Source organism: Taudactylus pleione, unplaced genomic scaffold (genome assembly GCF_031769625.1).
Source record: "Taudactylus pleione unplaced genomic scaffold, aTauple2 ptg001984l, whole genome shotgun sequence".
NCBI classification, from domain to species: Eukaryota; Metazoa; Chordata; class Amphibia; order Anura; family Myobatrachidae; genus Taudactylus; species Taudactylus pleione.
Window position 1 is genome coordinate 1,008,685 of NW_028286380.1, and position 60,948 is coordinate 1,069,632.

General features: G+C 46.5%; 1 protein-coding gene across 1 annotated transcript; it reads right to left on the reverse strand.

The window, feature by feature from the left end:
- Window positions 1-16,845: 16,845 nt before the first annotated feature.
- On the reverse strand, window positions 16,846-59,072 carry RHOA (ras homolog family member A). Its single transcript, XM_088465375.1, has 5 exons — window positions 58,844-59,072; window positions 38,609-38,766; window positions 38,413-38,533; window positions 20,451-20,581; window positions 16,846-18,547 (listed from the first exon to the last, which is right to left on the reverse strand). Exons 2-5 carry the CDS (start codon window positions 38,762-38,764, stop codon window positions 18,374-18,376), a joined length of 582 nt encoding a protein of 193 aa, XP_088321501.1. The 5' UTR covers window positions 38,765-38,766; window positions 58,844-59,072; the 3' UTR covers window positions 16,846-18,373.
- Window positions 59,073-60,948: the final 1,876 nt, after the last annotated feature.

Here is a 60,948-nt window from a genome sequence, read left to right on the forward strand (position 1 = left end):
GCTGTGTGCTGTACTGTACATCCCGCATGACAAGTGTATATATAGCTGTGTGCTGTACTGTACATCCCGCATGACAAGTGTATATATAGCTGTGTGCTGTACTGTACATCCCGCACAAGTGTATATATAGCTGTGTGCTGTACTGTACATCCCGCACAACAAGTGTATATATAGCTGTGTGCTGTACTGTACATCCCGCATGACAAGTGTATATATAGCTGTGTGCTGTACTGTACATCCCACATGACAAGTGTATATATGGTTGCATGCTTTACTGTACATCCCGCATGACAAGTGTATATATGGCTGTGTGCTGTACTGTACATCCCGCAGGACAAGTGTATATACTATATAGCTGTGTGCTGTACTGTACATCCCGCAGGACAAGTGTATATATGGCTGTGTGCTGTACTGTACATCCCGCACGACAAGTGTATATATAGCTGTGTGCTGTACTGTACATCCCGCAGGACAAGTGTATACTGTATGACTGTGTGCTGTACTGTACATCCCGCAGGACAAGTGTATATACTATATAGCTGTGTGCTGTACTGTACATCCCGCATGACAAGTGTATATATGGCTGTGTGCTGTACTGTACATCCCGCAGGACAAGTGTATATACTATATAGCTGTGTGCTGTACTGTACATCCCACATGACAAGTGTATATATGGATGTGTGCTGTACTGTACATCCCGCAGGACAAGTGTATATATAGCTGTGTGCTGTACTATACATCCAGCATGACAAGTGTATATATAGCTGTGTGCTGTACTGTACATCCCGCAGGACAAGTGTATATTTGGCTGTGTGCTGTACTATACATCCCGCATGACAAGTGTATATATGGCTGTGTGCTGTACTGTACATCCCGCACAACAAGTGTATATATAGCTGTGTGCTGTACTGTACATCCCGCACGACAAGTGTATATATAGCTGTGTGCTGTACTGTACATCCCGCACAACAAGTGTATATACTATATAGCTGTGTGCTGTACTGTACATCCCGCAGGACAAGTGTATATATGGCTGTGTGCTGTACTGTACATCCCGCACAACAAGTGTATATATAGCTGTGTGCTGTACTGTACATCCCGCATGACAAGTGTATATATAGCTGTGTGCTGTACTGTACATCCCACATGACAAGTGTATATATGGTTGCATGCTTTACTGTACATCCCGCATGACAAGTGTATATATAGCTGTGTGCTGTACTGTACATCCCGCATGACAAGTGTATATATGGCTGTGTGCTGTACTGTACATCCCGCACAACAAGTGTATATATAGCTGTGTGCTGTACTGTACATCCCGCATGACAAGTGTATATATAGCTGTGTGCTGTACTGTACATCCCGCACAAGTGTATATATAGCTGTGTGCTGTACTGTACATCCCGCACAACAAGTGTATATATAGCTGTGTGCTGTACTGTACATCCCGCATGACAAGTGTATATATAGCTGTGTGCTGTACTGTACATCCCACATGACAAGTGTATATATGGTTGCATGCTTTACTGTACATCCCGCATGACAAGTGTATATATGGCTGTGTGCTGTACTGTACATCCCGCAGGACAAGTGTATATACTATATAGCTGTGTGCTGTACTGTACATCCCGCAGGACAAGTGTATATATGGCTGTGTGCTGTACTGTACATCCCGCACAACAGGTGTATATATAGCTGTGTGCTGTACTGTACATCCCGCATGACAAGTGTATATATAGCTGTGTGCTGTACTGTACATCCCACATGACAAGTGTATATATGGCTGTGTGCTGTACTGTACATCCCGCACAAGTGTATATATAGCTGTGTGCTGTACTGTACATCCCGCATGACAAGTGTATATACTGTATGACTGTGTGCTGTACTGTACATCCCGCAGGACAAGTGTATATACTATATGGCTGTGTGCTTTACTGTACATCCCGCATGACAAGTGTATATATGGCTGTGTGCTGTACTTTACATCCCGCAGGACAAGTGTATATATAGCTGTGTGCTGTACTGTACATCCCACATGACAAGTGTATATATGGATGTGTGCTGTACTGTACATCCCACATGACAAGTGTATATACTATATGGCTGTGTGCTGTACTGTACATCCCACATGACAAGTGTATATATGGCTGCCTGCTGTACTGTACATCCCGCATGACAAGTGTATATATAGCTGTGTGCTGTACTGTACATCCCACATGACAAGTGTATATATGGTTGCATGCTTTACTGTACATCCCGCATGACAAGTGTATATATAGCTGTGTGCTGTACTGTACATCCCACAAGACAAGTGTATATATGGTTGCATGCTTTACTGTACATCCCGCATGACAAGTGTATATATAGCTGTGTGCTATACTGTACATCCCACATGACAAGTGTATATATGGCTGTGTGCTGTACTGTACATCCCGCACAAGTGTATATATAGCTGTGTGCTGTACTGTACATCCCGCATGACAAGTGTATATATAGCTGTGTGCTGTACTGTACATCCCGCACAAGTGTATATATGGCTGTGTGCTGTACTGTACATCCCGCATGACAAGTGTATATATAGCTGTGTGCTGTACTGTACATCCCGCATGACAAGTGTATATATAGCTGTGTGCTGTACTGTACATCCCGCACAAGTGTATATATGGCTGTGTGCTGTACTGTACATCCCGCACAAGTGTATATATAGCTGTGTGCTGTACTGTACATCCCGCAGGACAAGTGTATATACTGTATGACTGTGGGCTGTACTGTACATCCCGCATGACAAGTGTATATATAGCTGTGTGCTGTACTGTACATCCCGCACAAGTGTGTATATGGTTGTGTGCTGTACTGTACATCCCGCACAACAAGTGTATATATAGCTGTGTGCTGTACTGTACATCCCGCAGGACAAGTGTATATACTGTATGACTGTGTGCTGTACTGTACATCCCGCACAAGTGTATATATGGCTGTGTGCTGTACTGTACATCCCGCATGACAAGTGTATATATGGCTGTGTGCTGTACTGTACATCCCGCAGGACAAGTGTATATACTATATAGCTGTGTGCTGTACTGTACATCCCACATGACAAGTGTATATATGGATGTGTGCTGTACTGTACATCCCACATGACAAGTGTATATACTATATGGCTGTGTGCTGTACTGTACATCCCGCATGACAAGTGTATATATAGCTGTGTGCTGTACTGTACATCCCGCACAAGTGTATATATAGCTGTGTGCTGTACTGTACATCCCGCACAAGTGTATATATAGCTGTGTGCTGTACTGTACATCCCACATGACAAGTGTATATATAGCTGTGTGCTGTACTGTACATCCCGCATGACAAGTGTATATATAGCTGTGTGCTGTACTGTACATCCCGCATGACAAGTGTATATATAGCTGTGTGCTGTACTGTACATCCCGCACAAGTGTATATATAGCTGTGTGCTGTACTGTACATCCCGCACAACAAGTGTATATATAGCTGTGTGCTGTACTGTACATCCCGCATGACAAGTGTATATATAGCTGTGTGCTGTACTGTACATCCCACATGACAAGTGTATATATGGTTGCATGCTTTACTGTACATCCCGCATGACAAGTGTATATATGGCTGTGTGCTGTACTGTACATCCCGCAGGAGAAGTGTATATACTATATAGCTGTGTGCTGTACTGTACATCCCGCAGGACAAGTGTATATATGGCTGTGTGCTGTACTGTACATCCCGCACGACAAGTGTATATATAGCTGTGTGCTGTACTGTACATCCCGCAGGACAAGTGTATATACTGTATGACTGTGTGCTGTACTGTACATCCCGCAGGACAAGTGTATATACTATATGGCTGTGTGCTTTACTGTACATCCCGCACAACAAGTGTATATATAGCTGTGTGCTGTACTGTACATCCCACATGACAAGTGTATATATAGCTGTGTGCTGTACTGTACATCCCGCAGGACAAGTGTATATTTGGCTGTGTGCTGTACTATACATCCCGCATGACAAGTGTATATATGGCTGTGTGCTGTACTGTACATCCCGCACAACAAGTGTATATATAGCTGTGTGCTGTACTGTACATCCCGCATGACAAGTGTATATATAGCTGTGTGCTGTACTGTACATCCCGCACAACAAGTGTATATATAGCTGTGTGCTGTACTGTACATCCCGCATGACAAGTGTATATTTGGCTGTCTGCTGTACTGTACATCCCGCATGACAAGTGTATATTTGGCTGTCTGCTGTACTGTACATCCCGCACGACAAGTGTATATATAGCTGTGTGCTGTACTGTACATCCCGCATGACAAGTGTATATATAGCTGTGTGCTGTACTGTACATCCCACATGACAAGTGTATATTTGGCTGTCTGCTGTACTGTACATCCCGCACGACAAGTGTATATATAGCTGTGTGCTGTACTGTACATCCCACATGACAAGTGTATATATGGTTGCATGCTTTACTGTACATCCCGCATGACAAGTGTATATATAGCTGTGTGCTGTACTGTACATCCCACATGACAAGTGTATATATGGTTGCATGCTTTACTGTACATCCCACATGACAAGTGTATATATGGCTGTGTGCTGTACTGTACATCCCGCACAAGTGTATATATAGCTGTGTGCTGTACTGTACATCCCGCATGACAAGTGTATATACTGTATGACTGTGTGCTGTACTGTACATCCCGCAGGACAAGTGTATATACTATATGGCTGTGTGCTTTACTGTACATCCCGCATGACAAGTGTATATATGGCTGTGTGCTGTACTTTACATCCCGCAGGACAAGTGTATATATAGCTGTGTGCTGTACTGTACATCCCACATGACAAGTGTATATATGGCTGTGTGCTGTACTGTACATCCCACATGACAAGTGTATATATGGCTGCCTGCTGTACTGTACATCCCGCATGACAAGTGTATATATAGCTGTGTGCTGTACTGTACATCCCACATGACAAGTGTATATTTGGCTGTCTGCTGTACTGTACATCCCGCACGACAAGTGTATATATAGCTGTGTGCTGTACTGTACATCCCACATGACAAGTGTATATACTATATGGCTGTGTGCTTTACTGTACATCCCGCATGACAAGTGTATATATGGCTGTGTGCTGTACTTTACATCCCGCAGGACAAGTGTATATATAGCTGTGTGCTGTACTGTACATCCCACATGACAAGTGTATATATGGATGTGTGCTGTACTGTACATCCCACATGACAAGTGTATATATGGATGTGTGCTGTACTGTACATCCCACATGACAAGTGTATATATGGCTGTGTGCTGTACTGTACATCCCGCACAAGTGTATATATAGCTGTGTGCTGTACTGTACATCCCGCATGACAAGTGTATATATAGCTGTGTGCTGTACTGTACATCCCGCACAAGTGTATATATGGCTGTGTGCTGTACTGTACATCCCGCACAAGTGTATATATAGCTGTGTGCTGTACTGTACATCCCGCAGGACAAGTGTATATACTGTATGACTGTGGGCTGTACTGTACATCCCGCATGACAAGTGTATATATAGCTGTGTGCTGTACTGTACATCCCGCACAAGTGTATATATAGTTGTGTGCTGTACTGTACATCCTGCACAACAAGCGTATATATAGCTGTGTGCTGTACTGTACATCCCGCATGACAAGTGTATATATAGCTGTGTGCTGTACTGTACATCCCGCACAAGTGTATATATGGCTGTGTGCTGTACTGTACATCCCGCACATGTGTATATATAGCTGTGTGCTGTACTGTACATCCCGCAGGACAAGTGTATATACTGTATGACTGTGTGCTGTACTGTACATCCCGCACAAGTGTATATATGGCTGTGTGCTGTACTGTACATCCCGCATGACAAGTGTATATATAGCTGTGTGCTGTACTGTACATCCCGCATGACAAGTGTATATATAGCTGTGTGCTGTACTGTACATCCCGCAGGACAAGTGTATATACTATATAGCTGTGTGCTGTACTGTACATCCCACATGACAAGTGTATATATGGATGTGTGCTGTACTGTACATCCCACATGACAAGTGTATATACTATATGGCTGTGTGCTGTACTGTACATCCCGCATGACAAGTGTATATATAGCTGTGTGCTGTACTGTACATCCCGCACAAGTGTATATATAGCTGTGTGCTGTACTGTACATCCCGCACGACAAGTGTATATATAGCTGTGTGCTGTACTATACATCCAGCATGACAAGTGTATATATAGCTGTGTGCTGTACTGTACATCCCGCAGGACAAGTGTATATTTGGCTGTGTGCTGTACTATACATCCCGCATGACAAGTGTATATATGGCTGTGTGCTGTACTGTACATCCCGCACAACAAGTGTATATATAGCTGTGTGCTGTACTGTACATCCCACATGACAAGTGTATATATGGTTGCATGCTTTACTGTACATCCCGCATGACAAGTGTATATATGGCTGTGTGCTGTACTGTACATCCCGCAGGACAAGTGTATATACTATATAGCTGTGTGCTGTACTGTACATCCCGCAGGACAAGTGTATATATAGCTGTGTGCTGTACTGTACATCCCGCATGACAAGTGTATATATAGCTGTGTGCTGTACTGTACATCCCGCACAAGTGTATATATAGCTGTGTGCTGTACTGTACATCCCGCACAACAAGTGTATATATAGCTGTGTGCTGTACTGTACATCCCGCATGACAAGTGTATATATAGCTGTGTGCTGTACTGTACATCCCACATGACAAGTGTATATATGGTTGCATGCTTTACTGTACATCCCGCATGACAAGTGTATATATGGCTGTGTGCTGTACTGTACATCCCGCAGGACAAGTGTATATATAGCTGTGTGCTGTACTGTACATCCCACATGACAAGTGTATATATGGTTGCATGCTTTACTGTACATCCCGCATGACAAGTGTATATATGGTTGCATGCTGTACTGTACATCCCGCACGACAAGTGTATATATAGCTGTGTGCTGTACTATACATCCAGCATGACAAGTGTATATATAGCTGTGTGCTGTACTGTACATCCCGCAGGACAAGTGTATATTTGGCTGTGTGCTGTACTATACATCCCGCATGACAAGTGTATATATGGCTGTGTGCTGTACTGTACATCCCGCACAACAAGTGTATATATAGCTGTGTGCTGTACTGTACATCCCGCACGACAAGTGTATATATAGCTGTGTGCTGTACTGTACATCCCGCACAACAAGTGTATATATAGCTGTGTGCTGTACTGTACATCCCGCATGACAAGTGTATATATAGCTGTGTGCTGTACTGTACATCCCACATGACAAGTGTATATATGGTTGCATGCTTTACTGTACATCCCGCATGACAAGTGTATATATGGCTGTGTGCTGTACTGTACATCCCGCAGGACAAGTGTATATACTATATAGCTGTGTGCTGTACTGTACATCCCGCACAACAAGTGTATATATAGCTGTGTGCTGTACTGTACATCCCGCAGGACAAGTGTATATACTATATAGCTGTGTGCTGTACTGTACATCCCACATGACAAGTGTATATATGGATGTGTGCTGTACTGTACATCCCACATGACAAGTGTATATACTATATGGCTGTGTGCTGTACTGTACATCCCGCATGACAAGTGTATATATAGCTGTGTGCTGTACTGTACATCCCGCATGACAAGTGTATATATAGCTGTGTGCTGTACTGTACATCCCGCACAACAAGTGTATATATAGCTGTGTGCTGTACTGTACATCCCGCAGGACAAGTGTATATATAGCTGTGTGCTGTACTGTACATCCCACATGACAAGTGTATATACTGTATGACTGTGTGCTGTACTGTACATCCCGCAGGACAAGTGTATATACTATATGGCTGTGTGCTTTACTGTACATCCCGCATGACAAGTGTATATATGGCTGTGTGCTGTACTGTACATCCCGCAGGACAAGTGTATATATAGCTGTGTGCTGTACTGTACATCCCACATGACAAGTGTATATATGGCTGTGTGCTGTACTGTACATCCCACATGACAAGTGTATATATGGCTGCCTGCTGTACTGTACATCCCACATGACAAGTGTATATATGGCTGTGTGCTGTACTGTACATCCCGCAGGACAAGTGTATATATAGCTGTGTGCTGTACTGTACATCCCACATGACAAGTGTATATATAGCTGTGTGCTGTACTGTACATCCCGCATGACAAGTGTATATATGGCTGTGTGCTGTACTGTACATCCCGCACAAGTGTATATATAGCTGTGTGCTGTACTGTACATCCTGCACAAGTGTATATATGGCTGTGTGCTGTACTGTACATCCCGCACAAGTGTATATATAGCTGTGTGCTGTACTGTACATCCCGCAGGACAAGTGTATATACTGTATGACTGTGTGCTGTACTGTACATCCCGCAGGACAAGTGTATATACTGTATGACTGTGTGCTGTACTGTACATTCCGCATGACAAGTGTATATATAGCTGTGTGCTGTACTGTACATCCCGCACAACAAGTGTATATATAGCTGTGTGCTGTACTGTACATCCCGCATGACAAGTGTATATTTGGCTGTCTGCTGTACTGTACATCCCGCACGACAAGTGTATATTTGGCTGTCTGCTGTACTGTACATCCCGCACGACAAGTGTATATATGGTTGCATGCTTTACTGTACATCCCGCATGACAAGTGTATATATAGCTGTGTGCTGTACTGTACATCCCACATGACAAGTGTATATATAGCTGTGTGCTGTACTGTACATCCCACATGACAAGTGTATATATGGTTGCATGCTTTACTGTACATCCCGCAGGACAAGTGTATATATGGCTGTGTGCTGTACTATACATCCAGCATGACAAGTGGATATACTATATAGCTGTGTGCTGTACTGTACATCCCGCAGAACAAGTGTATATACTGTATAGCTGTGTGCTGTACTGTACATCCCACATGACAAGTGTATATATAGCTGTGTGCTGTACTGTACATCCCGCAGAACAAGTGTATATACTGTATGGCTGTGTGCTGTACTGTACATCCCACATGACAAGTGTATATTTGGCTGCCTGCTGTACTGTACATCCCGCATGACAAGTGTATATATAGCTGTGTGCTGTACTGTACATCCCACATGACAAGTGTATATATGGTTGCATGCTTTACTGTACATCCCGCATGACAAGTGTATATATAGCTGTGTGCTGTACTGTACATCCCACATGACAAGTGTATATATGGCTGTGTGCTGTACTGTACATCCCGCACAAGTGTATATATAGCTGTGTGCTGTACTGTACATCCCGCATGACAAGTGTATATATGGCTGCCTGCTGTACTGTACATCCCGCACGACAAGTGTATATATGGCTGCCTGCTGTACTGTACATCCCGCATGACAAGTGTATATATGGCTGCCTGCTGTACTGTACATCCCGCATGACAAGTGTATATATAGCTGTGTGCTGTACTGTACATCCCACATGACAAGTGTATATATGGTTGCATGCTTTACTGTACATCCCGCATGACAAGTGTATATATAGCTGTGTGCTGTACTGTACATCCCGCATGACAAGTGTATATATAGCTGTGTGCTGTACTGTACATCCCGCACAAGTGTATATATAGCTGTGTGCTGTACTGTACATCCCGCACGACAAGTGTATATATGAATGCATGCTGTACATCCCGCATGACAAGTGTGACCGGATGGCCTCTTGCCGACTCATGATCACAGATTGGGGTTTCAATCCCCACTGGAATTTGGGATATTAGGGGATGTAACGATGCTGCCACCACCAAACTCCATTCGTCGGCGTTTGGAACCGCTTACTGCTGCGTATGCGTCGACTAACTGCAGCCACACCCCCTGATTGGTGTCGGCTGATTCCTCCTGATCCCTCGCAATGGACCAGGTTCTGCCCGGTTGCGGGCAGAGGGCTTGAGCTTCGGAGACGCTCGGCTCAACCTAGAACAGTCAGGGAACGGAATAGCGTTTGGCGCAATTCTCTTGGTCGCAGGATGCAGTTGTAGTAAAGTTGTTTATTGCTCAAAGTCAGCATACAAAGATGTTCAACAGTTCTTCTCCACAAAGGATATACAGGGTTGTACAATATTACCAGGCACGAAGCCTCCTTTTATACCACTCCAATACACATTACCACAGGGGGTAAATGCGCCCTGGGTTCCTCTTAGCCAATCAGGCTATCTCACAAAACATAAATAATCACATCTTACATTTCACAGAAATTAACCACTGTACATTTCCTCGTTACCAACCACGAACATTTGGCTTTCCTAAAACACACAAACTTATCATAGACTGTCTCTCACACGGTACATATAAACATTTCACGGGAACCGATAAATTACATTCATTCTTCCACATACGCGGAACAATGCATAAAACCAGTTTGGCTTTCCCCGTCTGTATCACCTCCAGTTCTTAGGAAGCTTAATCAAATAAGAGCTTCTTACACACAAACAAATGGTCTTCCCCAAACTTGCTGGGTACTGTAACCAGAGACCGGAGCCTTCCCTGCCCGCATTTCAAAGGAAAGGCTTCTTCAGTCAACACCAACCCTTTCTGCAGCCATAGGGTATCCACAGGATACCTTGGGGTATAGGCATGGCTACATCCGTCGGGCACCACACAGTTAAAACTTTGCATCCCAGGATGCACCGGGGCCCCCTCTCATATACCCCGCCACCAGGCCAAGGCACCTTCAGTTTCAGTAGGTGCCCGGCCGGGTGGCAGGTCACTGCACAGGGGGGCTGTTTCGCACAGCCCGAAGATCTTCAAGAGCGGTCAGCACGGACAATCCAGTGGACGTCCGTGCTGCTGCTCCGACCACCAGTACTGATCCGGGGAACTCGGCGGGCTCTTGGGGGTTCCCAGGGGCCTTTGACTGTGGCCGGACCGCACGGGGGGCAGCCAAGGTAAGCAGTGGGCGTCTGCGGTAGGCGCCCGCTGGTACACAGTCCGATGTCCCCAGGGCTGGGGGTTCCCTGGGGACGGCAATATAGTGGAGCCAGGCACTGAGCCTATGCTGCCACTAGACCACCAGGGATGTGGGACTGGAGCGTTACGGAACACGCTCCAGCATCCCAGGGGTTAATTGCGAGGGGAGACCGCCTTCCCACTGCAGTCTGGCGGGCTGAGGCAGCGATCCTCCTCCTGGGGCCGTCTCCTCTGTCCTCTCCGGCGGCCATCTTTTTGTGCATTACACGCTGGTTCAGGGTGCAGAGCCTGGGTCCCCCTTACATACCTCTGCCAAATAAGGTCAGTGTATGTAGCGCTATTCCTAGCAGACTGTTGGTCTGTGTAGTTGATGATAGCGCCATCGCTGCAGGGTGTGTGACTTTATGCTAGCACTGTCTAACCTGTATTTCTACTGTCAGCCATTTTACTATCCCTATATCCCCTTTTCTCTCAGCCCACCCGGTGACGGTGCTGTCGGGTTGGGAATTTGCCTCACAGTATGAAGTATTTCTTACTGTGCGGTGGGTCACATACCAATGTGTCAGGGAGTGAGGATTCTGTGTCACTGGGTGCACCTCTCCTGTTTTCCTGCTCCAGGTGTAAAGCAGGTGTGGGGGAGGGGGTGGTACTTCAGGATGGGTTATGTGCTGCGTGCTTGGCCATTCCTGGTACCTCCCTGGGCTTGTTTTGCACAAGCTTTGAATATCCTAGTGGATAGGTTATCAGCCCTCCCTGCGTTCCCTCAGTTGGGGTTCACGCAGAAAGCGGTAGTCCCATCACCTGTATTAAGGGTCACTGGACAGACGGTGGTAGCGCAGTGCCCCCCTCAACATACTCATTCCCAAACAAAGCCTGTCTGGGTGAATTCTCTGTCCGCCACGGTGCAGAACCTAACAGATCGTTGGCAAGAACCGCCGCTTAGGCCATTATTGTCACCCCCGACTACACAGTATGATGACAGGTCGTCAGATGATGGCGAACTTCTGGATTTGTCTGACACTGACGCCCCACAATCAGGGGTTGAGGGTAAGTCCAAGATATCTTCCAGTCCTCACACGGGAAGTCCGTACGGCCATGGTAATTACAGATAGCCTCCCTGCGGCTACACCTACGTATGCTTATTTTAAGGAGATTAAGGGGGCTGCTGCAGTTTTTCCCCTCTCTGGTCAGCTAGTGGATCACTTAGAGGAGGCGTGGAAATCTCCGGGGAAACAGTTTCAACCTCAAAAGCGTCTGGCCTATGCATACCCATTTGCAGAGAATTAATTCACTAAATGGGAGTCTCCTCAGGTGGCTTCTGATGTGACGCGCTTAGCGAAGAGTGCGACATTAGCTATGCCGTCCATGTCCTGGCTGACTGATGCTACAAACCGTAAGGTGGAAGTCTGCCTTAAGTCTATCTATCACCTCCAGCTATGGCAGTCTGCTAGGTGGCTCGGGCCATGGAAAGATGGGCGGACGCCTTGGAAGCATCTTTTTCTTCAGAGGTTACCAGGGAACAAGTTGTGTTAGTTGGCAATCTCCGAGATTCAGCTACGTACATTAATGAAGCAGCTTTGGATGTGAGTCTACTGACTTCTAGGATTTCAGCGGTGTCTGCTCACCGCTCCTTGTGGTTACGCTCTTGGAGGGCGGATGCTGAGTCCAAGAAGGGCTTGGAATGCTTAACTTATAATAGGTCCTCTTTGGCCACGATTTGGACAAGATTGTGGACATGCTGGCGGCAGCGAAGTCTGCATGTCTACCTTCAGCCCCGGCTCCATCTGGGTCTAGGACCTCGTCCTTTCGCCCACAGGGTAAGTCTAAGGTGCAGTCCTTTCCGAGATCAACAGGGTCCAAATAGGCCGCCAAGCCCAAGAAACAGGCTTGGAGCACCAGATGTCTGGCCGCTAAGCAGGACGACTAACCTTCAGCCTTACAGAACAGGCCTACCCTTGGGGGACCCCAAGGTTGGAGGCTGGCTTCCGCAATACGCCCAGTGCAGGTGCCAGACCACCACAGACACTTAGGTAAGGGAAGTGGTCTCTCTCCCCTGACATGCCCTCTCCGTCCGCAGAAGGCCTCATCAGTTCTTCACAGCCGGCCTTCCGACAAGGCCCTGGCAATCCAGAAGGTAGTGCACTCTATGCTCCAGATGGAGGTCATAGTGCCTGTTTCGTTACCCCTAAGGGGGACTGTGGTCAAAGGCCGGCCCCACGTTTATAATGGCGGCCGCGGAACTGAAGGGGTTAACCCCTGTGCTGCGGCACCATTTTATCAGGACAAAAGGCGCCAGGCAGCCATTGTAAATGTGTACTCTGCGCTAGGTGCTGAGTGTTCAAAAATAAAAACTTATGTAAAATGGTATGTGCAGCAGTGAGCGAGGACAGCAGGTCCTAGGCTACAGTGCTGCAGGGTGCAAAGCCTGAGGCTGTGTACAGGCATGAAACGTGAAGGTATTTACATGTTTATTTTGTAAATAAAATGCACTTCTTGGATATTCCTGTACAAGACATGAGCAGCTTGTGACTGCACAAACTAGATGCTGATTGTCATTCCCTAGCAGGAGGTCTGATGAATAGGAAGACCTGTTGTGGTCAGTGATCTCCAGGTGAGACCTGGCTGGGAGGTCTCTGTGTGAACGTGTGATAGTGTCATCTGGCCAAACCCTTCATGTACAGCACTTACTATGAAAAGGCAATAGCCAGCAAGGTTGGGACAATGCGTTTTTTTTGTGTTAAGGTTGGGAATGTCAAACTGATCGATACTTCCATTGGGAAGGATGAATGTCATTTACTATTTCCTGTGAAATGTTATATCAACATTTTAGGAGACAGTATAATGTATGATAAATCAGTTTGTGTTAAGCTTTGGGTGGTAGATTAGAAAGGAGGAAATTGGGTGACTCCTTTGAAATGTAATATGTGGTTAAATTATATTATGTGAGGAATCTTGATTGGTTGAGAGGAACACAGGGCGAATATACCCCCCCTGTGATATTGTGTGTAAGAATTATATAAAAAGAGGGACTGTGAGCCCTGTATGTGTACATCTTCATTTATCCGTTGTGGAGAAGAACTGCTGTTAAGATTCCTGTATGCTAATGTACCCCTTCATCCGGAAGGTTGGGTCTTTTTAAAGAACCATTGAGCAATAAACATCTTGCCTTCACTTCAACTACATCTATACCCTGCGACAAACGCTATTCCGTTCTCCTACTGTTCTGGGTTGAGTCAACGTCTCCGAAACTCCAGCCCTCTGCCCGTTACTGTGCAGACCTGGTCCATTGCAAGGGATTAGGTGGGAAACAGCCGACACCAAACAGGAGGTGTGTCCGCAGTTAGTCAATGCATACGCAGCAGAGCGGTTCCAGGCGCCGGCGGTAGGAGCCTGAGTGTACCTAAGAAGCGGTTCCAAACGCCGATGGTAAGAGTTTGGTGGTGGCAGCATAGTTACGCCCACGACGCAGTGGGTGGAGTCAGTGACAGGCAGTCACTGATGGTAAGCGTGTAACCCTACCTCAAGGTCAAGTGGGGATCGAGACCCCAACCTGTGATAGGGAGTCCGGACTGGAAGCCATCCGGTCACAGGGACGGGTTACTACTCCAACCTCTTCAAAAACCAAACGGTTCCTACCGCCCTATCTTCAACCTCAAGTAGCTGAACAAGTTTCTGAGGGACCCTCTGTTCCGGATGGAGACTCTGCGTTCCATTATATTAGCTATGGAATCTGGGGATTTTATGGTGTCTCTGGATAGTCAGGATGCCTACCTGCATATCCCCATTGCCAGAGCTCATCAACGTTTCCTCAGATTTGCGGTACTAGATCACCATTACCAGTTTCAGGCTCTGCCATTTGGCCTCTCCACGACGCCCCGGGTGTTTACAAAGGTAATGGCGGCCCACCTGCGGTTGCCGGGGGTTCGCCTGTTAGCTGCGAAGCACTTCTGGAGACGCTGCTATCTGCAACTGACAATATCAGTGTTGCAGAATCACGGCTGGCTGGTGAATTGGAAGACATCCTCCTATATGGCATTCTCTGCCGCGGTAACCTGGAGAATCCTCCTATATGGCATTCTCTGCCGCGGTAACCTGGAGAATCCTCCTATATGGCATTCTCTGCCGCGGTAACCTGGAGAAACCTCCTATATGGCATTCTCTGCCGCGGTAACCTGGAGAAACCTCCTATATGGCATTCTCTGCCGCGGTAACCTGGAGAATCCTCCTATATGGCATTCTCTGCCGCGGTAACCTGGAGAAACCTCCTATATGGCATTCTCTGCCGCGGTAACCTGGAGAAACCTCCTATATGGCATTCTCTGCCGCGGTAACCTGGAGAATCCTCCTATATGGCATTCTGGGCCGCGGTAACCTGGAGAATCCTCCTATATGGCATTGAGCCATTGTAACCTGGAGAAACCTATGTGGCATTCTCTGCCACAGTAACCTGGAGAAACGTCCTAAATGGCATGCCCCGCCCCAGTAACGTCCTAAACGGCATGCCCCGCCCCAGTAACCTCCTAAACGGCATGCCCCGCCCCAGTAACCTCCTAAACGGCATGCCCCGCCCCAGTAACCTCCTAAACGGCATGCCCCGCCCCAGTAACCTCCTAAACGGCATGCCCCGCCCCAGTAACCTCCTAAACGGCATGCCCCGCCCCAGTAACCTCCTAAACGGCATGCCCCGCCCCAGTAACCTCCTAAACGGCATGCCCCGCCCCAGTAACCTCCTAAACGGCATGCCCCGCCCCAGTAACCTCCTAAACGGCATGCCCCGGCCGCAGTAACCTCCTAAACGGCATGACCCGCCGCAGTAACCGCCTAAACGGCATGTCCCGCCGCAGTAACCGCCTAAACGGCATGTCCCGCCGCAGTAACCGCCTAAACGGCATGTCCCGCCCCAGTAACCTCCTAAACGGCATGCCCCGCCCCAGTAACCTCCTAAACGGCATGCCCCGCCCCAGTAACCTCCTAAACGGCATGCCCCGCCCCAGTAACCTCCTAAACGGCATGCCCCGCCCCAGTAACCTCCTAAACGGCATGCCCCGCCCCAGTAACCTCCTAAACGGCATGCCCCGCCCCAGTAACCTCCTAAACGGCATGCCCCGCCCCAGTAACCTCCTAAACGGCATGCCCCGCCCCAGTAATCTCCTAAACGGCATGCCCCGGCCGCAGTAACCTCCTAAACGGCATGACCCGCCGCAGTAACCGCCTAAACGGCATGCCCCGCCGCAGTAACCGCCTAAACGGCATGTCCCGCCGCAGTAACCGCCTAAACGGCATGTCCCGCCCCAGTAACCTCCTAAACGGCATGCCCCGCCCCAGTAACCTCCTAAACGGCATGCCCCGCCCCAGTAACCTCCTAAACGGCATGCCCCGGCCGCAGTAACCTCCTAAACGGCATGACCCGCCGCAGTAACCGCCTAAACGGCATGCCCCGCCGCAGTAACCGCCTAAACGGCATGTCCCGCCGCAGTAACCGCCTAAACGGCATGTCCCGCCCCAGTAACCTCCTAAACGGCATGCCCCGCCCCAGTAACCTCCTAAACGGCATGCCCCGCCCCAGTAACCTCCTAAACGGCATGCCCCGCCCCAGTAACCTCCTAAACGGCATGCTCTGCCGCAGAAACAGCTGTGGATCTCCGCACAGCAGCACAGGCTTGAATGGCGGAGCCTTGGACATGCCTAATTATACCTGTGCTCCTGGAGGATGTGTATTCTGAGAGAGCATTTATTCACCACAGAAATGCCTTCAGTCCATAAACGGACAAACTGGATTCTCACAAAATGGTTTCTCACTTTTTATTGTCAAAAACAATTAAAAAAAAATCTTACCCAGAAATGACAAGTAACAGTTAGATATTCCAATTATACAAAAAGAGGAGCGCTGCATGTGCGGAGGAGACAGGCAGGTCCCTTTGTGCGAGGGCGCAGCTGTCCTGGGCTAGAGAAAGGGTTAGTTATGGGATATTAATCAGCCAGGTCCGCAATCAGAAAGGCAGAGTAACCTGCACAGACGCCCCCTACGGACCTTACCGAGTGCCGTTACCAGCCCAGCAGCCAACAGAAACCTGGTGACACCGCAGCTCAGCTTTGTAATGGGTCTGGCCGAGCACGGGGATCCCCAAACTGCACAGCTACAGTACAGGGGGACACCTCTCTGTACATAGCCCCAGTCACTTAACCCCAAATACCTCAACTGCAATATCAGACCCACGCCTAGAGTGTGAATTCACAACTAACTTGTGTTTACACGTAGAAAACCGTAAATACATGGTGCTTTAACGCCATTTCAGGCAGAGATTATATAAATCGGTATAGTCACCTATGGATAGAAAAACGAGCAACTTTCTAAGGATTCAACTCACCATGTTCCCTGGAACAGCACATGTGTAAGTTACACAGCAACTGGGGAACTTTCCTATAAACACTTCGCATTAGAAAGCCGTAACCTCTAAATGCACAAACCTTACACATTACCCTAATCCCGATTCCACCAAACTACAGGGCATCTCTGCAGGCTGCTAGTACAGATGCAATGTTATAAAAAATTATTTACCAATGACAAATAAAAGGAGAAAAACAAAAATACAGACACTACGCCTTGCAAATAGCCGTCTCGCTGCCGGGGGCACAGATTTACTGCAGACTACAATCGTGCTCATATATAGTCACTGCAAACGGGTAACAACTTCTGTAGTGCTAAACGGCCCTGCTACATTACAGTATGTGCAAAGACTTGGATCTCCACCTCATCCACTAATAGACCTTTCTAATTTGCCTGTAAATACATAACGTAGCAGTGATAGCCTCCTATCTATTCACGCTTGGCTCCTCTGCACTACGCCGCCTCACGCTCAATGGTGAGATACCGATACAAAAGGGCACAATCGTTTTCTCCTCTTACAATATATCAGGGCTGCGATGCATAAGGTGTAAAGATAATGGTGATGATGCCGGAGGCTGATGAGGTGTCCTGGGCAGACTGGCGCTACAGTGGAATGTCAGAGTTAGTCCGGTGCAATGAAATCTGCTAACAGTGAAGTTACATATAATATTTATATATAATCAAGAAAAAAAAACATGTTGACTTAAATACTGATAGCAAGATGACGTTCTTATAAAATCTCTCAGCTCATTACATAATAAATGAAAAAAGACAAAGGCCGGTAAGAACACTAAAGATTAATAAACATCACTTGAAGGATTATCTGTGACGGTACGTGCAGCGCGGCTTTCCCGATGCACGCTGCGGCCCGTCTGACAGGGACCGTCGGGATGCTGAGTGTGGTGCGCAGGTACGGCAGGTACATCCGTTAGATAAGAAGGCACGTAGTTTTCTTCTTCCCGCGTCTGGCTTGCAGGGCGGCCCGTGTGGCCAGCTCAAACACTTCTCTAACGCCGTCCTTCGTCTTTGCAGAGCATTCCATGTAACCATAGGCAGAGATCCGGTTGGCCATGTCACGCCCTTCTTCCGGCTTCACCGGCTCCTGCAACACGGGAAGAACACAACAATGATACAGCTGCCGGAAGTAGTATATAAGGGAAGGACACCTGGTAGAGGAGATCTCCTGTGTGATATAGGATGGGGATATATGCTCTGTATATAGCACAGTGCTGCCAGTAGTAGTATATAAGGGAAGGACACCTGGTAGAGGAGACCTCCTGTGTGATATAGGATGGGGATATACGCTCTGTATATAGCACAGTGCTGCCAGTAGTAGTATATAAGGGAAGGACACCTGGTAGAGGAGACCTCCTGTGTGATATAGGATGGGGATATACGCTCTGTATATAGCACAATGCAGCCAGTAGTAGTATATAAGGGAAGGACACCTGGTAGAGGAGACCTCCTGTGTGATATAGGATGGGGATATATGCTCTGTATATAGCACAGTGCTGTCAGTAGTAGTATATAAGGGAAGGACACCTGGTAGAGGAGACCTCCTGTGTGATATAGGATGGGGATCTATGCTCTGTATATAGCACAGTGCTGTCAGTAGTAGTATATAAGGGAAGGACACCTGGTAGAGGAGACCTCCTGTGTGATATAGGATGGGGATCTATGCTCTGTATATAGCACAGTGCTGTCAGTAGTAGTATATAAGGGAAGGACACCTGCTAGAGGAGACCTCCTGTGTGATATAGGATGAGGATATACGCTCTGTATATAGCACAGTGCTGCCAGTAGTAGTATATAAGGGAAGGACACCTGGTAGAGGAGACCTCCTGTGTGATATAGGATGGGGATATACGCTCTGTATATAGCACAGTGCTGCCAGTAGTAGTATAAAAGGGAAGGACACCTGGTAGGAGACCTCCTGTGTGATATAGGATGGGGATATATGCTCTGTATATAGCACAGTGCTGTCAGTAGTAGTATATAAGGGAAGGACACCTGGTAGAGGAGACCTCCTGTGTGATATAGGATGGGGATATAGGCTCTGTATATAGCACAGTGCTGCCAGTAGTAGTATATAAGGGAAGGACACCTGGTAGAGGAGACCTCCTGTGTGATATAGGATGGGGTATACGCTCTGTATATAGCACAGTGCTGCCTGTAGTAGTATATAAGGGAATGACACCTGGCAGAGGAGACCTCCTGTGTGATATAGGATGGGGATATACGCTCTGTATATAGCACAGTGCTGCCAGTAGTAGTATATAAGGGAAGGACACCTGGTAGAGGAGACCTCCTGTGTGATAAAGGATGGGGATATACGCTCTGTATATAGCACAGTGCTGCCAGTAGTAGTATATAAGGGAAGGACACCTGGTAGAGGAGACCTCCTGTGTGATATAGGATGGGGATCTATGCTCTGTATATAGCACAGTGCTGCCAGTAGTAGTATATAAGGGAAGGACACCTGGTAGAGGAGACCTCCTGTGTGATATAGGATGGGGATATATGCTCTGTATATAGCACAGTGCTGCCAGTAGTAGTATATAAGGGAAGGACACCTGGTAGAGGAGACCTCCTGTGTTAGTGTTGGGCTCATCTGCTTTTTCTTTTACAGATCACTTTTCTGTTACTTGTTTCAGTTTATCTTCTATTTGCCAAATGTTATCAAGATTTAATTTTCTGTCCTGACATATGTAGGTGACCGTTGTTAATGAACTAAGTTCTTTTAATGTAGAAACAAAAATTAAATTTGGGGTTTTCTTTAACATCGCCGGCTGGGACCATTTCCCTACAGACAGGGCATGCAGGAGGCGGGGAGGGGCCCTACACCCATTACATTGGGCACTGGGACCATTTCCCTACAGACAGGGCATGCAGGAGGCGGGGAGGGGCCCTACACCCATTACATTGGGCACTGGGACCATTTCCCTACAGACAGGGCGAGCAGGAGGTGGGGAGTAACAAAAGTATTAGGAACATAGGTCACACACCTGCTTCATCTTTGTCAGCTCCCGGCGGGTGTGTTCATCATTGCGAAGATCCTTCTTGTTTCCAACCAGAATAATGGGCACATTGGGACAGAAATGTTTTACTTCAGGGGTCCACTTCTCAGGGATGTTCTCTATGTAGAGACAAGCAGAATACAGCCAGCATTTACATGGGGAATGATCTACACAGGCGGCGGCCAGCACACACACCTGGGGCAGCTGGTAGACACTAAGCACTAGGGCGGTGATACAAACACACAATAATGGGGAATGATCTGCAGAGGTCAGAACAGATGGCTGCCCAGGAACGCTCAGAGCCAGACCACATCTGGGGAACACACAATAATGGGGAATGATCTGCAGAGGTCAGAACAGATGGCTGCCCAGGAACGCTCAGAGCCAGACCACATCTGGGGAACACACAATAATGGGGGAAAGGAGAGTTATAGTAAAACTTATCCTTGTTAACTCTCTTTCTTCGAAGTCCACAGGGAGACAATGGGATGTAGGTGGTACTTGGAGGACCGGACACCAACATCAGCTTTTTTCTATCCCAGGATGCTCCGGTCCTTCCCCCTATAACCCACCCACAGCCTGAGGACAACTCAGTTTTGTTAACAAGCCCAAGGCAGGAGCAGGAGAGAAGAAAGACTGGTACACTGAGGAATCACACAGAGATGGAAACAAAATGACCAAGAGAAGAAACCTATAGAAGCCAGGTGCGTTAATGCGGGTGCCCTGTGGACCCTATGGACTTCGAAGAGTTAACAAGGGTATGTTTTACCATGACTCTCCTTTTCTTCTTCAGGGTCCATAGTGCTCCACAGGGAGACAATGGGGATGTCCCAAAGCAGTTGTTCAAGTGTGGGAACGCTCCTGAGTTGATAGAACCTGATGCCTGAATGAAGCATCCTATCAAAGGCATAGAAAAAAGAAAGGTGTGGACAGAAGACCACGTGGCCGCCTTGCATAGTTGTTGGGCAGAAGCCACAGCAGGCTGCCCACGAGGGACCAACAGAGCAAGTATAATGACCAGATACTGTAGCCGGCACAGGAAGGCCAGTCTGCGTGTAAGCCTGTGAGATAGTCATGCAAAACCATCTAGCCAGAGTCCGTTTGTTAGCTGGCCATCCCTTCTTGTGAAATCCATATCGGACAAAGAGGGAGTCCGATTTCCTGATGGAACTAGTACAGTCCACGTAGATCTTCAGAGCACGGGCTACATCCAAAGAGGCCTCACCTGCCGAGGGGTCTGGTGATTGAAAGGCCGGAACCACAATTTTCTCATTGAGGTGGAAACTAGAGATCACCTTGGGAAGGAAGCCAGGGCGCAATTGAAGAACAGCCCTGTCCGGATGAAAGATTAGAAATGGGGAATGACAGGAAAGCGCCCCATAATCAGTTATCGTACAGGCAGATGCTATAGTCAGAAGAAACTGTCTTTGCAGTGAGCCATTTGACATCTACTGACTCCAGGGGTTCGAATGGAGGTTCCTGAAGTGCATGGAGAACCACTGACAAATCCCACGGAGCCACAGAAGGGACAAAGGGAGGTTGTATAAGACCACCACCTTACAGGAAGGTCTAAACATCTGGCAGAGAAGCAATTCTGCGCTGGAACCAGATGGACAGAGCAGAGACGTGCCCTTTCAGAGAGGCTAGGCAGAGTCCGAGATCCAATCCAGCTTGAAGGCAGGCAAGGATTCTAGAGACCCTAAAAACCTGAGGGTCAGTTTCTAGTAGCACACCATTGGAAATATGTATGCCACACCTGGTGATAAATCCTTGCAGAGGCCGGTTTATGCGCTCTGAGCATGGTCTGGACCACAGAGCTAGAAAATCCCTTAGACCTTAAAAGGGTTGTCTCAGGAGCCAAGCCGTTAAAGACAGACAGGCCAGGTCTGGATGTTGACAGGGACCCTGGACAATAGGTCTGGTCGTAGAGGAAGTTGGAGAGGAATGTCTACGGAGAGACTTTGAAGATAGTAGTACCAATGGCGTCTGGGCCAAACCGCAGTTACCAACAGGACCGTGCCCCCCTCTTGCTTGAACTTAAGAAGAACCCAAGGCAGAAGTGAGACTTGAGGAAAAAGGTACGCCAAATGGAAGGTCCACCTCAGATATTGCATCCACGGAGGCTGCGTCACTGGAAGCTTGTGGTTGTGAGGCCATGAGGTCCACATCCGGTAGATCCCATTTGTCCACCAGGAGCTGCAAGACTTCTGGATGTAGAGACCACTCCCCTGAATGCACGTCGTGATGGCTGAGGAAATCCACCTCCCAATTGAGAATTCCCGGGATGAACACTGCATAGAGATGACTGGAAGATGGTGTTCGGCCCATGTGAGAATCCAGGACACTTCTGCCATTGATGAACGACTTTGAATGCCTCCTTGGTGATTGAGGTAGGCCACTGCCGTGGCATTGTCGGACTGTACTTGTACAGTCCTACCCTGAAGTATATCCCGAGCCAGAGTGAGGGGCTTAGTAATTGGCTCAGAGTTCTAGGACGTAGATTTGAAAGATCGCCTCGGCTGGCGTCTAGCGTACTTTGAAGGCTTGCTGTTCGGTCACTGCGCCCCACCTGCGGAGGCTTGCGTCCGTGGTGAGGAGTGCCCAATCCAGGATCCAAAAGGGGCGACCCTTGTTTAGGTGGGACGTCTGTAGCCACCGGGATAGGGACATGCGAACCCTATCCTGGTGGGCCATCGTCTGGGATCTGAGCAGATGGGGCAGCCCGTTCCACCTGGAGAGGATCAGGTGTTATAGGGGCCTGGATTAAAACTAAGCGAATTCCACCTTGTTGAAGGTGGACACCATAGATCCCAAGGTCTGCATTCATTGCAGAGTGAATTGACACTCGGCGACTGTAGAGTAATCTGCGCACTCGGTGCTGTAATACAGAGATTCTGTCTGCGGTCAGGAGATTCTCAGAGTCCAGAAAGGCTCCCAGATGTACCATTCTTTGAGAAGGGGTCAGGGAAGACTTTTGATCAGCCAACAGTGCGTTTGTAGAAAGGCAATGGTTACGTGTAGATGGTGAAGAATTTCTGGGGAGCTTGCTAAGAGATCGTTCAAGTAAGGGAGCAATCTGATCCCCTGACGACGAAGATAGGCCACCATAACTGCCATGATCTTGGTAAAGACCCAAGGAGCTGTAGAAAGCCCAAAAGGCAGTGCTTGAAATTGGTAATGTTGCTGTAGGACAGCAAACTGGAGATATTGCTGATGAGAAGGCGCTATAGGTACATTTAGGCAAGTGTCCCGAATATCCAGACACTTTAAAAGTTCCCAGGCTCCATAGCCAGGACAATGGAGCGTAGGGTTTCCATACAAAACCTGGGCACCCTGATAAACTTGTTCAGGAACGAGGTTAGGTTGATGAGACACGTTGGGTTTCTGAACCAAGAAAAAGGGCAGAATAATAGCGCTTCCCTCTCTGATGAGGGGACCGGAATTATTACCCCCTAGAGCAGTAAGGACTAAATGGCCTTCTGGAGGAGCAGGGCTTTGCTTGGGTCTGATGGAAGTCCTGTGCAAAAGAACTGTTGGGGGGAGGGGGGGGCGCCTCAGGAATGAGAGCGCATATCCGCAGGAGACCATTTCTTTTACCCAGGCGTCTGAGGTGGTCCGACGCCAGAACTGGGTGAACTGTAGAAGTCGGCCTTCCACCATGCTGACTGCCGTGGAAAGGACTGATCTTTAGCTTTGCCTTGGGGACGAAAGGACCGAAAAGATGACATCCGAGGCTTCGTAGCAGATGCAGAGGGTAAGAATGCCGTCTTGGAAGCTGCCAAGGTAGTCACAATCTTGCCCAATTCTGGGCCAAACAGGATCTCCCCAGAATAAGACAGACTCCAAAACCTTTTTAGAGTCAGAATATGCCTTCCATTAGTGAAGCCAAATACGGTGGACTACCACAGAAGTAGCAGATGCCTTGGAGGCTAAGAGACAAGTATCCAAAGCCGCCTCCCTTAAATAGGAGGCTGCATCTCTAATGTGAGATATGTAGGACAGCTGTTCCCTCGACGTATCAGAGGGAAATGTCTCTTCTAGGGCCTCTGCCCAACTCTCAATGGCTTTTGCCATCCAGGCCGTAGCCCTGGCAGGACGAGTAATAGCCCCTGTAAGACAGTATATAGACCTCAGACAAGTTTCCATCTTTCTATCCGTTAGTCTCCTTTAAGGAGGTTGCAGTATGGATGGGTAAGGTAGCGTTCTTATCCAGGTGTGTCACGTGGGAATACACTGCTGGGAGAACTTCCCATTTAGTGCAATCAGTAGTGGGAAGAGGGTAAAAGGAAATCAAGCGTTTCGGCAGCTAAAATTTTATACAATCATCGGGCCGTTGATTCAATACCAAGAGAACGGCTATTGGATTGTATAGGTGTGTACCCTGTCCCGATGCAGGAGCGTTAGCCAATAAACAGCTTTTAACGCCCCTGCAATGATCGGGAAGTCGCATCTTATATACCGTTTAATATTTGTTTGTTCGACTTCCCGATCCCATAGAAGTCCGTACACACTGTGCTTGTCTGCAGAGTGTGTACACGGCTGACAGGAGGTCACACTGGGGACAGACTGCACAGCTGATAGGGACAGTTTTACCAGATCAGCCGGCAAACGTAAAAGTGTGTACCCAGGTTCACACAGGATCAGATAGCTGATGAGTGAGGGAACTCTGGCATAACTACCTTCTGTCGCTTACAGAATGTCTCTTTTGCCCTAGGAGCGGGTTCTGTCTCTTCTATTTGTAGAATAGATTTTACAGCTCTCCAGTGCAGGTATATTAAATTTAGAGAGGGGGGTTCCTCCTCTCCCGAGGGGGGAGTCGGAGTGATAGAGGTCTGCGTCTTCTACCTCCCCAGATGATAACTCAATCTGACAGCTGGCTGGACTGGGAAGATCACACAGCACGCTTAGTAGGTTTACTTGGTAAGGGTCTCTCCTTTTGCAGCATTTGTTGAAAGGCTGTAGACGTACAGATGGATCCACATACATCTAACCTCCTGGCGCGTTAAACAGACCTAGTCGCGCCATGCTGTGGCATGACTCAGTAGCGCAGAGCGTAGTTTACCTTCAAATGAATCTTATTCGCACAACGATGCATATAGATAGCAGAAGCAGCTTCTGCCGATTTAAAAGATATGCAGCATGCCCATGTTGTGTGTGTGACTGCGGGTGTATCTGTATACTAAACGCTACACAGAACATGGGCATGCTGCATATCATTTTAATCAGCAGAAGCGGCTTGTACTATCTATTCACATCTCTGTGCGAATAAGACGCATCTGGAGGTAAAAAGACGCACGAAAAGAGGCTCTGTGCTACAGAGTCACACAAAACTCCCACGACTTGTAGCGCACGGATATGTGGGTATATCTGTAACTACCAGACTCTGCACGTAGAAAGTACGTCTACCCATAGAGGGGGCAAAGGATGTATAGGGAGTACCTGCTGTGGCAATCCCATAGGGGGAGCTACCACAGGGACCGCTAGGTGGTCCACAATTTTTGCCAACACCTGTGAAAAGGAAGCCCAAGAGGGGTCCTGAGGGGAGGATGCAGGGGCTGATGGGCCAGGTGCCGTATAACAAGCTGCACATAGACCATCCTGAATGAGATCCTCTGAAGCTAAACCTGCTAAACAGGACTTACAGGACACCAGAGCGGGTGCAGCAGCTGCTTGTTATTCTTTCCTGTGATAGACATAGCTGCAAGGATAATATAGCACACAATCTGGCACAGTGCAGTGAGCAACCCAGATATATGTACAATCTGGCACAGTGCAGTCAGCAACCCAGATATATGTACAATCTGGCACAGTGCAGTCAGCAACCCAGATATATGTACAATATGGCACAGTGTAGTGCGCAACACATTTACAGTATGTGATAGCACTGACAAATACAGGCAGATGTGAGGTACACTGAACCCCCTAGAAATCAGTATTCTAGAGTTATAATGAAAGAGGGAAAGACATAAGCTGACAGGTGAGATAAATAAGCAGAGAGCAGCACTAGCACAGGTCACACACACTGCAGAGTATACAGTATAACTACACAGACAGCAGCACTAGCACAGGTCACACACACTGCAGGGTATACAGTATAACTACACAGACAGCAGCACTAGCACAGGTCACACACACTGCAGAGTATACAGTATAACTACACAGACAGCAGCGCTAGCACATGTCACACACTGCAGAGTATACAGTATAACTACACAGACAGCAGCACTAGCACAGGTCACACACACTGCAGAGTATACAGTATAACTACACAGACAGCAGCGCTAGCACATGTCACACACTGCAGAGTATACAGTATAACTACACAGACAGCAGCACTAGCACAGGTCACACACACTGCAGAGTATACAGTATAACTACACAGACAGCAGCGCTAGCACATGTCACACACACTGCAGGGTATACAGTATAACTACACAGACAGCAGCGCTAGCACAGGTCACATACACTGCAGAGTATACAGTATAACTACACAGACAGCAGCGCTAGCACAGGTCACACACACTGCAGAGTATACAGTATAACTACACAGACAGCAGCACTAGCACAGGTCACACACTGCAGGGTATACAGTATAACTACACAGACAGCAGCGCTAGCACAGGTCACACACACTGCAGAGTATACAGTATAACTACACAGACAGCAGCGCTAGCACAGGTCACACACACTGCAGAGTATACAGTATAACTACACAGACAGCAGCACTAGCACAGGTCACACACACTGCAGAGTATACAGTATAACTACACAGACAGCAGCGCTAGCACATGTCACACACTGCAGAGTATACAGTATAACTACACAGACAGCAGCACTAGCACAGGTCACACACACTGCAGAGTATACAGTATAACTACACAGACAGCAGCGCTAGCACATGTCACACACACTGCAGGGTATACAGTATAACTACACAGACAGCAGCGCTAGCACAGGTCACATACACTGCAGAGTATACAGTATAACTACACAGACAGCAGCGCTAGCACAGGTCACACACTGCAGGGTATACAGTATAACTACACAGACAGCAGCACTAGCACAGGTCACACACTGCAGGGTATACAGTATAACTACACAGACAGCAGCGCTAGCACATGTCACACACACTGCAGGGTATACAGTATAACTACACAGACAGCAGCGCTAGCACAGGTCACACACTGCAGGGTATACAGTATAACTACACAGACAGCAGCACTAGCACAGGTCACACACTGCAGGGTATACAGTATAACTACACAGACAGCAGCGCTAGCACATGTCACACACACTGCAGGGTATACAGTATAACTACACAGACAGCAGCACTAGCACAGGTCACACACTGCAGGGTATACAGTATAACTACACAGACAGCAGCGCTAGCACAGGTCACACACACTGCAGGGTATACAGTATAACTACACAGACAGCAGCGCTAGCACAGGTCACACACACTGCAGGGTATACAGTATAACTACACAGACAGCAGCACTAGCACAGGTCACATACACTGCAGAGTATACAGTATAACTACACAGACAGCAGCGCTAGCACAGGTCACACACACTGCAGGGTATACAGTATAACTACACAGACAGCAGCACTAGCACAGGTCACATACACTGCAGGGTATACAGTATAACTACACAGACAGCACAGGTCACATACACTGCAGAGTATACAGTATAACTACACAGACAGCAGCGCTAGCACAGGTCACACACACTGCAGGGTATACAGTATAACTACACAGACAGCAGCACTAGCACAGGTCACATACACTGCAGAGTATACAGTATAACTACACAGACAGCACAGGTCACACACACTGCAGAGTATACAGTATAACTACACAGACAGCAGCGCTAGCACAGGTCACACACACTGCAGGGTATACAGTATAACTACACAGACAGCAGCGCTAGCACAGGTCACACACACTGCAGGGTATACAGTATAACTACACAGACAGCACAGGTCACACACACTGCAGGGTATACAGTATAACTACACAGACAGCAGCGCTAGCACAGGTCACACACACTGCAGAGTATACAGTATAACTACACAGACAGCAGCGCTAGCACAGGTCACACACACTGCAGAGTATACAGTATAACTACACAGACAGCAGCGCTAGCACAGGTCACACACACTGCAGGGTATACAGTATAACTACACAGACAGCAGCGCTAGCACAGGTCACACACACTGCAGGGTATACAGTATAACTACACAGACAGCACAGGTCACACACACTGCAGGGTATACAGTATAACTACACAGACAGCAGCGCTAGCACAGGTCACACACACTGCAGAGTATACAGTATAACTACACAGACAGCAGCGCTAGCACAGGTCACACACACTGCAGGGTATACAGTATAACTACACAGACAGCAGCACAGGTCACATACACTGCAGGGTATACAGTATAACTACACAGACAGCACAGGTCACACACACTGCAGAGTATACAGTATAACTACACAGACAGCAGCGCTAGCACAGGTCACACACACTGCAGGGTATACAGTATAACTACACAGACAGCAGCGCTAGCACATGTCACACACTGCAGAGTATACAGTATAACTACACAGACAGCAGCACTAGCACAGGTCACACACACTGCAGAGTATACAGTATAACTACACAGACAGCACTAGCACAGGTCACATACACTGCAGGGTATACAGTATAACTACACAGACAGCAGCACTAGCACAGGTCACATACACTGCAGAGCATACAGTATAACTACACAGACAGCAGCACAGGTCACATACACTGCAGGGTATACAGTATAACTACACAGACAGCAGCACTAGCACAGGTCACACACACTGCAGGGTATACAGTATAACTACACAGACAGCAGCGCTAGCACATGTCACACACACTGCAGGGTATACAGTATAACTACACAGACAGCAGCGCTAGCACAGGTCACATACACTGCAGGGTATACAGTATAACTACACAGACAGCAGCGCTAGCACAGGTCACACACACTGCAGGGTATACAGTATAACTACACAGACAGCAGCGCTAGCACAGGTCACATACACTGCAGGGTATACAGTATAACTACACAGACAGCAGCGCTAGCACATGTCACACACACTGCAGGGTATACAGTATAACTACACAGACAGCAGCGCTAGCACAGGTCACACACACTGCAGGGTATACAGTATAACTACACAGACAGCAGCACTAGCACAGGTCACACACACTGCAGGGTATACAGTATAACTACACAGACAGCAGCGCTAGCACATGTCACACACACTGCAGGGTATACAGTATAACTACACAGACAGCAGCACAGGTCACACACACTGCAGGGTATACAGTATAACTACACAGACAGCAGCGCTAGCACAGGTCACACACACTGCAGGGTATACAGTATAACTACACAGACAGCAGCGCTAGCACAGGTCACACACACTGCAGGGTATACAGTATAACTACACAGACAGCACAGGTCACACACACTGCAGGGTATACAGTATAACTACACAGACAGCAGCGCTAGCACAGGTCACACACACTGCAGGGTATACAGTATAACTACACAGACAGCACAGGTCACACACACTGCAGGGTATACAGTATAACTACACAGACAGCAGCGCTAGCACAGGTCACATACACTGCAGAGTATACAGTATAACTACACAGACAGCAGCGCTAGCACAGGTCACACACACTGCAGGGTATACAGTATAACTACACAGACAGCAGCGCTAGCACAGGTCACACACACTGCAGGGTATACAGTATAACTACACAGACAGCAACACTAGCACAGGTCACACACACTGCAGGGTATACAGTATAACTACACAGACAGCAACACTAGCACAGGTCACACACACTGCAGGGTATACAGTATAACTACACAGACAGCAGCGCTAGCACAGGTCACACACACTGCAGGGTATACAGTATAACTACACAGACAGCACAGGTCACACACACTGCAGGGTATACAGTATAACTACACAGACAGCAGCGCTAGCACAGGTCACATACACTGCAGGGTATACAGTATAACTACACAGACAGAAGCGCTAGCACAGGTCACACACACTGCAGGGTATACAGTATAACTACACAGACAGCAGCGCTAGCACAGGTCACACACACTGCAGAGTATACAGTATAACTACACAGACAGCAGCGCTAGCACAGGTCACATACACTGCAGGGTATACAGTATAACTACACAGACAGCAGCGCTAGCACAGGTCACACACACTGCAGGGTATACAGTATAACTACACAGACAGCAGCGCTAGCACAGGTCACACACACTGCAGGGTATACAGTATAACTACACAGACAGCAGCACAGGTCACATACACTGCAGGGTATACAGTATAACTACACAGACAGCAGCACTAGCACAGGTCACACACACTGCAGGGTATACAGTATAACTACACAGACAGCAGCGCTAGCACAGGTCACATACACTGCAGGGTATACAGTATAACTACACAGACAGCAGCGCTAGCACAGGTCACACACACTGCAGGGTATACAGTATAACTACACAGACAGCACAGGTCACACACACTGCAGAGTATACAGTATAACTACACAGACAGCAGCGCTAGCACAGGTCACACACACTGCAGGGTATACAGTATAACTACACAGACAGCAGCGCTAGCACAGGTCACACACACTGCAGAGTATACAGTATAACTACACAGACAGCAGCGCTAGCACAGGTCACACACACTGCAGGGTATACAGTATAACTACACAGACAGCAGCGCTAGCACAGGTCACACACACTGCAGGGTATACAGTATAACTACACAGACAGCAGCGCTAGCACAGGTCACATACACTGCAGGGTATACAGTATAACTACACAGACAGCACAGGTCACACACACTGCAGAGTATACAGTATAACTACACAGACAGCAGCGCTAGCACAGGTCACACACACTGCAGGGTATACAGTATAACTACACAGACAGCAGCGCTAGCACAGGTCACATACACTGCAGGGTATACAGTATAACTACACAGACAGCAGCGCTAGCACAGGTCACACACACTGCAGAGTATACAGTATAACTACACAGACAGCAGCGCTAGCACAGGTCACACACACTGCAGGGTATACAGTGTAACTACACAGACAGCAGCGCTAGCACAGGTCACATACACTGCAGGGTATACAGTATAACTACACAGACAGCAGCGCTAGCACATGTCACACACACTGCAGGGTATACAGTATAACTACACAGACAGCAGCGCTAGCACAGGTCACATACACTGCAGGGTATACAGTATAACTACACAGACAGCAGCGCTAGCACAGGTCACACACACTGCAGAGTATACAGTATAACTACACAGACAGCAGCGCTAGCACAGGTCACACACACTGCAGAGTATACAGTATAACTACACAGACAGCACAGGTCACACACACTGCAGGGTATACAGTATAACTACACAGACAGCAGCGCTAGCACAGGTCACACACACTGCAGGGTATACAGTATAACTACACAGACAGCAGCACTAGCACAGGTCACACACACTGCAGAGTATACAGTATAACTACACAGACAGCAGCGCTAGCACAGGTCACACACACTGCAGAGTATACAGTATAACTACACAGACAGCAGCGCTAGCACAGGTCACACACACTGCAGGGTATACAGTATAACTACACAGACAGCAGCGCTAGCACAGGTCACACACACTGCAGAGTATACAGTATAACTACACAGACAGCACAGGTCACACACACTGCAGGGTATACAGTATAACTACACAGACAGCAGCGCTAGCACAGGTCACACACACTGCAGAGTATACAGTATAACTACACAGACAGCAGCGCTAGCACAGGTCACACACACTGCAGGGTATACAGTATAACTACACAGACAGCAGCGCTAGCACAGGTCACACACACTGCAGGGTATACAGTATAACTACACAGACAGCACAGGTCACACACACTGCAGGGTATACAGTATAACTACACAGACAGCAGCGCTAGCACAGGTCACATACACTGCAGAGTATACAGTATAACTACACAGACAGCAGCGCTAGCACAGGTCACACACACTGCAGGGTATACAGTATAACTACACAGACAGCAGCGCTAGCACAGGTCACACACACTGCAGGGTATACAGTATAACTACACAGACAGCAGCGCTAGCACAGGTCACACACACTGCAGAGTATACAGTATAACTACACAGACAGCAGCGCTAGCACAGGTCACACACACTGCAGGGTATACAGTATAACTACACAGACAGCAGCGCTAGCACAGGTCACATACACTGCAGGGTATACAGTATAACTACACAGACAGCAGCGCTAGCACAGGTCACACACACTGCAGAGTATACAGTATAACTACACAGACAGCAGCGCTAGCACAGGTCACACACACTGCAGGGTATACAGTATAACTACACAGACAGCAGCACTAGCACAGGTCACACACACTGCAGGGTATACAGTATAACTACACAGACAGCAGCACAGGTCACATACACTGCAGGGTATACAGTATAACTACACAGACAGCAGCACTAGCACAGGTCACACACACTGCAGGGTATACAGTATAACTACACAGACAGCAGCGCTAGCACAGGTCACACACACTGCAGAGTATACAGTATAACTACACAGACAGCAGCGCTAGCACAGGTCACACACACTGCAGGGTATACAGTATAACTACACAGACAGCAGCGCTAGCACAGGTCACACACACTGCAGAGTATACAGTATAACTACACAGACAGCAGCGCTAGCACAGGTCACACACACTGCAGAGTATACAGTATAACTACACAGACAGCAGCGCTAGCACAGGTCACATACACTGCAGAGTATACAGTATAACTACACAGACAGCAGCGCTAGCACAGGTCACACACACTGCAGGGTATACAGTATAACTACACAGACAGCAGCGCTAGCACAGGTCACACACACTGCAGAGTATACAGTATAACTACACAGACAGCAGCGCTAGCACAGGTCACACACACTGCAGGGTATACAGTATAACTACACAGACAGCAGCGCTAGCACAGGTCACACACACTGCAGGGTATACAGTATAACTACACAGACAGCACAGGTCACACACACTGCAGGGTATACAGTATAACTACACAGACAGCAGCGCTAGCACAGGTCACACACACTGCAGGGTATACAGTATAACTACACAGACAGCAGCGCTAGCACAGGTCACATACACTGCAGGGTATACAGTATAACTACACAGACAGCACAGGTCACACACACTGCAGAGTATACAGTATAACTACACAGACAGCAGCGCTAGCACAGGTCACACACACTGCAGGGTATACAGTATAACTACACAGACAGCAGCGCTAGCACAGGTCACATACACTGCAGGGTATACAGTATAACTACACAGACAGCAGCGCTAGCACAGGTCACACACACTGCAGAGTATACAGTATAACTACACAGACAGCAGCGCTAGCACAGGTCACACACACTGCAGGGTATACAGTGTAACTACACAGACAGCAGCGCTAGCACAGGTCACATACACTGCAGGGTATACAGTATAACTACACAGACAGCAGCGCTAGCACAGGTCACACACACTGCAGAGTATACAGTATAACTACACAGACAGCAGCGCTAGCACAGGTCACACACACTGCAGAGTATACAGTATAACTACACAGACAGCAGCGCTAGCACAGGTCACACACACTGCAGGGTATACAGTATAACTACACAGACAGCAGCGCTAGCACAGGTCACATACACTGCAGGGTATACAGTATAACTACACAGACAGCAGCGCTAGCACAGGTCACACACACTGCAGAGTATACAGTATAACTACACAGACAGCACAGGTCACACACACTGCAGGGTATACAGTATAACTACACAGACAGCAGCGCTAGCACAGGTCACACACACTGCAGGGTATACAGTATAACTACACAGACAGCAGCGCTAGCACAGGTCACACACACTGCAGGGTATACAGTATAGCTACACAGACAGCAGCGCTAGCACAGGTCACACACACTGCAGAGTATACAGTATAACTACACAGACAGCAGCGCTAGCGCAGGTCACATACACTGCAGAGTATACAGTATAACTACACAGACAGCAGCGCTAGCGCAGGTCACATACACTGCAGAGTATACAGTATAACTACACAGACAGCAGCGCTAGCACAGGTCACACACACTGCAGAGTATACAGTATAACTACACAGACAGCAGCGCTAGCACAGGTCACACACACTGCAGAGTATACAGTATAACTACACAGACAGCAGCACTAGCACAGGTCACACACACTGCAGGGTATACAGTATAACTACACAGACAGCAGCGCTAGCACAGGTCACACACACTGCAGGGTATACAGTATAACTACACAGACAGCAGCGCTAGCACAGGTCACACACACTGCAGGGTATACAGTATAACTACACAGACAGCAGCGCTAGCACATGTCACACACTGCAGGGTATACAGTATAACTACACAGACAGCAGCGCTAGCACAGGTCACACACACTGCAGGGTATACAGTATAACTACACAGACAGCAGCGCTAGCACAGGTCACACACACTGCAGGGTATACAGTATAACTACACAGACAGCAGCGCTAGCACAGGTCACACACACTGCAGGGTATACAGTATAACTACACAGACAGCAGCGCTAGCACAGGTCACACACACTGCAGAGTATACAGTATAACTACACAGACAGCAGCGCTAGCACAGGTCACACACACTGCAGGGTATACAGTATAACTACACAGACAGCAGCGCTAGCACAGGTCACACACACTGCAGGGTATACAGTATAACTACACAGACAGCAGCGCTAGCACAGGTCACATACACTGCAGAGTATACAGTATAACTACACAGACAGCAGCGCTAGCGCAGGTCACATACACTGCAGAGTATACAGTATAACTACACAGACAGCAGCGCTAGCACAGGTCACACACACTGCAGAGTATACAGTATAACTACACAGACAGCAGCGCTAGCACAGGTCACACACACTGCAGAGTATACAGTATAACTACACAGACAGCAGCACTAGCACAGGTCACACACACTGCAGGGTATACAGTATAACTACACAGACAGCAGCGCTAGCACAGTTCACACACACTGCAGGGTATACAGTATAACTACACAGACAGCAGCGCTAGCACAGGTCACACACACTGCAGGGTATACAGTATAACTACACAGACAGCAGCGCTAGCACAGGTCACACACACTGCAGGGTATACAGTATAACTACACAGACAGCAGCGCTAGCACAGGTCACATACACTGCAGAGTATACAGTATAACTACACAGACAGCAGCACAGGTCACACACACTGCAGGGTATACAGTATAACTACACAGACAGCAGCGCTAGCACAGGTCACACACACTGCAGAGTATACAGTATAACTACACAGACAGCACAGGTCACACACACTGCAGGGTATACAGTATAACTACACAGACAGCACTAGCACAGGTCACATACACTGCAGGGTATACAGTATAACTACACAGACAGCAGCACTAGCACAGGTCACATACACTGCAGGGTATACAGTATAACTACACAGACAGCACTAGCACATGTCACATACACTGCAGGGTATACAGTATAACTACACAGACAGCAGCACTAGCACATGTCACACACACTGCAGGGTATACAGTATAACTACACAGACAGCACTAGCACAGGTCACACACACTGCAGGGTATACAGTATAACTACACAGACAGCAGCGCTAGCACAGGTCACACACACTGCAGGGTATACAGTATAACTACACAGACAGCAGCGCTAGCACAGGTCACACACACTGCAGGGTATACAGTATAACTACACAGACAGCAGCACTAGCACAGGTCACATACACTGCAGGGTATACAGTATAACTACACAGACAGCAGCGCTAGCACAGGTCACACACACTGCAGAGTATACAGTATAACTACACAGACAGCACAGGTCACACACACTGCAGGGTATACAGTATAACTACACAGACAGCACTAGCACAGGTCACATACACTGCAGGGTATACAGTATAACTACACAGACAGCAGCACTAGCACAGGTCACATACACTGCAGGGTATACAGTATAACTACACAGACAGCACTAGCACATGTCACATACACTGCAGGGTATACAGTATAACTACACAGACAGCAGCGCTAGCACAGGTCACATACACTGCAGAGTATACAGTATAACTACACAGACAGCAGCGCTAGCACAGGTCACACACACTGCAGAGTATACAGTATAACTACACAGACAGCAGCACAGGTCACACACACTGCAGGGTATACAGTATAACTACACAGACAGCAGCACTAGCACAGGTCACATACACTGCAGAGTATACAGTATAACTACACAGACAGCAGCGCTAGCACATGTCACACACACTGCAGAGTATACAGTATAACTACACAGACAGCACTAGCACAGGTCACATACACTGCAGAGTATACAGTATAAATACAGAGGGAACTAAATTCATCTACACAGACCGCAGTGGCTGGTAGTAAATAGCGCTGTATAACCTGGCTCCTAGGAGAGGTATACAGGGAGGCAGGACCCAGCGTTCCTGGAGACCTGACGCAGAAAATGGCTGCCGTGAGTCTCTGAGGGGGCTGAGGAGCAGCTCAGGGGCGGCATACCGCAGTGAAATGGCGCCCAGAGCTGGGGGAGGGGCCGCAGGGAGAGGACCTTCTCCCCTATGCTGACATTAACCACCAGGTCCCTGGCCTTAGCTGTCCCCTGCGCCAGTATAGGTTATACCCCGGTGGTCTAGTGGAGTCCCAGACGAACCAGTGTCCACATCAGCGTCTCCGGTCTGTCTCGTGAGACCGGAGGTAAGACTGCGCAGAGACCTACATACCTGTCCCTTTGAGTCCCGAACTGCAGTCTGGGGTCCGAGGAGCCCTGCTAGCTAGGTCCCGCTGACAGTACCTAGCTGGGGGCTGGAGATGCGACGCAGCGGAGGGGTGATGGAGCCAGTGCAGACGTCCACAGGACTGTCTACTGCTGCTGCTCTTTTATGAAAAAAAAAAGAAAAATAAATCATAAATGAAAGCTTGTGCTGCTTAAAGCAGCCCCACTGTACTAACAGTGATCCAGCTCCTGCCGGGCACCAACGACACTCAGTTGCCCTCAGGCTGTGGGCGGGGTATAGAGGGAGGGACCGAAGCATCCTGGGATAGAAAAGCTTTGTTGTTGGTGTCTGGCCCTCCAAGTACCACCTACACCCCCGTTATCTCCCTGTGGACCCTACGGACCCTGAAGAAGACATTTTTTTTGAAGTATTAGTCCCCTTTCTTGTTCCACATCCCCCACTTATTCTTCTTATCCTCGTTCCCAATTCCTTGAGCACCCCCATCTCACCTTGTTTATTTCTACCACCGTCTGCCTATTCTTCCCCTTTCTATTACCATTAAACCAGAGGTCCACAGACAAATACTAACCTGTTACTCTAGAGCCTAGCTTGTGGCACATTCCCACTATCACAGTCCTGGCTGCCATTGTTACTGTACGACAGGGGTTCCCAACCACGGTCCTCAAGGCACACAAACAGTCCAGATTTTGAGGATAGCCATACTGGAGCACAGGTTACTTAATTAGTACCTCAGTTATTTTGATTTAACCATCTGGCTCAAGTCTGGATATCACCAAAACCAGGACTGTTAGTGTGCCTTGAGGACCGAGGTTGGGAATCACTACTGTACGGGTTTCCATTACACAATTATGTTAGAAAATGCTAAATAAAGAGAACCCCCCCCCCCACCACCACCAGAGATGAATGTTGGCACAGGGTTTAGAACCTACCTAAGCTGTCTGGGCTATCGATGGAGAAGCACATCAATATAACATCGGTGTCTGGATAGGACAGAGGCCGCAACCTGTCGTAGTCTTCCTGACCAGCTGTGTCCCACAGAGCCAGCTCCACCTGGTAACAGTAAGAGGAACATTATGCACCCTCACCCCAATACATACCAAGCAAACCTCATGGTGCCAGGCCTACCTGCTTTCCATCCACCTCAATGTCTGCAACATAGTTCTCAAACACTGTTGGTACATAGACTTCTGGGAACTGGTCTTTACTAAACACTATCAGGAGACAGGTCTTTCCGCAGGCTCCATCTCCAACGATGACAAGCTTCTTCCGAATGGCTGCCATTCCTGCAAAAGAGGAGACCACCAGGTCAGTGGTCAGTATGCCCGCGGTACTATTACGCCATAAGTGCAATCAATAATGCAAATAACGGAGAAGAGGCGGATTATGGTTGTGTCCTGCAACTGACAGGCCACCAAGTGGTCTACACCAGTGGTTATTCACCTTTTGGTGCTGAGCCACCTTACATTGCACCTATGCAAGGTAAGCAGGGTAAAGGGGACCCCTGCCCCCACACACAACGTGACAATTCTTGTAGATTGCAGAGCGGTGGGCCGAGGCACAATCTCCTCTCGCATGCAGCACATTCATTTCCTAAGGCTTAAACAGAGGTGGACGCTTCCAGTCCCTGACGCAAACACATTCACCAAGGAGAAATTAACCGTGCGCTGCCCACGGCCGAGTTAAGTCACCACACTAATGGCTGCCTATTCTTATTAGGCTCCCTAACGCCGCGCAGTAGGATAGACGTCACAGGAGAATACAACTAGTTGAAGATGATTGAGCCCCTCTGTACGCCTGACCCATTGCAGTGTACGATGAGCAACAGAGAAATTGGGCTAATTGCTGAAGAACCGGATACCCCAGGGACAGGACAGAGCCCATCTACGGACAGCTACGTACAGTAACGCAGCAGCCGCAGAGCCTATAGACTATGACAGCGTTATCCATCATATCCCAATAAGCCATCACTAATGATGGGGAGGGCACAGAGTTATCTCTGGTAATGATAATGGCCACATGCAGGCTGGACTGAAGACTCGGAGGTACGGAGAGCACGCCTGCACAGAAGCGTTACTGCCGGTAAGTGGGAGGGACCTAATGAGGAGAGACCACTGTAATAAAGGCCCCGGGGAGATACACGAGAGAGGGACTTGGCCTGTGATAGCAGCTGGTTGTGCACTGTGGGCCGATCACCTATGTGGGCACAAAGGTCATTGCCAGCATCCGCCATTTTATAAGATATACCCTCTATCTTATAATAGCACCAGCTAAATCAGGGTCTATACCAGTGGTTCCCAAACTGTGTGTCGTGGCACCCAGGGGTGCCTCGGGACACTTGCAGGGGCGCCTCAGGTTGGTGGTCCAGCACCAAATCAAATTATTTATGGTAAATGTAATGTAAATACTTGGACAAACAGAAGCACATCCCTGTCCCCACCACATAACTGACCCTAAGGGTGACAGGTCAGCACATCCCCGTCCCCCACCACATAACTGACCCTAAGGGTGACAGGTCAGCACATCCCCGTCCCCCACCACATAACTGACCCTAAGGATGACAGGTCAGCACATCCCCGTCCCCATCACATAACTGACCCTAAGGGTGACAGGTCAGCACATCCCCGTCCTCACCACATAACTGACCCTAAGGGTGACAGGTCAGCACATCCCCGTCCCCATCACATAACTGACCCTAAGGGTGACCGGTCAGCACATCCCCGTCCTCACCACATAACTGACCCTAAGGGTGACCGGTCAGCACATCCCCGTCCCCACCACATAACTGACCCTAAGGGTGACAGGTCAGCACATCCCCGTCCCCACCACATAACTGACCCTAAGGGTGACAGGTCTGCGCATCCCTGGGACCCTACTCTGCGTCTTACTATGACTGGGGGGGGGCGATAATGTGCAGCTTACTATGACTGGGGGGGGGGGGCGATAATGTGCAGCTTACTATGACTGGGGGGGGGGGGCGATAATGTGCAGCTTACTATGACTGGGGGGGGGCGATAATGTGCAGCTTACTATGACTGGGGGGGACCGCAGTAACATGCGTGCAGCAACGTGCGTGCAGCAACGTGCGTGCAGCGTGCAGCAACGTGCGTGCAGCAACATGCGTGCAGCGTGCAGCAACGTGCGTGCAGCAACGTGCGTGCAACGTGCAGCAACATGCGTGCAACAACATACATGACAGAGCCATTCCGCCCTCACTTACTCATTCCTGGATGGCTCTGCTTATTCTCATCATACATGTACTTTGACTATGCTGACGTTCTGCGGCTGAACATATAAAGTGCTTAGAGGCACATATGGAAGAGGCACACCCAGGCAGACTTCCTGGACACATATGTAAGAGAAGTGACTAGCTATGGACAGGCTGGTTGCCGTATTACCACAATATAGTTTAGTGAGAGCACAAAGATGACATTTAACAGGTGCCAGAATTTACCACAGCCAAGTAATCAGTGCAAGTGCTGAAGGGCTGGGTGATAAAGGGTTCTGCCCCAGCGAGACGATGGAGAACCTGCACCACCACCGACCTACAGAGGTAATACCTTACCAGCCTGCGGGCACTGCTGATCCTGCCTCACACCTAGCTGGGGTAATGAGACACAATAGGAAGAGCTGGCACTAGCCCTATCCCGAGAGCGGCACACAGGAACTGCCCTGCCCGGCGGATGGCGGTCACAGCGCAGCTTCCTGCATCTGTATTTTGCAGCTCACCTCCCTCTGCAGATAACAGCCTTCCTACGCCGGCAGGCAGAGCACAGGAAGATTAGGCAATGATCTGTACAATAAGGGATTAGCACAGGCCAGTGTGAGAAGTGCATCTCATAGCTAGACATGAAGGGCTCTCTATGGTAAAGGAAGGAAAGTTATGTGATACGTTAGTACGGCTCTGGGTGACAATGCACACTGCTCCTACTAACCACAAAGGCTAATTATAGCGAGGATGACATAATGGAACGCATTCTGTAATGTGCTAAGTGTGGCTGCTCTGTACACCAATATATATGTGTATCTATAGAAGGGTCATGCCACTTTACCGTGTGTTATGGGGCTCACACGTCTGTAATGTATTGCTCCAATTCCCCGTTCTGCCAACAGCAAGGTCGGGGAATCGGGATAATTCAACATGTTGGAAATCATCGATTCAGCCCCCAACCAAAATAATCTGGATTGGCGAGTATATGATTTTTATCATGCTGGTCTTCCCTGAACCGGTGACAGCTAGTCTATTGCTGTTGGACGCCGATGAAATCGCAGATTGGTAACGTAGATGTATTGCCCGCACAAGAAACTATTTACATTAAAACACAAATCACAACTTTTACACATATAAATTCATAAAGGCCAATGTTGGAAACTTCAATAAAAAAACCTTATGAGATGCCCCCCCCCCCCCCCCAGACCTGACATAACAGTATGCTCCGCAATTCCCACCACTCCACAAAGGGGCCTGCATGAGGCCAGTCCACAATCACACCAATCAATAGAAGATAAAGGTTTCAGAAGTGAACTCTACACCAGTGATACCTCATTCACCCAAATCCATGCGCACGGCATCTATTAACCCTGAGGGGAGAGCTTGGGGGAAGCACAGCGCCTCCGTATGTGATGAGCACGCCCCCAAATGTGACAAATTGGAGGCATGTCACAAGGACACGCCCCCGGCCAGCGACGCCCGCTGAGACTCGCTGCCAGCGCCGCCAGCACCCTGCCCTGTCTGCAGTCCAACAGGGATACTTCCACATACCAAGTGCTGACGTTATAGAAGACAAGACACAGCTCTCAATATGCTATTTCTTACAGAAAGCAGTTATGGTATTCTTACCTAGATAACTCCTCCTCTTCGAGGTCCATAGGGTCCACAGTGATACCATGGGGATTATTTTGATTGGAGACCAGGCACCAAACAGTTAAAGCTTCAGCTGCCAGGACGCATTGAGTCCTCCTCCATATATACCCCGCCCCTAGCCACAGGACTTCAGTTTAGTTAACAAGCCTCAAGGCAGGAGATGGAAGAGCAATCGTAAACCAGATACACTATTAGACAAAATGAGGGAACCTGTGCCCGAAAGAAAAAAAAATTACCCAATGCAGCCAGGTGGGTGCCCTGTGGACCCTATGGACCTCGAAGAAAAGGAGTTACCTAGGCAAGTCTACCATAACTAATTTTCTTCTTCAGGGTCCATAGGGATCCACAGGGATACCATGGTAATGTCCTAAAGCAGTTTCTGTAGGGTGGGGGATGCTCCTGAGCAGAAAGGAGAACTCGTCACCAAAAGGAAGCATCTTGAGCTGCAAAAGTATCAAAGGCATAGAACATAAGAAAAGTGTGGACAGAAGACCATGTGGCTGCCTTACACAGCTGGTCAGCAGAGGCACCACGACTAAATGCCCACGATGGCCCTACAGACCGAGTAGAATGTGCTGTCACCGTGCTTGGGACAGGGAGATCAGCCTGTGTGTACACCTGAGAGTCAGGCCTAGCCATCTCGCCAGAGTCTGCTTAATAGCTGGCCATCCTCGTTTGCGAAAACCATATATTACTAAAAGAGCATCTGATTTTCTAACAGAGTTTGTACGCTCCACATAAATACAGAGAGCACAAACTATATCCAGGGAGGCTTCACCTACAGAAAGGTTTGGAGCCTGAAAAGCTAGAACAACAATTTATTCATTCACATGAAAACGGGACACTACCTTAGGAAGGTAACCTTCCTTTGTACGAAGAACAGCTTTATCCTGGTGAAAAATCAAAATGGGAGCGACACAAGAGCGCTGCCAAATCAGAGAGACTGCCAGCAGAAGAGATAGCGAGAAGAATAAGTGCCTTTGCTGTCAACCACTTCAATTCTACAGAGTCTAGAGGTTCAAATGGGTGATCTTGTAGCACCTTAAGAACCAAAGACAAATCCCGTGGTGCTACCGGTGGAACAAAAGAAAGCTGAACTCGCAGAACTTCATGGAAAAAAAATTCTAACATCTGGTAATCAGGCAATCTTCCTCTGGAACCAGACTGACAGTACAGATACCTGCACTCTCAAAATAGCCAGGCGGAGACCACGGGTCTAAACCTGCCTGGAGAAGAGCCAGTACTCTGGAAATCCTTAACACCTTAGGATCATACTTCTTATGGGAACACCTTTGACCAAAAGAATGCCAAACTCTGTAATAGATGCGGGCAGAGGCAGGCTTCCATGTCCTAAGCATCGTTTGAATTACAGAATTAGAAAAACCTTTTGCTCTTAGGATGGAAGATTCAAGAGCCACGCCGTCAAAGCCAGACGAGGCAAGTCCGGATGCCGTTAAGGGCCCTGCGTTAGCAGATCCTGCCATAGAGGAAGAGGATACAGACTGTCTATTGACAGATTCTGTATGTCGGTGAACCAATGACGTCTGGACCAAGCCGAAGCCACCAGTATAACTGGTCCGCCTTCCTGCTTGAATTTCCTGAGAACTCTTGGGAGGAGGGAAATCAGAGGAAAGAGATACACCAGCTTGAAGTCCCAACTTACTGCCAGTGCGTCCACAAAGGTTGCTGATGGGTCTCTGGACCTGGATCCATACATGGGGACCTTGTGGTTGTGACGTGACGCCATGAGATCTCTTTCTGGTAGACCCCATTTGTTTACCAGGAGCAAAAACACTCCCGGATGGAGAGACCACACTCTGGCGTGTATGTCCTGCTAACTTAGAAAGTCTGCTTCCCAATTGAGTACTCCCGGTATGAATTTTGCCGAGATGGCCGGAAGATGACGTTCTGCCCAAATCAGAACCCTTGTCATTTCTTTCATGGCTGCATAACTTCTTGTGCCTCCCTGATGATTGAGTTAGGCACTGTTGTAGGACTGGATCTGGACAGGTCTGAACTGGATTAGGTCCTGTGCCATGACCAGAGCTCTGTATACTACTTGCCATTCCAGAATGTTTATTGGCAGATGACTTTCCCGATTTGTCCATCTTCCCCGAAAGGTGTGATGACCCGTCACTGCTCTCCATCTGCGAAGACTGGCATCTGTGGTGAGCAGCACCCAAATTGGAATCCAGAATGGACGCCCTTTGTTCAGATGATCCTTTCTCTACCACAGGAGGGGGACACGGACCTCTGGAGTGAGAATGATCCTCTGGGACCTTATTAGATGAAACTATCCATTTCACTTGGAGAGAATCAATCTTTGCAGAGGCCGGGAATGGAACGGAGCATACCCCACCATGTCAAAGGTGGATACCATTGATCCCAGGACATGCATCGCTAACAGAATGGAAACACTTTGCTTGCGAAGCAGCTTGTGTATTCGCAACGATAGGGCCACAATCTGGTTCTCTGGCAGAAACGCCATCTGTGACGGAGAATCCAGAAGAGCTCCCAGATGTACCATCTGCTGTGTTGGAGAAAGTGATGATTTCTTCCAATTTATGATCCAGTCATGTTTTTGTAGATAGGCTATGGTCAGTTAAAGATGGTTTTGTAAAACAACTGGAGTCTGTGCCAATATCAGACGGTTGTTTTGATATGGCAGAATTCTGACTCCCTGACACCTGAGATAGACCGTCATGACTGACATCATTTTGGTAAATACCCAGGGTGCCGTAGATAGGCCAAAGGGTAGAGCCTGAAATTGGTAATGTTGCTGAAGGACAGCAAACCGTAAAAATTGCTGGTGGGATGCTATAATAGGAGCATGCAGATATGCATCCTGAATGTCCAGGGAAACCATGTAATCCACTGCCAAAATAATTGATCGGAGAGTTTCCATACGAAACTTTGGTACATGGATAAACTTGAGTGTTTTTAGATTTAGTACAGGGCGGTAAGCCCCATTCGGTTTCTCAACCAGAAATAGATTGGAATAACCCCTTCCCTGTTGCAACACAGGAACCGGGACTATTACCCGCACCTGCAGCAGGGAGCGAATGGCTTCCTGAAGGGCCAAAGCCTTTACCGCATCTGCTGGAGGATCTGTGCAAAACTTTTTTTGGGGGGGGGAGGATGCCTCCTGAAAGTGAGGGCATACCCCTGAGAGACCACTTCTCGGACCCAGGCATCTGTTTGACACCAACAATCCGTAAACTGAAGAAGTCGGCCTCCGACCCTCCCCATCAGGTCGAGGGTTTGTCGTCCGGCTTAGAAGCTGGATGTCTTGCCGGGTCAGACCTCTGTTTGTCACTGATATTTTGCGAAAACTAGACGTCTTTGAGGAAGGCTGTTCCCTTGCTCGTCCCTGAGAACGGAAGGAGCGAAAAGAAACCAGTCTAGACTTTATAGTCGCCGTAGATGGCAGACCTGCTGACTTTGAAGCTGCCAGAGTAGCTATTATTTTATCCAATTCTGCTCAAAAAAGTACTTATCCATAGAAAGGCAAAACGTCTAGCGCCGCCTTTAATCCTGTATCAGCTTTCCAGGATCTTAACCAAAGAACCCTGCGTGCCTCTATTGAATCTGCTGATGCTTTAGAAGCTAAAATTCCAGCATCTATAGCAGCTCCACCCAGATAGGAAGCCGCTTCCCGTATGTGGGAGTTATACATCATCTGTTCTCTGGTAGCATTTGGTAGAGAATTTTCCAATGCTCCCCATCCATTCTTCATCAGCTTTGGCTACCCAGGCTCCGGCTATAGCTGGACGAGTAACAGCTCCAGATGATGAGAGTATTGTTATAAGACAGGCTTCAATCCTTCTATCTGTAGAAACACTCAGGGAAGATGCTGACGGAATAGGCAATGTAGCATTCCTGATTAAATGAGTCACATGAGCATCCACATTAGGAGGTACCTCCCGCTTAGTACATACAGAAGCCGGGAAAGGATACAACAACGTTATTCTCTTATTCACATTAAACAGTTTGTCAGGGTTACCCCATGCCTCATCCATAAGCTCAGCGAGCCTGTTCAGATACAGGAAACTCCGTTTTGACCACCTTCCGATGGAGATTAAACACTGGAGCCTTCTATGAGCTGGTTCATCATCCTAAATATCTAGGACTGATTTAACCGCCCTCACCAAAGGAGGGACAACTGTTGACGGATGGTCCTGCTCCCCCGAGCTAGACCCTGGGGAGAAACCTTGGGCATCATCTGAATCCATATGCTGAGCAGACTGATAAAAAGATAACTTGCGCTTAGGCTCCTTAGTAACTACCGGTCTGCTATCAACATTAGATGGTGCAATACTCTGACTAGAATGGCCATAAACATCCTTCCAGGAAAAATGCATAGGAGGTGCAAACATAGCATGCTGTGGCCACCCCATCCAAGGAGGCATAGTGGGAGCAGCTATACCATCCACAAACTGCTTCATTACCTGGGACAAAGAGGAGACCCAAGAAGGCTCGTGTTCAGGGACAGGTAAACTGGACTGGTTATGTGGCTCTTTATAACAGACAACACACAAACCATCCTTAATGTCCTGAGGGGACAAATAAGCCATACACGATTTACATGAAACCAGCACAGAGGGCTCCCCCTCCTGTATAACTATCTTGTGACATGTTCAATAAAGGCAATAATTGCAATGTTATGTGACAGCCTTCACAAAATCTTAATGAAACAGTGATAGTTATAATTAACAGACAGAAATAAAGGACAGTTCAATGCAGCAGCTAGCAAACAGTCACATACAATGCATATGTAATATAATTACAGTCACATACAATGCATATGTAATATAATTACAATCAACTCTAAATCAACTACACAGACACAAAGGAATGGTAGGATATAGAGCACTATATACCTTAACCAAGGGAGAGGTATACAGGGAGACTGACCCAAACCCTCCTGAGGGCAACAGTTACAGAGAGCACTGAGCGTGGACCGATAGTGTCTCATATACACGTGGCGGGTAGGCGGAGCAACCCAGACGCATGAAACCCTTCGTAGGGACTGCGTCTGGCAGCCGGGTACATGGCCTCGTGGCAGCAGAAGCGTCTGCTACCAATCCCCGGCGTCAGATAGAGCCCAGGTGTAGTGAGGACGTGGACAATCCCGGGCCCTGACTGCAGCGGCTTCTGGAGCATCTCTGGCACCAGAAGCAAGAACTGCAGCGCACGATTCACCGTAAACAAGGAATCTCCTTACCCAACATCTCCGTGTGACCAGTTGCAGTCTGGGTCGCAGCATTGCTGCTAGCAAGCTCAGCCGTGACCCACCGAAATCACCAGCCCAGTTACTGGTGTTGCGGCCTGGCAGAGCTAGATGGAGTTGCATTATCTGCGTCTTAGTACAGACGCCGAGTACTGCTGACTCAAACATAATAAAATAAAACATAGAAAGCTTAGGACTGCATGAGCAGTCCCCTGTTACAAAGGGGCATCTTGATCCTGCCACACCAAACAAACAACTGAAGTCCTATGGCTAGGGGCGGGGTATATATGGAGGAGGACCCGAGGCATCCTGAGAGCTGAAGCTTTAACTCTTTGGTGCCTGGTCTCCAACCATAATATCCCCATGGTATCCCTGTGAATCCCTATGGAGCCTGTAGAAGAAAATGGGAATTATACATTGGTAAGGAATTCAAGTCTGGTGCCATTTATGCCAATGTAGAAATGTAAGTACAGCAATGTGACTGGTGGCTACAGTCACATTAATGTACTTACCAACAGCCCACATAATTATCTCACATATATAGATGTTACATCACTCAGAACAAGGGGCTGTGGTACATTATACCACCTCAGTGTACCCGTGGTACTGCAACAATTATCTCTCTTCCTCCTTGGTGGCAGCAGCTGCAGAACATGGGGGAGTAACGTGTCCTGGATCTGTGTGCGAGCATGATGCCACAGAAATACAGCCATTGCCAGTAGTTTTGAGAAGGACACAAGTATTGGCTGTCACAAAGGCTGCTGCTTCAGTGTTTATGATGGCAATTTGCATATACTCCAGAATGTCATGGAGTGATCAGATGAATTACAATTAATTACAAAGTCCCTCTTTGCAATGACAATGACCGTAATCCCAAAAACAACATTTCCACTGCATTTCAGCCCTGCCACAAAAGGACCAGCTGACATCATGTCAGTGATTCTCTCGTTAACACAGGTGAGAGTGTTGACGAGGACAAGGCTGGAGATCACTCTGTCATGCTGATTGAGTTAGAACAGTATTGGAAGCTTTAAATGGAGGGTGGAGCTTGAATCATTGTTCTTCCTGTTAGCCATGGTTACCTGCAAGGAAACGTGCAGTCCTCATTGCTTTGCACAAAATCGGGCTTCACTGGCAAGGATATTGTTGCTAGCAAGATTGCACCTAAATAACCATTTATCAGATCATCAAGAACTTGGAGAGAGGTTCAATAGTTGAAGGTTTCAGGGCGCCAAAGATCATCCAGTAAGCACCAGTCTTCTAAAGTTGATTCAGCTGCGGGATCGGGGCACCACCAGTGCAGAGCTTGCTCAGGAATGGCAGCAGGCAGGTGTCAGTGCATCTTCACGCACAGTGAGGCGAAGACTTTTGGAGGATGGTCTGGTGTCAAGAAGGGCAGCAAAGAAGCCACTTCTCTCCAGGAAAAACATCAGGGACAGACTGATATTCTGCAAAGGTACAGGGATTGGACTGCTGAGGACTGGGGTGAAGTTATTTTCTCTGATGAATCCCCTTTCAGATTGTTGGGGGCATCTGGAAAAACGCTTGTCCGGAGAAGGAAAGGTGATCGCTACCATCAGTCCTGTGTCATGCCAACAGTAACGCATCCTGAGACCATTCATGTGTGGGGTTACTTCTCAGCCAAGGGAGTGGGATCGCTCACAATTTTGCCTAAGAACACAGCCATGAATAAAGAATGGTACCAAAACATCCTAGTGGCCGGAGGCCGACCATACGTGATTAAAATGGCTGCCAAGGCATTGAGGGGATTAACCCTCATGCCATTGCGCCATTTTTAAAAGGACAGTGTAAAAGCGCACTGCACATGGTTCATAGTAAACTGTATTAACATACACATATTGTGCGGTAGAGCACTGCATCTGCAATGCATTGGTGTATAAAGTGGGGATGGATGGTAATTACCCATGCCTGGCAGCCTCACCTAGGGATGGATATGGTAATTACCCTAGCCTGGCAGCCTCACCTAGGGATGGATATGGTAATTACCCTAGCCTGGCAGCCTCACCTAGGGAGGGATATGGTAATTACCCTAGCCTGGCAGCCTCACCTAGGGAGGGATATGGTTATTACCCTAGCCTGGCAGCCTCACCTAGGGAGGGATATGGTAATTACCCTAGCCTGGCAGCCTCACCTAGGGATGGATATGGTAATTACCCTAGCCTGGCAGCCTCACCTAGGGATGGATATGGTAATTACCCTAGCCTGGCAGTGGGGATGGATATGGTAATGACCCTAGCCTGGCAGCCTCACCTAGGGATGGATATGGTAATGACCCTAGCCTGGCAGCCTCACCTAGGGATGGATATGGTAATTACCCTATAGCCTGGCAGCCTCACCTAGGGATGGATATGGTAATTACCCTAGCCTGGCAGTGGGGATGGATATGGTAATTACCCTAGCCTGGCAGTGGGGATGGATATGGTAATGACCCTAGCCTGGCAGCCTCACCTAGGGATGGATATGGTAATGACCCTAGCCTGGCAGCCTCACCTAGGGATGGATATGGTAATTACCCTATAGCCTGGCAGCCTCACCTAGGGATGGATATGGTAATTACCCTAGCCTGGCAGTGGGGATGGATATGGTAATTACCCTAGTCTGGCAGTGGAGGGTTAGGTGTTGACTGAAGCCTTTCCTATGAAATGCGGGCTAGGGAGACACCTGTGTCTGTGTACAATACCCCCGCAAGTTTGGGGAAAGCAAGTTGTTTGTGTTTAGGAAGCTTCTATTTTGTATAAGAACTTTGAAGGTGTTAACACTCGGAAAGTCAAAACTGGTTTAGTCATAGACATGTGAAGAGACGAATGTAATAGGAATTTGCATAATATTTACCTTTTCAGAAACAGTATATGCTAACTCTGTTTGTGCTTAGGAAACCAAATGTTTTTGGGTGGTATCAAGAAAATAGATTTAATTTCTGTGAAATGAAAGACGTATCTATTTATGTTTTGTGAGATAGCCTGATTGGCTAGAAGGAACACAGGGCGGGCTTACCCCCTGTGGTAATGTGTATTTTGTTGGCATAAAAGAAGGCTTCGTGCCTAGTAATATTGTACAACCCTGTAACTTCTTTGAGGAGAACTGCTTGATAAGATTTCTTGTATGCGATGTATACCTTCATCTAGAAGGACGAGTCTTCTTCAAGACTGAGCAATAAACATCTTGCCTGACTTCAATTGTATATCAATCCTGCGACCATCAGAATTGCGCCAAACGCTATTCCGTTCTCCGGCTGTTCTGGGTAAGAGCTCCGTGTCTCCAAGTTCAAGCCCTCTGCCAAGCTACCATGCAGACCTGGTCCATTGCGAGGGATCTTGTGGGAAACCAAACAGGGGGTGTGTCCGCAGTTAATCAAACGCATACGCAGCAGAAGCGGCTCCAGGGGCCGGGGTAGGAGTCTGAGGGTAACGTAAAAAGCGGTTCCCAACGCCAGTGGTAGAGTTTGGTGATGACAGCATCGTTACACGCCCATGACGCAGTGGTCGGAGTCAGTGACAGCCGGTCACTGACGGTGAGTGGGAGTCCAAAAGTGCTAACCCGTGGCGCGCGACCGAGAAGGGGGCGTGGTCATCGAAAAGGGGGCGTGTCTATAAGACGCGTCCCTTTTCGTTACTCTTGGGGGCGTGCCCGGCACTTACGGACACGCCGGGCAGCCCCCAAGCCCTGCAGACAGGGAGAATAGATGCCGGGCGCATGCGCTCGGCGTCTATTCTCCGGCGGTGACCGGATCACCGCACATTTCTTCACTCGCGGGACACTGCGACCCGTGGGTGAAGACCGTTCCCGCAGGCTGTTAGGGCAGGGCGCTTTTTGCCTTCCAGAAGGAGGGCAGGGCCCCGCTAAAACAGCCTAGCGGGAACGCTATAGTAACATCTGACACTTATGTAATGCTGTAATGCTACCTCAGTATATCATAGTAACATCTGACACTTATGTAATACTGTAATGTTACCTCAGTATACCATAGTAACATCTGACACTTATGTAATGTTACCTCAGTATACCATAGTAACATCTGACACTTATGTAATGCTGTAATGTTACCTCAATATACCATAGTAACATCTGACACTTATGTAATGTTACGTCAGTATACCATAGTAACATCTGACACTTATGTAATGTTACCTCAGTATACCATAGTAACATCTGACACCTATGTAATGCTGTAATGTTACCTCAGTATACCATAGTAACATCTGACACTTATGTAATGCTGTAATATTACCTCAGTATACCATAGTAACATCTGACACTTAAGAAATGCTGTAATATTACCTCAGTATACCATAGTAACATCTGACACTTATGTAATGCTGTAATTATACATCACTATACCATAGTAACATCTGACACTTATGTAATGCTGTAATGTTACCTCAGTATACCATAGTAACATCTGACACTTATGTAATGCAGTAATGTTACCTCAGTATACCATAGTAACATCTGACACTTATGTAATGCTACCTCAGTATACCATAGTAACATCTGACACTTATGTAATGCAGTAATGTTACCTCAGTATACCATAGTAACATCTGACACTTATGTAATGCAGTAATGTTACCTCAGTATACCATAGTAACATCTGACACTAATGTCATGCTGTAATGTTACCTCAGTATACCATAGTAACATCTGACACTTATGTAATGCTGTAATGTTACCTCAGTATACCATAGTAACATCTGACACTTATGTAATACTGTAATGTTACCTCAGTATACCATAGTAACATCTGACACTTATGTAATGTTACCTCAGTATACCATAGTAACATCTGACACTTATGTAATGCTGTAATGTTACCTCAATATACCATAGTAACATCTGACACTTATGTAATGCTGTAATGTTACCTCAGTATACCATAGTAACATCTGACACTTATGTAATGCTGTAATGTTACCTCAGTATACCATAGTAACATCTGACACTTATGTAATGCTGTAATTATACATCACTATACCATAGTAACATCTGACACTTATGTAATGCTACCTCAGTATACCATAGTAACATCTGACACTTATGTAATGTTACGTCAGTATACCATAGTAACATCTGACAAAATGGTCTAATAACACTGAAGCAACAAACTTTGTGATAACCAATACTTGTATCATTCTCAAAACTTTTGGACATGGCTGTATATATATATTGGGGGTAATACAGAGATATATACATATTGGGGGGGGGATATAGACATATATTGGGAGGGAATATAGACTTATATTGGGAGGAGAGAGATAGATATATTGAGAGGAGGGGGTGATAGAGATATTGGGGGTGATAGAGATATATATATATTGCGGATGATATAGATATATATATTGGGGGTGATATAGATATATATAGATATAGGGGGTGATATAGAAATATGTAGATATTGGGGGTGATATAGATATATATATTGGGGGGTGATATAGATACAGTCAGGTGCATAAATATTGGGACATTGACAGAATTTTCAGATTTTGGCCTCCATTCACCACCACAATGGCTTTGAAATGAAACAAACAAGATGTGCTTTAACTGCAGACTCTCAGATTTAATTTGAGGGTAATTGAACGGTGTAGGAATTACAACGGTTTCTATATGTGCCTCCCACTTTTTAAAGGGGCCAAAAGTAATGGGACAAACTAAATCCAAAATCTAACTTTCACTTTTTAATACTTTGTTGCAAATCCTTTGCAGACAATTACAGCCTGAAGTCTGGAACGCATTCACCAGACGCTGGGTTTCATCCCTGGTGATGCTCTGCCAGGCCTCTACTGCAAATGTCTTCAGTTCCTGCTTGTTCTTGGGGCATTTTCCCTTCAGTTTTGTCTTCATCAAGTGAAATGCATGCTCAATCGGATTCAGGTCAGGGGATTGACTTGGCCATTGTATAACATTCCACTTTTTAGCCTTAAAAAACTCTTTGGCTGCTTTTGCAGTATGCTTCGGGTCATTGTCCATCTGCACTGTGAAGCGCCGTCCAATGAGTTCTGAAGCATTTGACTGAATATGAGCATATAATATTGCCCGAAACACTTCAGAATTCATTCTGCTGCTTTTGTCAGCAGTCACATCATCAATAAATACAAGGGAACCTGTTCCATTGGCAGCCATACATGCCCACGCCATGACACTACCACCACCATGCTTCACTGATGAGGTGATATGTTTTGGATCATGAGCAGTTCCTTTCCTTCTCCATACTCTTCTCTTCCCATCACTCTGGTACAAGTTGATCTTTGTCTCATCTGTCCATAGGATGTTGTTCCAGAACTGTAATGGCTTTTTTAGATGGTGTTTGGCAAACTCTAATCTGGTCTTCCTGTTTTTGTGTCTCACCAATGGTTTGCATCTTGTGGTGAACCTTCTATAGTCACTCTTGTGAAGTCTTCTCTTGATTGTTGACTTTGACACATATACACCTACCTCCTGGAGAGTGTTCTTGATCTGGCCAACTGTTCTGAAGGGGTTTTTCTTCACCCTTCTGTCATCCACCACAGTTGTTTTCCGTGGTCTTCCGAGTCTTTTGGTGTTACTGAGCTCTCCGATGCGTTCTTTCTTTTTATGAATGTTCCAAACAGTTGATTTGGCCACACCTAATGTTTTTGCTATCTCTCTGATGGGTTTGTTTTGACTTTTCAGACTAATGATGGCTTGCTTCACTGATAGTGACAGCTCTTTGGATCTCATATTGCGAGTCGACAGCAACTGATTCCAAATGCAAATGTTACACCTAGAATCAACTCCAGACCTTTTACCTGCTTAATTGATAATGAAATAACGAGGGAATAGCCCACACCTGTCCATGAAATAGCTTTTGAGTTGATAGTCCCATTACTTTTGGCCCCTTAAAAAGTTGGAGGCACATATAGAAACCGTTGCAATTCCTACACCGTTCACCTGAGTTGGATGTAATTACCCTCAAATTAAATCTGAAAGTCTGCAGGTAAAGCACATCTTGTTTGTTTCATTTCAAAGCCATTGTGGTGGTGAATAGAGGCCAAAATCTGAAAATTCTGTCAATGTCCCAATATGTATGCACCTGACTGTATATATATTGGGGGGGTGATATAGATATATATATATTGGGGGTGATATATATATATATATTGGGGGTGATATAGATATATATATATATATATATTGGGGGTGATATAGATATATATATTGGGGGTGATATAGATATATATATGTATATTGGGGGTGATATAGATATAGATATATATATATATAAATTGGGGGTGATATAGATATATATATATATATAAATTGGGGGTGATATAGATATAAATTGGGGGTGATATAGATATATATATATATAAATTGGGGGTGATATAGATATATATATATATATAAATTGGGGGATATAGATATATATATATATAAATTGGGGGTGATATAGATAGATATATATATATAAATTGGGGGTGATATAGATAGATATATATATATATATATATATATAAATTGGGGGTGATATAAATATATATATAAATTGGGGGTGATAGATATATATATATATATATATATATATATAAATTGGGGGTGATATATAAATATATAAATTGGGGGTGATAGATATATATATATATATATATATATATATAAATTGGGGGTGATAGATATATATATATATATATAAATTGGGGGTGATATATATATATAAATTGGGGGTGATATATATATAAATTGGGGGTGATATATATATAAATTGGGGGTGATAGATATATATATAAATTGGGGGTGATAGATATATATATAAATTGGGGGTGATAGATATATATATAAATTGGGGGTGATAGATATATATATATAAATTGGGGGTGATAGATATATATATATATAAATTGAGGGTGATATATATATATAAATTGAGGGTGATATATATATATAAATTGAGGGTGATAGATATATATATATAAATTGAGGGTGATAGATATATATATATATATAAATTGAGGGTGATAGATATATATATATATAAATTGGGGGTGATATAGATATATAAATTGGGGGTGATATAGATATATAAATTGAGGGTGATATAGATATATAAATTGAGGGTGATATAGATATATATATATATAGTGTTCCCTCTAGCTCCGGCGGGAGGCAGGGCGCCGGAGCTAGAGAGGGCATGCGCGCGCGCCAAAGGCGACCAAGAAGGGGGCGTGGTCATCGGAAAAGGGGGCGTGTCTATAAGACGCGTCCCTTTTCGTCACTCTTGGGGGCGTGCCCGGCACTTACGGACACGCCGGGCAGCCCCCAAGCCCTGCAGACAGGGAGAATAGATGCCGGGCGCATGCGCCCGGCGTCTATTCTCCGGCGGTGACCGGGTCACCGCATGTTTCTCCACCCACGGGACACTGCGACCCGCGGGTGAGAACGGCTCCCGCAGGCTGTGAGGGCAGGGCGCTTTTTGCCCTCCTCCTGGAGGGCAGGGTGCTTTTTGCCCTCCAGAAGGAGGGCAGGGCGCCGCGCCCCGCTAAAACAGCCTAGCGGGAACGCTAATATATATATATATATATATATAAATTGGGGGTGATATAGATATATAAATTGAGGGTGATATAGATTATATATATATATATATATAAATTGAGGGTGATATACATACATATATATATATATAAATTGGGGGTGATATAGATATATATATATATATATATAAATTGTGGGTGATATAGATATATATATATATAGATATATATGGGGTGATATAGATATATAGATATATATATATATATATATATAAATTGGGGGTGATATAGATATATATATATATATAGATATATATGGGGTGATATAGATATATATATATATATAAATTGGGGGTGATATATATATATATATATAAATTGGGGGTGATATAGATATATATATATATATATATATATATATATATAAATTGGGGGTGATATAGATATATATATATATATATATAAATTGGGGGTGATATAGATATATATATATATATATATAAATTGGGGGTGATATAGATATATATATATATATAAATTGGGGGTGATATAGATATATATATATATATATGGGGTGATATAGATATATACTGGGGGTGATATAGATATATATTGGGGGTGATATAGATATATATTGGGGGTGATATAGATATATACTGGGGGTGATATAGATATATACTGGGGGTGATATAGATATATACTGGGGGTGATATAGATATATATTGGGGGTGATATAGATATATATTGGGGGTGATATAGATATATATATATTGGGGGTGATATAGATATATATATATTGGGAGTGATAGATATATATATATATATATATATTGGGAGTGATAGATATATATATATATATATTGGGAGTGATAGATATATATATATATATATTGGGAGTGATAGATATATATATATATATATTGGGAGTGATAGATATATATATATATATATTGGGGAGTGATAGATATATATATATTGGGGGTGATAGATATATATATATATATATTGGGGGTGATAGATATATATATATATATATATATATTGGGGGTGATAGATATATATATATATATATTGGGGGTGATAGATATATATATATATATATATATATTGGGGGTGATAGATATATATATATATATATATATTGGGGGTGATAGATATATATATATATATATATATTGGGGGTGATAGATATATATATATATATATTGGGGGTGATATAGATATATATATATTGGGGGTGATATAGATATATATATATTGGGGGTGATATAGATATATATATATTGGGGGTGATATAGATATATATATATTGGGGGTGATATAGATATATATATATTGGGGGTGATATAGATATATATATATTGGGGGTGATATAGATATATATATATTGGGGGTGATATAGATATATATATATTGGGGGTGATATAGATATATATATATTGGGGGTGATATAGATATATATATATTGGGGGTGATATAGATATATATATATTGGGGGTGATATAGATATATATATATTGGGGGTGATATAGATATATATATATATATTGGGGGTGATATAGATATATATATATTGGGGGTGATATAGATATATATATATTGGGGGTGATATAGATATATATATATTGGGGGTGATATAGATATATATATATTGGGGGTGATATAGATATATATATATTGGGGGTGATATAGATATATATATATTGGGGGTGATATAGATATATATATATGGGGTGATATAGATATATATATATTGGGGGTGATATAGATATATATATATTGGGGGTGATATAGATATATATATATTGGGGGTGATATAGATATATATATATTGGGGGTGATAGATATATATATATATATTGGGGGTGATAGATATATATATATATATTGGGGGTGATAGATATATATATATATATTGGGGGTGATAGATATATATATATATATTGGGGGTGATAGATATATATATATATATTGGGGGTGATATAGATATATATATATTGGGGGTGATATAGATATATAGGGGGTGATATAGATATATATATATATTGGGGGTGATATAGATATATATATATATTGGGGGTGATATAGATATATATATATTGGGGGTGATATAGATATATATATATATTGGGGGTGATATAGATATATATATATTGGGGGTGATATAGATATATATATATATTGGGGGTGATATAGATATATATATATATTGGGGGTGATATAGATATATATATATATTGGGGGTGATATAGATATATATATATATTTGGGGGTGATATAGATATATATATATATTGGGGGTGATATTGATAATGGGGGTGATATAGATAATGGGGGTGATATAGATATATATATATATTGGGGGTGATATAGATATATATATATATTGGGGGTGATATAGATATATATATATATTGGGGGTGATATAGATATATATATATATTGGGGGTGATATAGATATATATATATATTGGGGGTGATATAGATATATATATATATTGGGGGTGATATAGATATATATATATATTGGGGGTGATATAGATATATATATATATTGGGGGTGATATTGATAATGGGGGTGATATAGATAATGGGGGTGATATAGATATATACAGGTGATCTATATGACCACACATACACACGGGGAAGGGGGGGGGGGTGAGGAGAGTAGACAGCCTTGGCCCAGCAGCAGCCGCCGAACCTCACCCTCCCCTAGGCCCGAGCCGCCCCCACCCCCGCAGTGTCCCCCGGTGTAGCCGTCTCACCTGTCTCCGGGCCGTGCTGGGCCGCTGCTGGCTGATCTCCGGGACACTGCTGCTCCCCTCTCCGTCCCTCCCTCGGGCTGCGGCCGTTATTACCTCACTGGGCTCCGGCTGCTGCTGCTGGCAGGAGAGAGAACCGCCCGGCTGAGGCTCGGGCACGACGGTGACGTGCGCGCTCACGGGATGGGCGGGGCCGCGCACGGCGGAATGTTACTGGGAAAGGCCTGTGCGCATGCGCACCAATGGGGCAGCTTGGGCGGGGCCGGAGCGCGTTGGCGCTTGGGTCGCGAGCCCGTGGACTGTACCAACGGGATAATACCAGCGGGGAGAGCTCCGCGTCCCCGCCGCCTGTCACACCTAGACCTTTGGCAGCAGCTTCTCCGCACCCCCCCTACTGTACACATGTGTCCGCCTGCTCCGGGAACTGTACGGGATGGGCGGGGCCAGCCGTGCAGTGAGCAATCAGATGGAGCGAAGGGCGTGGCGGGGATGGGCGCTGCACCGGCGGGGTATAAATGAGACGGATGCTATTTGTGCTCTTCGAGAGGGGAGAGGGGAGAGGGGAGGAGGGGAGAGGGGAGAGGGGAGAGGGGAGAGGGGAGAGGGGAGAGGGGAGAGGGAGAGGGGAGAGGGGAGAGGGGAGAGGGGAGAGGGGAGAGGGGAGAGGCCCCTCTCACCCCCCTGAGCAGGGGCAATGCCAGGACACAGGGCAGCACCTCTGATAATGAGTAATCAGCACTTGGAGGTATATAAATGGCACAATATGGCCAATACTGACATGACATATATAATTCAGGGTGTGCAGTACAGGACCCCCCCCCTATACACTCCATGTAGTGCACTTCATTGCACCCCTCCCTTATTGGTTTAAAGCAGGGATGGGGAACCTCAGGCGCGGGCGGCGTATAAGGCCCCGGAATCATTTGGTCTGGCCCTCTGAGCTTTTTACTACTAGCCTCATCTGGCCTAGCAGGCACCCTGCAGCCAGAATCTAACAGCAGCGCCGCCTGGGGCGTCCATAGAACGCTTCACACGGTCACACAGCTCCGGGAATTGCCGTAATCACTGGCTATTGTGGCCCTGCCCCCATGTGATGTCATCTAGAGGGGGAGTGGCCTGCACCAGACCCGCAACTTATGTTATATATATCAAAATGGTCCTCAGCAGAAAAAGCTTCCCCACCCCTGGTCTATAGCATGGAGTCTGGTATAGTATATGCACACTAATAATAGGCACAATATAAGTAAGTCCTACAAGTTACATACTGTAGTGCAGCTTTGGGTTGATTTTTGGGGTGTGGGTCCCCTGGATGGCTTTGGTTGGACGGCTTCAGGGCATCGCATTATAACACATTTCCTTTTTTTGCACAGTTTAACACTTTTACTGTTTTTATTCTATATGTAATTTCACTTCTCTATCCTATACATGTAGCAGCAGCTGCTCTTATCTATCTTACTTTACACTTCACCTTTCTCATTATAGCGATGCCCTGGGGTGGCTTAGCTGAGCTGGTTTGGGGTGTCCTGTGCTCTGGATTTGAACCCCTGTATGTTAGGGACCTACCCTACAGAGGTTACCTGGATATGGTGGGTTTGGCCATGATTATGCTAAAAACCTCTATTCATTGCATAATGTATTTATATATAATCAGTAATTTGGAGTTGTGCACCTGTCATCTGTCTGTATCTGCAAGTAGTCTCATCAGGTAGCAGCTCCCATTATATATACTCAGGGTGTGCAGTCCATATATACTTATATACTTTTAGGGGAACAGCAATAAAGTAGGGGGGGGGGGAAACAGGTGCACACTGTAAGCACTAAGAATTCTAATGATCAAAAATCTATAATAAGCTGGCAATACTTGGTATGGGTCCTTGCATTGCAGTACACACATCTAATGGGCCCTATGATCGGTAAGTCCTAGATAAATTAATTAGTGTATCAGCATTAAAGATGGTAGGGACCCACCTATATAAAGTCCGCCATGACGTGGTAGGTGGGCAAACATCTTTGGCCAAATATTTACTAAGAAACCTTACATTTATAACCATGTTAATTATTGCAGTTTATTATAGATTTTTGATCATTAGAATTCTTAGTGCTTACAG

Excerpts from the sequence above, each read along its gene's own strand:
- RHOA (XM_088465375.1), bottom strand. The coding sequence starts at position 38,764 with ATGGCAGCCATTCGGAAGAAGCTTGTCATCGTTGGAGATGGAGCCTGC. Across the intron at positions 38,534-38,608 it reads TTGAGGTGGATGGAAAGCAG|GTGGAGCTGGCTCTGTGGGA; the intron begins GTAGGCCTGGCA and ends TACTGTTACCAG. Across the intron at positions 20,582-38,412 it reads CGATAGCCCAGACAGCTTAG|AGAACATCCCTGAGAAGTGG; the intron begins GTAGGTTCTAAA and ends GTCTCTACATAG.